This window comes from Panicum virgatum, chromosome 5K (genome assembly GCF_016808335.1).
Source record: "Panicum virgatum strain AP13 chromosome 5K, P.virgatum_v5, whole genome shotgun sequence".
In the NCBI taxonomy this organism is placed as follows: Eukaryota; Viridiplantae; Streptophyta; class Magnoliopsida; order Poales; family Poaceae; genus Panicum; species Panicum virgatum.
Genome location: NC_053140.1, coordinates 45,466,594 through 45,536,985, shown reverse-complemented (window position 1 = coordinate 45,536,985; position 70,392 = coordinate 45,466,594). Strand labels below are relative to the sequence as shown.

The following is a 70,392-nucleotide window of genomic DNA, read 5'->3' as shown; positions in this document are numbered from 1 at the left end:
AGAAGAAGGAGAACCACGCCATGTGGAAGGCGCTCATGTGCGGCCTCTCCAGGGAGAAGAGCCAGAACTCGGTGGCCTTGTTGTCCGAGTCCACCGGCATCCGGAACCGCGGCTTGGAGGACGCCGTCTCGGCGCCGTCCACCGCCATCGCCGCCGGCTTGAACTCGCTCTCCGCCGCCATGGGCACCCAAGTCCCAACAACTACAGGTGGGGTGGTAGTGGTACTGTGAATTTGTACTTGGCTGTACGGATGCAACCCGGCCTGGGCCGTGTTTATATAGCGCGGCGGAGCCGGGAGCGCGCGCAAGTGGGCAGATCGGGCGCCGTGTTTGGGGACGGCGAGGGGGCAACGGGGAAGGAATAAAGATTTGACGCGCCCGGCAGCGTGATCCTATGGGGCCATCGGAAGGCCGCCGGCGCGCACGGCAGCGGCGTGCTCCGTCGCACCGCCGCTGGTGGATGGCGCTCGTTGCGGTGGCTCTCCGAGTCGGAGGTTTCGTTGGTGAGCTTGTCGTGGCAGTTGCGTTGCGTTGCGTTGCGCCTCCCTCTGACTTTTGGTGGTTTAGACTTTGGACTTTGGAGGGAGGCCACCTACCTACATCAGGTCAGGTCCCAGAGCCCAGGAGAGCCAGGATCAGGACTGGCCAGGATCCCCTCGTTGGCAATGGCACCTGCAGAGTGTTACTGGCACGTTCCTTCGGACGAGACTCCTTACGGGTGGGGTCGATCCTGCACATCAGATGATGAACAGGATCTCAGCTCATGGAATGGATCCACCTGTTTATTTAATATAACTATCGTCGATTCCCGTCTGCTAATAAGCATTCAGCTTGGTGATACGTTAGTCTCTGCTACCTTAACTCGCGATTTGCGATTTGGGAAACGAACGGCCGGGGCCAATGCGTGTACAACGGTCGGTCGGCAGCTGACGATGAAGGATCACAGCAGGACAGGCATGTTCTACGGGAGTTGCAAATTGCAATAGATATAGAGAGCATAGCTAGTAGTGTTTATCAAAAAGAAAAAAAATAGATAGAGAGCATAATTACGCATGAATGTGATTACGCATAATTCATGTCAACCGCGCCCCCTGACCAGATATGCAGCTCGAATCCAAATGGTCCGTCACATGGATGCACGGAATGGACGACCTGATCAACCTAGGCACGCATGGCCTTTCAACTCCTCCATAGCGGCGACCCGAGCAGGTGAATGTGGCAACTCGATCGATCGGCGACCTGTACTGTGGCCAGGCCGGCTGCAGACAGTTCCTCAACAATCCTCGGCCAGGCGCCTCTGTGTGCGCGTTTGGTTGGCTGTACCTCCGCATGCGAGAATAGACGCTTGATTGGTTGGCGTATTCGACGGGCCTCTGCGCATGCAGGGAGACTCACTACCAGAAATCGTGCGTTTGCCGTGTGCCCAGAGATTTGCCTTGGGCTAAACCTCGGGCACCCGACAAACATAGTGTTTGCCGTGTGCAGACCAAAGCAGCACACGGTAAAGGAAAGTCACACGGCAAACCAAGTTTTTGCCGTGTGCCACTCTCCAAAACGCACGGCAAACTCTAGTCACACGGCATCATTGCTTCTTTGACGTGAGCCAGCAGAGGAAATACACGGTGAAAGTTTGGCACACGGCAAACACATGCGTTTGCCGTGTGCCAAAAATCAAACACTCGGCAAACACACGTTTTGCCGTGTGCCTTAGTGGAGCACACGGCAAACATGTGGGAAAAAATTGAATTTGCCCTCTAAAATTTTTCTGCTAGACACATATAATGTATGTTACTTCGTTTTAAATTTTGCTATATTTCACATGAAGTTTGCCATATTTAGTACTTTAGTTTCATTAATCGAATTTCTTGGTGATTGAACTGGGAGTTTATTAAATAGTGGAATATAATGCATCAAAAAAATCATATTCATGTTATGGAGTACAATGTGAGGATATATGCCTAAAACAGAAGTAAGTTATGAAGATCTTGTTCACGACACATGAGCACAAATGTTTTGAAGAATCGTTTTATATTTTTATTAAAAGCAAATGAATTTTGAAAATTATAAAACTTGTCATGGTATTATGATTTCATGCATGGACACTATGGTAAAAATTTGGGAAAGTTTTGCACAAGTTTTTCAGTATAGATGTTAGAAATCGGAACATCTCTATAGAGGTTCCGTATATTTGTAACTAAGTCTTTACCATTTGAACTCAATGTTTGCAACGAAATGCGTGTTGACTTTCAAATTTTTTCTATTGGCAAACCAGCACTTAGTTGATTTCATGCCAAGTTTTGGTTATTTTTTGGATCAGTTTGGTAATTACCAATTTATTTTGCAACTAAATAATCTCATGTGATATATATTGAATTTGAGCTAAAAGTGCATGAAATAATGTTTTGTATTACATAAAACCAGAAAAGATTAACTTTGGCAAAGAATCAAAAATACTTTTTCAAAGGGACAAAATGTGACAAACAAACTTTACAAACATGAACTTATAGGAAAAATATTGGAAAAAAAAGAGATAGTTGGTTTGCCGTGTGCCCTGCAGGAGGCACACGGTAAACTCAGCGTGGCCGACGTGGCATGTTTGCCGTGTGCCAGATCGGGGACACACGGCAAACCTTCCCTTTTTGCCGTGTGATAGATCGGGGGCACACGGCAAAAAGGGCAGCTGGCCCTTATCCAAATCGAGCTCGTCCCGACTGCGCGCCTCCCGACCACACGCTTGTCCCGACCGCCTCGCCCCGCCCCGCGCCACCCCGCTCCGCCGCGCCACGCCCCGACGCGCCACGCCGCCCCGCCGCGCCATCCCGCCCCGCACGCCCCACCCCGCGGCGCCCCGCCCCGCCCCGCGCCACGCCCCGTCTCGTCGCGCCACCCCGGCTGGCCACGCCGCCGCCGCACCTCCCCGCCGCGCCACCCCGCCCCATCGCGCCACCGCCCCGCCACCCCGCCCCATCGCGCCACCGCCCCGCCACCCCGCCGCGGCACCCCGCTCCCCGGCCAACGGCCCCGGCTCGCAGTGCCGCGCTGCCCCACCGGCACCGGCCCGGCCCGCCACGACTCCCCGCAGCCCGAGGGGACGCGGTTGCCCGGGGCCCCTCTGCCCGAGTCTCGCCGCCGGCCCCCGGCGCCGCCGCAGGCTGGGCCCGGGCATCGCCGCCGAGACGTGGCGCCGCCGCAGGCCAAGCCCCGGCCGCCCTCCACCCCGGCAGCCCCGGACGACCTCCTCCTACCTCAACCCCGCCGGCCCCAGCCACACTCCACACCGCCGGCGCCCGCTGACCTCCTCCCACCTCTATGCTGGTGATTTTTTTGGCCATTTCTTTGTCATTTCATTGCAATTGATGCAAATGTGTATGGATAATATAGCTGTATTTTTTCTATTTGCATGAAATTAAAGGAAAAAGATAGTGAAATTGACCTCACATGCCGCACTAGTGGTATTTATGGAAATAATTATGCACTAGTGTAATAAATAAATTGACCTCACATGAAATTATAATCTTTGTAGGATTTAATGTTGCAGTACATATACGCCATCTTGTTGAGCTGTGGCGCCTGCACCAACACACGCGTCCCCGCCTCGCTTGCCGTCGAGCCCTAGGTGAGCATGTGAAAAAGGCCTTCGCTCCTTTTATTGTTCGAAGTAGATTATATGATCTAGTTGCCTGTGATGATATAATTTTTTACCTAGAATTGTTCTAGGTAACATATGATGATCTTGAGCTTGTGGCTGCATTAATTGTTACAAATCATGTAGTTATGCTTCTCATGATTGTCATCAAACCATGTGACACATCCATGCCTAAAGCAACTCTCGTTTGTGTTGATATGATGGTTGGGCTGGGTGTGTCACATGGTTCCATGTATATCATGAACCCCTTTTTTTGAGATGATTTCTCCCGCTGCACGTTCAAGATCAAATGAAACGAAACATATCTGAGGCATACAACATTAGTTCAATATTTTTTGTTGAGATGACTAATAGTAACAAATCGTTGATTATAATTTCACATATGTTATTCTTTTTCTGCAGGACCGAGCACCGCCACCTAGTTCCCGTCGCCGGCCTTTGCCACCTCAGTTTGCAGGACGTATAGCAAGGTGAGGCATACAAGACTCCGCTTTTCGTACCGCATGTTCGTATATCACATAACCTAGTTAGGCGTCTCCCGTTCGAAATAGATACGGATGGAAATATGCAAAACTTTGCATATGTACGACCGTATCTATTTCGAATTGTCCACATTTTTGGACAGCCCGAGGATGCGTAGATGGGGTTAGTTTCCACAGTCTACTCCCATTCGAGACAGAGAATCAGCATCATTTCCCCGTTGTTCTCCGGATACACAATCTCCCTTCTGGGACGTGTATTTGGAGAACAGCGGGGAAATGCTGCCGAAATTCTATCCTGGATCGGAGTAGAGCATATAAATCGACTCCAGCTACGCATCTTTGGGTGGGATTAGGACCTATCTTAACCTAGTAGAAAGTTTAGACATCGTGTAGAATATAATATTGTCTTTTATATTATATTACTCGTTGATATGATAGAGTATGGATGATTGTGCGTGGATGTACTCCGGTTGGAAACAAGGGGGGACTTGACCTTGGAGTGGATTCAGAAGACAGAGGCTTTCTTGGATCAAGCATTTTCAAAGGTTAAAGGAGGCTCATGCACTTGGTGTCCCTGCACGAAATGTGGAAACACGCGTCGACAGACACGGGAAAATATGACACAACATCTTTGTAATTATGGATTTACGAGAGACTATACCCGGTGGACCTACCATGGTGAAGCGAATCGTATGAGAGATGAGGTCATTAGGCAATGCATTGAAGATCATGATGCTGATGCCGGGGTAGGAGATATGTTAGATGACTTTCATGAAGCACACTTCGAGGGAGAACGTAGCGAGGAGGAGCCAGAGCCAACCGCGAAGGCGTACTATGACATGTTGGCTGCAGCACAAGAACCCCTTCATGGGCATACGAAGGTTTCACAACTGGATGTCATTGCACGCCTGATGGCCGTGAAGTCCCAGTTTACCCTGAGTCGAGATGTGTCGTGGTATGGCAAACCACAGCCGGGTGGCGTAGTGCACCCGTCTCAGCCCAGAGGGTGAGTACTCGGGGGCTAGCTAGGGCTAGTTCGATCTCGCTCAAGAACACCAAGAACACGATGAACACACACCGGGTTTAGAGTGGTTCGGACCGCCGGAGCGTAATACCCTACGCCCACTGTGTGCTATAGTGCTCAAGACTGAAGAGCTTGGAGCTGAGTCCAGCGTGCGTCTGCGTGTGCTCTAGCCTGCTTAGAGTCTGTTTTTGTGTTTACTTAGCCTCAAGAGAATCTGAGAGATCTGTGTTCTAGCGGGCGTGCTCTCCCTTTTATATGTCCAAGGGGAGCACGCACACTGAGCGGGGCCCCGACATGTGGACCCGGCGATGTATTATAAACTACACTTTGGCCTTCAATGCCTCAGATCCGGAGATGTTGTCATCGGCTTCCGTGCGTAGCTTCTGACCAGGGATGGTCTTGAGCTGTCCTGTCAAAGTAGAGTCTAGCCTCTGCAGCCGCGCGTTGAGGTCATGATGAAGCGCCGAACTACTGACTCAGTCCACTATAGCAGCGTGCACTGTTGCTCCAGTCAGTAGTTGGTCATCATGACTCGTCGCCCATGCGCGCGGCGCTGAGTCTTTAATGCTTGCCTTGGTAACTGACGAGCCGCCTCGGTATCTGGCGATCCACAGTGTGGAGTGACAAAAGCTGCCCCATGCCCAGAGGCAGCAGAGCCCGCCTCAACCACTCGCACTTAATACGGGTGGGTGAGGGAGCTTCCAGCGGAAGGCTTGCGCCCGCGCCCGCGTCGGTGTGACACGTGGCGGCTTCGGACCCCTCCCGAGCAGCTAGCTGAGCCGAGAGCTCACGGGGGTCCGGATAGGCACATGGAGGTCCCGGACCCATCTGCGGGAGTCCGGATGGCACGTGGAGGTCCCGGACCCATCTACGGGAGTCCGCGGCCACAGGTGCTGAGCATTTCCTCCTCTGGGACACGTGGTGACACCGAACCCGTCCCCGAGCGGGAAGCGGGTCCGGGACCGTTGGTCCGGTGAGATGGAGTCGGACTCCAGGGGTCCGGCTGCTCAGCTCCTTAGGGCATAGTTACGGATAACTACGCGAGTCTTGGCACAGTAGGAGTGGGTACCCCAGTTGCAGGGTACCGACAAGATGCTTTTGATGTTATATTGACAGTTATTGGCACTCTGCATCCAGAAGGTCATATTCTTCCAAAGAGCATGTATGAGGCACAAAAACTCCTTCGTGCATTGAAGATGTTGTATGAGCAAATACATGCATGTCCCAAGGGATGCATCTTGTTTAGGAAAGAACATGCGGAAGCAAAGTACTGTCCAAAGTGTGAATCCTCTAGGTTCGTAGAGGTAGAGACTAGTGATTGTCATAAGAGACAGCTCGCGGTCCCCATGAATGTCCTACGATACCTTCCGCCCATACCGAGGATCCAACGACTATTCATGACCGAGGAGTCCGCGAAACGGATGACATGGCACAAAATGGGAACTCGATACAATCCTGATAAGCTTGTACATCCATCCGATGCTGAATCATGGACCCACTTTGACGGGATTCATGGAGTCAAAGCAGATGAAGCTCGTAATGTGCGTTTTGCCCTAGCAACAGATGGCTTCAATCCATATGAAATGTCGGCTGCACCTTACACTTGTTGGCCTGTCTTCGTTATACCCCTCAATCTCCCTCCCGACGTGATTTTCCAACGACAGAACATATTCTTGTCGCTGATAATTCCTGGACATCCAGTAAATAATATGAGTGTGTACATGGAGCCCCTGATTGATGATTTGCTCCGTGCTTGGGAGGAAGGGGTTTGGACATACGATCGAGCTACAAAGAAAAATTTTAGAATGTATGTTTGGTACCATTATTCCCTGCATGACTTGCCGGCGTATGGGATATTCTGCGGCTGGTGTGTTCACGAAAAGTTTCCTTGCCCAGTATGCAAGGCAGCTCTGATGTTCATATGGTTGCGGAAGGGTGGGAAATATTCTTCGTTCGATAAACATCGACAATTCCTCCCTTTTGACCATCCATTCAGACGCGATAAGAAGAACTTCACGAAAGGTGTCGAAGTTCTGGACCCTCCCCCTCATATTATGATAGGTGCTGGTGTTTGTGCTTAATTAGATAGTCTTGTGGCCAATGCAGAATGTGGTTTTGAGGGATATGGTGAGCAACATGCCTGGGCGCAGAAGTCGGGATTGTGGAGGCTTCCCTACATGCGCGATCTCCTCCTTCCACATAACATTGATATGATGCACTCTGAAAAGAATGTCGTAGAGGCACTGTTCGGAACTATCATGGACATTGCAGAGAAGACAAAGGACAACATTAAGGCCAGAGTGGATCAAGCAACATTATGCGATAGACCGAAGCTAGACATGAGGCCTCTTGGATCAGGCAAGGCATGGAAAAAGCCTAAGGCCGATTTTGTCCTGACGAGGCCGCAGAGGAGGGAAGTGCTAGAATGGTTTCAAACCTTAATGTTTCCTGATGGGTATGCAGCGAATCTGAGGAGGGGAGTCAACTTGTCTACTATGCGAATCAACGGGCTTAAGAGTCATGACTACCACATATGGTTAGAGAGGCTTCTTCCGGTGATGGTTCGAGGATACCTCCCTGATCAAGTCTGGCAAGTGCTGGCAGAGTTGAGCTTTTTCTTCCGCCAGCTTTGTGCTAAGGAGTTATCTCTGACTATTATTGAAGAAATGGAAAAAAATGGCGTCTGTGTTGCTCTGTAAGTTGGAGAAGATATTTCCACCAGGCTTCTTCAACCCGATGCAGCATATGATTTTGCACCTGCTGTACGAGGCACGAATGGGGGGGGCAGTGCAAGGTCGTTGGTGCTACTCAATTGAGAGATGTCAAAAAGTCCTTCGAACTAAATGTAAAAATAAATGCAAAATTGAAGCTTCCATCGCATAGGCTTACTTTCTAGAGGAGATGTCAAACTTCGTATCGAAATATTATACCGAAAATCTTCCTAGCGTGCATAATCCACCCTCACGTTACAATGCTGGGGAAGCTGACTCGAACCTCAGCCTTTTCAAAGGGCAACTCGGAGGTGCAAGTGTTGCGAGCATCAAGACCTTGAATTTTGAAGAGTGGTGCAGTATCATGCTATATGTGTTGACCAACCTATTCGAAGTGCAGCTGTACATACAGTAAGTTCTCTGCATTCATTTAGTGCTCGAGTACTCCCTTTTCGACATTCAACCCGTTCGTTTCTCTTTCGAACAGGGAATTTCATGTGCAATTCTGGCATCGATCAAGGACACCTACCCTCCAGGAAGCTGAGACCCTTCTTAGACAGGGTGCGGGAAATGGAAGGCCTGATTTTATTTTTTGGTTCAAACAAAAGGTAATGTCTACGTCGTGGCTCTTTCATAGTATGAATTTACAAGTTGCTCGTACGTGTACATAATTTGGCCTGTTTGAACTTGCAGGCCCAAACTGATGCCTCAATGAATGCCGAGTTACGTCAGGTTGCCAATGGTTGTGCCTATAGGGTCAAGTCATTTGTAGCTTATGTCGTGAATGTATATCGCTTCCACACAACAAGCCACGAGCAGAGTCGGCCGAATAGAAGAACCACAAATTCAGGAGTGTTTACGCCAGGAGACGATGGGCTCGAGTACTATGGAAGAATCGAAGAAATATACGAACTCATGTTTCATGGGTCGAAACCTCTGAAACCTGTCATATTCAAATGCCATTGATTTGATCCTCACGCTGTGAGACGGACTCCGAATCTTGGGCTAGTTGAAGTTCAACAAGCGTTCGTGTATCCAGGAGACAATGTCTATATTGTGGCTCAACAAGCCACACAAGTTTATTATCTCTCATACCCGTGCCAAACCAATAATCGTCTCAAGGGTTGGGATGTTGTGTACAAGGTATCGCCACATGGTAAATTACCTGTCCCGAATAATGAAGATTACAACATAGACTCAAACACATATGCCGGTGAGTTCTTTCAAGAAGATGGGCTAGATGGGACTTTTCAGATAGACTTAACCGAAGCGATGGGAATGGAACTGGACAATGAAAGAATTAATAACGACGATGCAGGGGATGAGGTTCACAATGTCAAGGATTTAGAATTACTAGAGCGATTACGCTTAGGCAATGACAGTGATGATGACAGCGTTCCTCCTATGGAGATCGATGGTGATTATATCGACATACGTGATAGCGATGATGAGACATATGATCCGGCTAATCCGGATCATGATGAGTATTTTTAATACATGTAAGAACTGTACTAATTAATTTTTTTGTACTATTTTTGTTCATTTTAGTAATTGTACTTACTTTATATACTAATTGTACTACTTTTAATGACATCTACTGATTGATTTACTCATTTTAATTTCAGGAGATTGTTCGGCGATGGTGGGGTGCGGCAGAGGTCTGATGAGGTCACTCACAGACCTGTTGCGCGACAGATCTACCGAGGCAGGTGAGTCCTCCCAGAGGACTCGACGGACAGGCAGGAGAAGTCGGAGGAGTGGAGCGGGTTCGTCGACGCGCGACGCCGCTGAGGGCTCCTGCACGGCTGCAAGGAGGAGGGCTGGGAGGAGGAGCAGGAGCAGGAGAGGGGCTTCTCTTGTGGAGGAGGAGGCGGAGGAGGAGGAGGAGGAGGCCGGTGCTGAGTAGGACGAGCAGGAGCAGGAGCAGGAGGAGGAGGAGGAGGATGGGGCGGACGAGGAGGAGGAGGAGGAGGACTTGGGCGTACCTGCCATCTGGCAGTGAGGCCCCTCGAGGCTCCCGGATCGTCCGATACCTCTAGAGCACCGACCGGTACTCCGACCTGACGGGAAAAGGTAAGTAAGTTTACAAGATTTCAATACGTTTCCTTTTGATATATTCAAAGTCACAATTGACACTAATATTATCTCTCAATAACTTGCGCAGGAACTTTGCGATAGTTGTTCCAGGTGTTGCTCACAACCGCATGGCCAATGGCATCCTGGGACTCCTCTGCAAGCGACACTACCCAGGCGCCATGGATATTGCTGGGGTACGTCAGCCAGCGTCTTCGTGGGAGCACTACATCGCCGCACCGGATGGACTAGATGAGGAAGGCTGGGTATTCGACAACAAGGCGCACCGGGTGTTGAGCGAACTCTGGGTAAGTCTTTATGGCACTACATTTACGAATACATCATATTCATTGCACCGGGTTTTGAAATTATGACTTTGTTCACATTTTTGTGCAGGATTTCTACAGATGCGAGGAGGGAATGATGCCCAGTGCGATGCGGGTGGCTAGCAAAGCATGTTATAAGCTGGTTGCCGATATGATTTACGAGGCGTGCATCCAGGCCGTCATCGACTACAAGGCCAGGATCGAAAAAGTGAGGATCTACAAAGGACCTGCGAGAGACATCAGACTCACCCGGGAACAATACTTGCGGGTAAATACTCAATCTTAAGGAGTTATCAACTATGCTCCATTTGTTCTTCTTAAATGTATTACATATTGATGATGTGCAGGTGCCTTCGTGGTGGATTGCCAATGATTATTCGTGTTGGGTAATGATAGTGGACCGGTGGTGCTCGCAAGAATGGCTGGAGATGCACGAGGCTACCCGGCAGCGGCGTTTGCTGATGCTAGGTGCATCGCACTATCAGGGCAACCGTAACCTCAAGGCGTACACGGCTAGATATGTATGTGAATTAATTTCTTTATTCTAACGCTCATTTTTGCATAATTTCTAATCATCTTCCTTTTTTCGCAGTCGGCGTCACATGGTGGTGTGCCTTGCACCCAAGTCCAGGCATACTGTTTGGCCCACAAAGGAAAGGCGACGTCCGATGTCACCTTTAACCTGCAGGATCCGCCCGAAGCGTACAGCAACGCAAGCGTCCACAGCCGCCTCAGTGGGTACACCTCGATGGCACAAGAAGTTTATGGGCCGGAGTTTGATGCGATCAATGAGCCCATTGATGGAGAAGTCGTCATGAGGGCGAGAGGAGGCAAGAAGCATGGACGGTACTGGTTTGGCGACAGCTTAGTCGACACGGCGACTACTCCCACTCACTCACAGGTTCGAGCCAGGAGTACCAGCTCAAGCCCTGCCATACGCCCATGGCCAGACAGTACACAGACTCAGATTGAGGCTGTCAAGGTTATTTCTGTTTCATCCGTCGTTCTTCCATTTTTACATATGTTCGCGTTGAATTCTAACTCTGGGATCAAATCCTTTAGTCCTAGATGGAAGAAGCCTTCCAAGCACGGCAGGAGGCGGCAGAGGAGAGGTGGAGGGTCGAGCGAGATGACATGCAGCAAAAATTGGATCAAGCTCTAATGTTTATGCAAAGCCTGGGCTCGGCGATGGGTGTTTCGCCTCCACAATTCCCTCCGGCCCCACTTGTTCGTCGGGCAGAAACTCCTCCTACCATAAGTGGCTTTGACTCCTATCGAGTTTCGGAATGTCTTAGTGACTTAGCATTAACCTAGATTTACTTAAAAATAATGTCTTATGATACATCTACAATGACTTAGAATTTAGGCTAATGCTTGTAGTTTCATTCTTATGTAACTCAGTTTTTATGCCTAAATTTGAATGCCCGTAACTTAATTCTTATGTAACACATGCAATATATATATTCGCTTATGTGCAGAATCAGTCAGCAGCATCCAATGATGGGCCAGTGAATCCTGACTTCTCGCCTCCGATGCAGCAACCTCAGCAGTTTGTGTGGCCACCGCCTCAATGGGTGGCTTGGATTCAGCAGCAGCAGCCGTCACCACCGCAGCAAGGTTGGTCGCAGACGCCTACATGGCCGCCCCCGCCGATGTGGCCGCCGCCGCCGCCGCCGCCGTCGGCCCCGTGAGTTGTATAGACTTCATTTCTAGAGACAAGTTTTGCACTTGAACTTTTATGGACTTTGCCGTATGAACTTGTATGGACTTGACTTGAATTTGTGGTTGTCGATGAACGATACTAGAGTTTATTTGTATCTGTGCATTTCTGGATAATATTGAATGCATCCGATGCTTATTTGGATTGCATGCGATGATTATTATGATATATGTGAATTGTTTGTATTATTTGGGGTACCATATACGTAATAAAAAAACAAGATCAGAGACCTTTGCCGTGTGCAAAAACCATGGCACACGGCAAAGAAACCAATATTTATCGTGTACCAAAGCCAAGGAACACGGCAAACATTTGAACTTTGCCGTGTGCCACGTCGTCAGGCACACGGCAAAGGCGGCCGCCACGTCACTTCTCAGGTTCCTATTTTTTTTTGCCGTGGGTCAATTTTGGCACACGGCAAAGAACGTCTTTGCCGACGTCTGAATGTCGTGTGCTTTTTGCCGTGTGCGGCACACGGCAAAGCCTTTGCCGTGTGCATATGGGGCTTTGCCGTGTGCTTTGGCACACGGCAAAGCAGCAGTCTCCCGTAGTGACTGACTCCTGAGGCCGCTCGGCAGAAACACAGTAATCGGCCGTTTTTGCAGGACCAGGCTCCATTTTTATCAGATGTCTCTGAAGAGACCTGCAGGACCAGGCTCGCGCGGTGGGTAATTAGCCCAATATTGGTTTTACCGTGGCTCGGAAGCGATATCCCGGTCGATAAACTTACTTTAGGCCGTGTTTAGTTTTCCTTTTTTTTGAATTTTGAAACGAAATCTTTTTATATTTGAAGTACTAAACATAATCTAATCACAAAACTAATTACAAAACTTGTCTGTAAATTACGAGATAAATCTAATGAGTCTAATTAATTCATCATTAGAGCATATTTACTGTAGCTTTACTATAGCAATTTAGTATCTAATCACAGCCTAATTAGGTTCATTAGATTCGTCTCGCGATTTACAGTTTATTTGTGTAATACAATTTCTTTTCCGACTATATTTAATATACATGCAAGTGATTTATAAAAAAATTAGAATTTTGAAGTTTGAAACTACACGGCCTTACCGTTGACCGGAGCTTCGCTCGATTCCACCACATGGTGGGTCCCACTGTAATGAAAACAGCCTTATCACTTTCCCCCATTTGTTTCTCGAGTCAATTCCCTGTATGCCATTGAAGAATTGAGGTCATCCCTTATGTGCCATTGGAAATTAACCCATCCCTTGTATGCCATCGTTTATAATTTTTCATCCCCTACATGCCATTGCCGTTAAGTTTCCTAACAGAGCCGTTGGATCTCGCGAGACGCTCTCCCCCTGCTCCCGTCCCTGCCCCGGCGGCAGCTCCGTGCGCGCCTCCCTCCCCGGCCGGCCACCCTCCGCTCGCACCGGCCGAGGCGAGCAGGGCCGAGCGCGCGCGCCGGCCGCGACCCTTGCTCCCCGTCCTTGCCCCGGCGGCCGCTCCGTGCGCGCGGGCGGCCGACCGTCCCTGCCCCTGCCCCCCGGCGGCGGAGCCTCCCTGGTGGAGCTCGCGGCGGAGCTCCGTGCGCCCGTCCTTGCCCCGGCCATGGCGCGGCGGTGGATGCCCATCCCGTCCCCATCGCATTCCTCCCTCCTCCTCCTCTCTCTCACGAAGGCCATGCCGCGGCGGTGGAGGCCCGCCCGCGCGGCGGCGGCCATGGCGCGGCAGTGCCCCGCCAACAGGATTCGCGCGCGGCGGCCATGGCGGAGGAGTCGAGGCGGCGGCGGGCCTCCCTCCCCGGCCGGCCACCCTCCGCTCGCACCGGCTGCGGCGAGCAGGGCCGAGCGCGCGCGGCGGCCGCGGCCCTTGCTCCCCGTCCCTGCCCCGGCGGCCACTCCGTGCGCGCGGGCGGCCGGCCGTCCCTGCCCCTGCCCCCCGGCGGCGGAGCCTCCCTGGTAGAGCTCGCGGCGGAGCTCCGTGCGCCCGTCCTTGGCCCGGCCATGGCGCGGCGGTGGATGCCCATCTCGTCCCCATCGCATTCCTCCCTCCTCCTCCTCTCTCTCTCACGGAGGCCATGCCGCGGCGGTGGAGGCCCGCCCGCGCGGCGGAGGCCATGGCGCGGCAGTGCCCCGCCAGCAGGATTCGCGCGCGGCGGCCATGGCGGAGGAGTCGAGGCGGCGGCGGGGCTCCCTCCCCGGCCGGCCACCCTCCGCTCGCGCCGGCCGCGGCGAGCAGGGCCGGGCGCGCGTGGCGGCCGCGGCCCTTGCTCCCTCCGCTTGCGCCGGCCGCGGCGAGCAGGGCCGGGCGCGCGGGGCGGCCGCGGCCCTTGCTCCCTCCGCTTGCGCCGGCCGCGGCGTGCAGGGCCGGGCGCGCGTCGCTCAGCAACGGCGGGGCGGAGTAGCTCGGCAACAGCGGCGCGGAGCGGCATCGGGAACGGCGGGCCGGAGCGGCTCGACAGCGGCGCGCGCGGTAGGGCTCGAGCGGCTGCGCAGCGCTGCGGTGGTAGAGCACTGCACTGCGGCGTGCGTCATCGGTCTGTTAGGAAACTTAACGGCAATGGCATGTAGGGGATGAAAAATTATAAACGATGGCATACAAGGGATGAGTTAATTTCCAATGGCACATAAGGGATCACCTCAATTTTTCAATGGCATGCAGGGAATTGACTCTTGTTTCTCCCTCGGCGCAATCCGTGAGCAACAGCGGCTCCACACGAGAGCACGGCGAGAGGGGGAGCGGCGGAACAGGAGCCGACGAAGCGGCGGAAGATGGGGTCCGCGGGAGGCCCTCGCGGCAGCGCCGGCAGACCGGCGGCGGCGCTGCCCGGAGCGTGGTGCCGCAGATTAGCTTCCTCACGGGAAGGACGGTGGTCTATCTATAGCTAACTCAAGTGATTTGAGGCAGTCCAACACTCAGGTGATTTGTTCCCTTGTTTCACTCGGAAGAGGTGGGAAAAAAACTGAGTGAAACAAAAGACTTCCTCATTTGAAATTTATAATCATCCGATCTAAAATTGACAACAACAAAAATATAAATAAAAAAGTAACAAATATATAATAAGACAAAGAAAATAAAGAATGACAAACAAAAAATAAGAAAAATTCAAAAAACAAAATTATTCCTATGGACGACGGAAACTAAAAATTTCAGATGCCAAAATAAAAAATATTCTCAAAATATTTCTACGGATGAAGAAACTCAAAAACTTTTGGAGGCATAGTGTAATCCCGTCAGATGTCAAAAACAAAAAAATAAAAAATTGTGTAATCCACTTAAATGCTAAAAACATAAATACAAATTTTAAAAAAATATTCTCAAAAATATTTCTATGGATTACAGAAATTTAAAATTTTCGGGGCAGTGTGTAATCCCCACAGATGCCAAAATCAAAATTAACATGGAGGATGAAATTACACCCAAAATGAAGATAAATGACAGTAGTATGAAGACTGTAATTTCTAATGAAGTGAACTGTCATTAAAACATAAAAAGACTGCAATGCTCATGAAAATACTATGTTACTATAAAAGCTATAGTTTCTTGCTCAGAAAGAAGCTGAAAATAGTAAAACACACTATGAAAGTATGAAGAATAGCAGATTGCAAATTCTAATCAAAGATTACAACAACCAAAAATACAAAAAGGACTTTAGATGCTAGAATAGTAAACAGAATACTAAATCCTCATAAGGTGCTGCTAAACTACAGCCAAAATGAACATAAATGACAGTACTATGAAGGCTGTAATTTTTAGTAAAGTGTACTGTCACTACACTGTCAATATAAGAAAAATGGACAAAAATGACAAAATATTAAAATACAATGTTGGCTGAAACTAACTGTCCGTATGTTGTCTGTGGTTACCTAAACCAACCGGAATAGCCAATTAATAGTTTGCTCTGGCAGTACTTGGCTGAAACTAGTAATTTCTGGTAATCAATCAAAAATGCAAACTTGCAGACATGATAGAAGCTAACTAAAATGAGCAAGGATAAATGACCAATTTTCCACTGTTCGATTGATGCTAATTCCTGAATTCAAAAGTCTGACAGCCTCAAAACTACAAATCTCCCAAATCAAGCTCTAGTAATCCACGGTGAGCAAGAACAGATGCATACCCAGGCATCCGAGGAGTACTCACATTCTGATAGCATTCCGTACTAGCCTCAGCCTCACATCGGCCAGAACAGCCTAGTACTAACAGGAACGGGAAAACGACGATAAATTCCAGGCCGATTATAACAAAAGCTACATCTGAGCAAGGGGAGTCCAACAAACATGAAAGGACGAGAAATTACAGGCGGGTGAAATCAACAGCTAAATCAAAGACGACCGCAGACAACAAAACAATGATTCAAAAGCTAAATTAACAGAGCAAACAAAAATCGCCTAATGAATAGCAACAAAAACACCACTCAGATTACCAAAACTTAGACAAAACGAAACTAAATTAACGGAGCAAACCAAGCACTACTAAAGAACGCAACAAAATACTGCGAACAAGAAATCAAATGGAAGCAAATCGAATCGAAATGGGGAAACCCTAAAATCGCCTCACCTGGCGGAGCGAGAAAGGGGACAGAGCTCGAAAGGAAGCAGACATAACGAAATGGAAGCGATAAGAAGAAACGGCAACTTAATATCAGTGCGGCATCCAAAAAATCCAAAAGTAAAGCTGGCAAAATGGACCCGCAGGTCACAGGGATAAAATAAAAGAAATGATGGCCAAAACAAGGGAAGGCACAGATTTGACAAAAGGCGGATCGGACGACAGAGAAAACTGAGTGAGCGAAGGCTTCAAATCACCCAAGTGATACAAAGCTTTTCCTTTTTTTGTTTCAGTTTTCTTCTACGAGTATAACTTTTGCTCCCGATTTTTCTTTCCAAAAAAAGCTTTGGGCCAACTTTTTTTGCAATTTTTTTCATCATTTTGCTTTCAAAAACATTGTTTGCGGTCTTCCAAATTTTTTTGTATAACCTTATTCTCTTTTTTTGCAAACATTTTACCTTATTTTAAAAATTTTGTTCATAACTTTCTCTCGTATAATTATTTTTTGCTTCATTTTTTGTCTGAAAACTTTTTTGTTTTAGATTTTGTCAAAAGGATTTTTGTTCCTAATTTTTCTTGAAATTTGGTGTATAATATTTTGGGTTTATTGTGTGGGAGATTGAGTTGTTTCTACTGGCATGTTAGAGAGGTATGCCGTGGGAGCGCATGGCATTAAAGAAACAGAATGGAACATGTTTCAGAGTTTCTTTCACGTATGTCTGAGATCGACTATAAGGAGTGCTTCTTAAGGTCGACCGTAAACTAGGGTCCCCATTCCAATGCGAACAGAGGTGCACGTGGTGGGCCTCAGATCAAGCGGCAGCTCTATCCCGGTCGGTTCTAAGGCTATTTTCAACCATTCCCCACATCTAACTCCCCCTATATGTACTTTCTACTATATTTTACTACTCCCTCCAAAAGATTCCTCCCCCTATAACTCCTTCTCTCCAACCATTCCCCCATATCTATTCCCCCTATATACTATCACTCATTAACTAACTATTTATTTAATGTTTTTGAATTTTAAAAAAAATCATACAGTATTTATACTATCATAATACACATTATTATCATGTTACGGAGCTCAAACATGATTAATATAGCGAAGAAACGATGTGATTAGAGATATAGGAGAAGTTGAAACTCACCCTATATATGGGGGGAGTTTCAACTCCCCCCATATATAGGGGAGCTTTGGGGGGAACCATTGGATCGGATTTCCCCCAAACCTCCCCCTACATGGGGTGGGGGACGTATAGAGGGCACCGTTGGAGATAACCTAACAAGTTCTAACCAAGCGGCCCCATATCAACCGGAGGTAAGGATAGAGCTGCTGCTTGATTTGGGTCGCTTGATGTGGGAATTTTTTTTTACCCCAAACCAAACATGACCTTTGGCCTTTGACCCCAAACCAAAGGCCATGTTTGGTTTGGGGTCATGCATCTTTAACCATTAATTTAGAGTGTTAAATAAAGTCTAATTACAAAACCACCTACAGAATCCTGGTAGACCAATCTAATAAGGCATTTAGTACCATTAATTAGAGGATGGTTACTGTAGTATTATTATAGCAAATCATGAATTAATTACCATCATTAGATTCATCGCGAAAAGTTACATCCATTCCTGAAAAAGTTTTAAAAATAGGCTACATTTAGTACTCCATAGTCCATGCATACAAGATTTTCTTTTGGCGAAATTTTTACTGTAGAAACCAAACATTGCCTTTCTCTCTTTCTCTTTCATCTTCCTCTATCCCTTCTCTTTTTGTTGCTGCATCCAGCGCCTGCATCGCCTGGGCGGAGCAGCGGCGGTTGGGCGGGGCAGCGCGGGGACGGGGCGGCGGCGCAGCTGGGCGGAACCGTGGAGGCGGCGGGCTTCCCGAGGCGAGCTCCATGTGCGGCACTACAGCACGCTCGATCCCCGGGCACCTCGACAGGGTGGCGGCGGAGAGCTCGTCTGGGCACTCCCCCCAGCTACGGCGAGCTCCACCGCCCCGGCAGCGGCGATCTCCCAAGGTAGCGGCATTTTTTTTCTTTTTTTAATTTTGGATGTAAAATTTTTTACAAAACCTTTTTCTGATTTTTGATGGAAAACTTTTCCACCCAAACTTTTTTTATTTTGGATGAAAATGTTTTTTCTTCAATTTTTATCTCAAAATCTCTCTTTCAATTTCTTCTCACCAACTTTTTTTCAACCTCTCTTCAACTTTTTTCTTTGGAAAATTTCTCCCAAACATTTTATCATAAAATGACAAAAAAAAGTTACTATAAATGGAAAAAACGGTAGGAATATCGACTGTGTGGAAGGCTCCCTACGGTCGCCCCATAAAATAGCGTGACCCGGTTGTAAGGATCACCGGGGTGTCCGACCCTAGAGGGGGAGGGGGTGAATAGGGTCGCTAATTCGCTTTTTAACCTAGGGCTCAATCTACTTGCATAAGATAAACCTAACACATCCTACACATGCTAGTTATGACTAAGATTTATCTATGCTACTCTCTACTTACCCCAAAAGACTTGCAACCTATAGGCTATAGCCAATCCTAATCAAACTAACTAGGAAAGTAAAGGCACACAAGATAGAATAAATGCGGAAACGTAATACGGTAAGTAAAGAGGTAAGGGAGAGAATATACAAATTCCTGTGAAGACACCAAGACAAACGATTTAACGTGGTTTGGTTAGGACACCAAGTCCCTCCCTACGTCCACGGCCACTTGTCCACCACGAACAAGTGTGATGCCGAGTCTCTTCGCTTGATCACCGTCTTAGCGTTCGCCACCAAGGCTTCCGGCAAGCAAAGGCTAACTGACGCCAAGTCACCAAGACAAGCAACCGCCACCGTCTCTCTCGAAGCGTCACCAACGGCACCGTCTTCACTATCGGAGCTTCTCACCAAGAGGGGTCTCCTTCCCCGCACAAAGTGTCATTGCCTCTCCACACCAAGTCGGAGGGTCACACGACTAGTACACGGTTGCTTGCCGCAGCAAGACTTTGCTCAAGGTTGATCTCGCAAGATCAAGTCCTCCCAAGCACTAAGCTTCTCAAGCTCACACTTGCACTAAGCTATTCTAAGCTTGAATGTGGCACTAAACTCAATATGGTGGATGAAGTTGATGTTGATCTTCAATAGAACTTACAGAGTCTCCAACCTCCCCAAATGACCCGGCCTTGGGGGTATATATAGCCACATACCCCAAAAGGGCCATTGGAGGAAAGCTGACAGAAAAAGTACATAACGTCGGTTAAACCGACGCTCCTCCAATAGCCATCGTCGGTTCAACCGGTGAATGTAAACTGCCCACTGAAAAACTATCTGTTACTTGTACGGGCAATCAACCGACGTATCGTCGGTTTAACCAGTGAATGTAACTATCCCCTGATTCCCGAAAAACCAACTCTCTGGACAATTACACCGACATTCTCTTTTTCTTCATCACCGGTTCAGCCGGTGTCCCTCTGTGTCTGACTTCACTTCAGCCATTGCACCGACGTATGTCTTTTCATTATCGTCGGTTTAACCGACGCAAAACCCTAGCCTCAGCTTCTGGGTCCATTGCACCGGTGAGTGCAATTTGCTCATCATCGACTTAACTGGTGATAGCAAATTGTCTCTGTCTTGTTTGTTTTGACGTGATTTCTTCACGGTCTCTTCAATTCTTATCCTTTGGGCCTAGCTTCGCCTTCCTTCTATTTGTCATCACTTGAACCTAAAAGCCTGAGGATATCATCCAAACAATCGCATTAGTCCAGGTGTTGTGTTGTCTATATAAATCACCAAAATATTATATTGAAATGTGGCATAAGAGGCAATTTTCCCTACACCAGTAATTAACCATCTTTGTTTCGTAGTCTTTTGTACCTGTCACTCTTTTGTTTTTTATTTTAGTATAATCAGTAGGGGATTACCCCTCCCGTTTCATAAAAAAGTAACCATCTATTGACATTGTTAATGCATTATTAGCACTTATTAAATGACACTAACATATTTCAGTTAATATTAAGGGGTAATGAGGTAAACTAAGAGTTGCAAGATAATAGTTGCACGTAATAAATGTAAGTGAAAAGTCCAGTTTAGACCCTTAAATTATCATTAAAATTCAATTTTTAACCTTCAACTTCAAAAGCGGATAACAAAGACCATATAACTGTTGAAACCAGACAAATTTAGCCCTTTAGGTAGTTTTGAAGGTGATTTTCCATTTTGTGAGAATTAAAAATATTTAATTTTAAACTAAAAATTTATAAATAATTCATTTTAAATAAAAAATACGAAATGAGCACAAATTTTTTTCTAAAAATATAACCTATCTAATGGCACAATACTTTTCAGTTATTCATCTCTATTTTTTATTTTCATAATTTTTGGTTGCTTATAGTTATATCTATTATTTTTGAATAACCAAGATTCAAATAGAGCAATAATAGATATGTTATATATTTTTATAAAAATTGGTACTAGTTTCAAAATTTTCTAATTTAAAATGAATTAGCTTTGATTTTTTGGATCTATCTAGAATTTGTTTAATTTTTTAAAAATACAAAACCACCTTGGAAACCATCCCTGAGGGCCAAATTTGTCCGGTTTCGACAGTTGGATAGCCTATGTTATCCGGTTTTGTAGTTGAAGGTTGAAAATTGGACTTCTGCGATAATTCAAAGACGTAATTCAAACTTTTCTCTAAATATAATGATAATATTTTTTTATATTATATCTCATGCTACCCGTCCTTATGCGAGCAACCGGATAGGCTCTTGGGACGGCCTGGTTTGTACGGACAGACAACCCAGGCTGTGTTTATTTCCCCTCAACTCCTCCAAACTTTCCATCACATCGAAATCACATCGAAACATTAAATATAGCAAATGACTCATGCATGGAGTACTAAATATAGGTAAATAAAAAAATTAATTGCATAGTTTTGATGTACGTTGCGAGACGAATATTTTGAGCCTAGTTAGCCTATGGTATGACAATATTTATCACATACAAACGAAAAGTGCTACAGTTCTTTTCGCAAATACTTTTCGCATCCTTTTTGCAACTAAACACAGCCCCAATACCGGGATCTTGCATTCATTGACCAGACTATTGGGAGGCACGCCGCCGCAAATCCAGGTCCTGTTTGGTTTCAAGTAGCACAAGTAGCACAAAAATTTTGACCAATAATTAGGGGTATTAAATAAAGATAATTTACAAAACTAACTCCACAACCCTGCGCTACTTTGCGAGACGAACCTAATGAGGCCTTTGACCGCACGATTAGAGGATGGTTGTTGTAGCATCAATGTAGTCGATCATCGATTAATTATTGTCATTAGATTCGTCGTGAAAAGTTACACCCATCCGTGAAAAGATTTTGCAAATAAACTTCGTTTAGTACTCCATGCATGTGAGATTCTTTTCTCGAAAATCGTGTGCGTTACATGTGCTACGCAAACCAAAGAGGCCCCAATTTAGCACGCGGGCGTCAGATGGCTTCCTAGCGATCGATTTCCCATTCTCACTGCGGCACCACGCGACTCGCGCTTCCTTGCGTGGGTCCTTAGCTAAATTCCTTTCCTTCACGAGTAGTCCACGTGAACTGCAAAGCAATACAGAATACAGCATCCTCGTGAAGGCGGCCGGCATCGTGGACGTGGGTTTTTGCTTAACTTTTTTTTGTCATAATCTTTTATCCAAATATTTAGGCACAACTTACGAACCTAAATTTTGTTACCGTACAACTTATAAACATAATGATTTTGTCACGCATGTTATGCACATAATATATTGCTTTTTTATGCATAACTTATGAAGAGAATTTTGGAACATAAATTATGTGGTTTTATATAGATATATTGTAGAAAAGTTTTTATATAATATTTTTGTTCTGTAAATTTTAAAATGTTTTTCACATATTTTTTATATAATTTATGCTTGTATAAGTCTGTGTTATATTTTGTTCATATAGTTTTTTTTTATATTGAACGATAAAAGAGAATAGGATTATGGTGTCCACGTAGTGAACAGAGTGCGGCATCTGCACGAGGCGCTCAGATGCGTCAATGGGTCAAAGTGTGCAGACGGAACTCACGGAAGGAGGCACCGGCTTGTATAGACTGATTGCCTGATATTAACGGAAAACGACAAAAGAGATAGGGAAGAAAAAGTGGACCGTGGAGGTTTGTCCGATCGATTGCTAGGAGCTGTCCTGGCGGACGCGCGCGAATTAGAAAACGCCGCAGGCCGCTTCCATGAGAGCCAGGCCGAGTTCGTCCGCGAACCAATGTGTATGTTATTTGTGTCGTTGCTGGATCCATCACTGTCGCATCCAAAACTCATGTTGTGCCCGGTGCCCCCGTCAAGTGTCAATAGTAAACTCCTCACTGTGTAGAGATGCGCGTCCCCAATAATCATTCATCGTGGTTGTTTGTTGAGTAGAGTTGGAGTGAAGTTAGAGTGGCCATGTTGATATTCAAATCCAACTGGCCGGTTTTTTTGTTGTTGTTGTTTAGTCTAGTCTGAGTGTTGTTTCTTTTTTTAAATATTTAATATAATCGACAGCCCTCTTGTCTGGTTTGTTAAAAAAAATTAAAATTCACAAGCAAATAAAATTGCAGATACCAACCTGTAAATTTACGAGTTGCAGGCATGTCAATTATTTCCTCTTGGCACTTCAGAATCGGGACGAGCGGTGGACTGACATGTTTTAAAGCTCACCGATGCCAAGTAAAACTGGCAGTTAATTAGGAAAGAGACGTCTGATGCTTGAATTGTGTCTGACAGAGTGGGAATGCAGAAAGTCCAAACATGATCGAGCTTTTGGCATCAGCTGCCAGAGTGCCATGTCAGTCCCATGTGTCAAATCGCCCGTAAGTAAGCGGGGCCAGGCACCGTGTTTGCCTGTTTGGACCACATATGCGAGTGAGCCCCCTCGCCGAGAAGCGTACGATTATATCCCACGTCGATCTCGTCCACCTTCAACCCTTTGTTTAAAATTTTATACTATTTCTTTAAAATAATATTATATTTTAAAAAAAATAGTATAATATTTTAAACTAAAGAGAATTAGAGGTGCACTTAATGGTTATTTATTTGCACCTTAGGGTCCGATGCTATTTCTGATCAACAATGGGGATCTTTTTGGAAATTTACGTACGACGACACTACCTACCTTGTACACGGCTCGTACTAGTAGAGTTGTACAGTATGTCAACAACATTTGTTGTACCTATATATATTCTGATTATTCGTGTCTTGCGCACAGTGCCACGACAAAGACGTTGGTGGGCTAAATCATTCGAGATACTAGGGCCGCAACTGTGGGATGCAATTCCTTCTTGGCCGCGTCTTGCCACTGAATTTCCCATTTATTGGTCATCCGATGAGGCGATTCCTTTTTTTTAAAAAAAATCCTATGAGGCGATTCGTGGTTGCCTCTTCCTCCCGTCTTCTCCTACCTCCATCCAAGCACGCGGCGGTGGCGGCCTGTGTTAGTAGTTAGAGGTGTTAGAGTTCTAGGTTCGGGTTTGGACTTTAGGGGCATCTTAATTAGCCGGATGGGCCGACACGGCAGAGGGCGCGGTGTGACGAGGTAACGAGCGCCGCTCGTCAGGTTGTGGTCGATGGTAGTAGACTAGTAGTGGACAAGGCTGGGACCGGGACATTATATTGTTGCCGAAACATACACTTAATCTAGGGCGCCAGATTAACTGTGAAGGAGGTGACGATGGAGGAAGGCGCAGTTAGGTGATGTTGGGATCAAGAGCTTGATCGCCGAACAGAGGATGAGAAATTAAGCTTCAGACAAAGAAGAGAGTATAGAAGGGACAAATTGCACAATCGTAATTGCACCATGAACCTCAGAATGTTCAACCCCGTACAATGTTGGGTGGGAGGGGGTATAAATACCCCCAACCTTATTACAACATTCCAAAAACACCCCTCCGATCTTTCCGGAGGTCGAGAGATTACATCAAGGGTATTTGGTAATTTCCCTAGGTAGGACAGTCCGACTTAGATACTCCTACCCGGATCACATGTTTCATGATGTCTGGCAACCTTCGGGGAGAACCTTCGGCAGGCCTTGTGGTGCTCCGCCTCTATCGCTCATCACCTCCGCGTCGCCCGCCGTGTCCCGAAGGTTCTGGATGTCACCTACGGATGCAGAACCTTGACGAGTTCTTCGAAGCTTCGCCGATCGAGAAAGGATGTCACCCCTGTTCTCACCAATCAAAGGAGACAAAATGATCCTTTATGGTTAACGAAAGTTACAACCTTCGGCGAACCTTCGGGTACCGCCACCTTCGCGAGGGGGCGATCCCTAACAAGGTGACATGGACGCCCGTGAAGGCTGTGATAGGAAGTGAGGCGGACAGTAACGGCCGCGCCCGTCAGGCACTGATGGCTGCTATTAGGGTGACGAAGCATAACGCGGGAACATACGTTACAGTTGTGGAGTGATGCCGACAATGAAGAAGACAAGCATCGGCTAGAGATTGAATAAAGATAGCTACATGGGCCATGGGACTTTTTTATTTCTAGGCCATGGGCCTTACAAGATGAACATAACCTATCTTCAGCAAGCTGCATCTTACTATTATTCATCCGATCATCAATCCAACAATTACTCGAATCTATTATCTTTTCTAATAAATTATTCACCTCTATCATAACGAAAATAGACTAAAGTAAACCCCTGTATCTAAATTATCTACCTCTGCCATTATAACAAAAATCTAAAGTAACCATATAATCTTTGCGTAAATTACATCTACGCTATTATAAAAATAATTCAAATAACCATATAATTTTTTAGATAAATTATCAAATTATTTTATATTAAAAGTTAAAAATAACCCCTAAATATGAATCTAAATTATATAAATATTACTATAATTATCAAAATATTAAAGTGCACCAATATAAAAATCTAAATTACTATTTTTATTATTATTAATATATTATCTATGTTATTGTTTATATAAAAATACTACCACAATATGTGTCACCATATATTCATGTATGATTGAATAGATAAGAATAATAATTCACAAATAAGTGGTTCAATTAAATATATATCAAACACAAATGGAGGTGTGATGCAAAATAAAATCTATTGCAACTAGACAATGATAAATATATATTGTAGAGTACTAGAGTATGTGTTTGAATATTTAATATATGAAAGTTGGCATGAGATAGATAATTATAATTATTAGCTATAGCCTTATTTTTATATTAATACTAATTAGTTTATGCGGGAGCACGAGTTGATTAGACTAGTAGTATCAGAATTGTAGTGTGATAAGTATGTTTTTTGATTGTTTATTGACCTAGGAATACAAGAAAGGTAGTTTTTACATATAAGGAAACAAAGAAAATCACCCATCAAATAAACAATTCCATCTAGTATTACGCTCTTTGCCGAAAGCGTCACAAACTTTTACTTTAAACAGAAATGAACACAATAAACAGTAACACCGGACTTCTTTAGCAAGCATCATACATAGGAGGATTGGGGGTATATATGTATGGAGAAAACAACCTTTAATCTATTTATACTCTTGCAAGCATCTTGTTTTGTCACAAATAAACAAATCCCTTGTAGTACCACTCATAATGCATCTCTCTTTGCCGAAACTCGTCACCAGGCCAGCTTTTTCTTCATCAATCATCAAGCAGAAATTACCTACCACACGGCTGCACAAATACACAGTGAAACAGCACACAACCAATTTCAAGGGTGACCGGCAGTGTGCCACCACGAGTCACGGACAGTAACCATCGTTGGAGATCGCGAGGGACCTGCCCTGCCCCTGACTATACGATACGATACGATACGATACGATACGATACGATACGATACGAGCAGCAGCACCAAAGGCATCACTCGACGGGGACAGTGTGCTTGGACTGGCTGCCCGACCTCCCCCCCTCGCGCACGCTATTCTCCGCGAAGCGCACGCTGCCGGTGTTGTACCCCTTGTCGCGCTCCTCCGCCGTCCACTCCCGGTTGTAGTAGTCCTCCGCCGTTGCCCCCGGGCGCGGTCCCACGAACATGCCGCCCCACTGCGGGAAGTAGATGAGCGTGACGGGCAGCGTGCACGCGATGATCATGAGCCCCATGTACATGATCCCCGTCTCCGTCCTGTACTTGGACCCGTGGAAGAAGATGAGCTGCGTCAGCACGGCGCCGACGTTGCCGCCGCCGCCGGTCATGCCGGAGATCAGCCCCAGCGACCGCCGCGACACGAAGGGCACGATGCCGAAGGTGAGCCCGCAGGCCGCCTGCACGAAGAAGGAGAAGAGGATCATGACGGCCACGGACGCGCCGAAGGAGTAGTCCACCACGCCCAGCACCACGCACAGGACGCCCCCGACCGTCTGCACCACCCACAGCCCCCACAGCCTGCCGCGCATCCCGAACCGGCTCGACAGCCAGTCGGAGAGGAGCCCGCCGCCGGGGCGGGAGACGATGTTGGCCATCCCGAAGCTGGCGGCGATGAACCCGGCGGTGCTGAGCTTCACGCCGAACCGGTCGAAGAAGTACTGCGCGATGATGTTGTCCACGGCGAGCTCCACGCCGAAGCAGTAGCCGTAGGTGAGCGCCAGGATCCAGCCGCGGTAGTTGGTCGCGGCGTGGCGGAGCACGTTGCCGAAGCTGTCCTTGTGCATGCCGCCGGACTTGTGCAGCTTCCGGTAGTTGCCGTCGGGCATGTCCTGCCCGAACGCCAGCACCGCGATGGCGGAGCACGTCTGCATCAGGCCCGGGAGGAAGAAGGCCACGCGCCACGCCGTGAACGGCGTGCTCCCGACCTTGCGGATGGCCTCGAACACCAGCGGCATGAGCAGCTGCACGGCGCCGCCGCCGAGGTTGCCCCACCCGCCGGCGACGCCGTTGGCCCACCCCACCTTGGGCGGCGAGAACATGGAGCTCATCCAGAACTGCGTGGACACGAACGACGCCAGCGAGAAGCCCGTGAAGAAGCGCACGAGGAGGTAGGACGACGCCGAGTCGATGATGGCGGAGCAGTAGACGGCGGGCGTAGTGAGGAGGATGATGGACGCCGACGCGAGGCGGGGCCCCACCAGGTCGCACGCCGTGCCCATGGCGACACGCGCGAAGACGGCGCCGGACACGGACGCGATCCCGGCGTTGCCGATGTCCGTGGCCGTGAGCCCGAGCGTGTCGCGGATGAGCGGCAGCAGCGGCGGCGCCGCGAAGGTGGAGAGGAAGCAGCAGAAGAAGGAGAACCACGAGAGGTGGAAGGCGCTCATGTGCGGCCTCGCAAAGGAGAAGAGCCAGAACTCGGTGGCCTTGTTGTCCGAGTCCACCGGCATCCGGAACCGCGGCTTGGGCGCCGCCGCCTCCGCGCCCTCCACCTCCATCGCCATCGCCGCCGGCTTCAACTCCCCCTCCGCCATGCCCGCCTGCTTCTCAGCGTCTGGCAGTCCTGCTCCCTAACTCACTGCCGGTACGTGGCTGGCTGGCTGCGCTGATGCCGCGGCGCGACGAGTATATATAGCGCGGCGGAGAGCTCCGGTCGCGGCGGCGCGCGATGGTTGGGGACGGCGAAGGGGCAAATAAACGAGGAAACGATTAAAGATTTTGAAGCACGAGGTGGGGCGATCTTACGGTGCCAGTGAAAGGCCGGCGCGCGCGGCCGCGGGGTGCTCCGTCACCATTGCTGTCGCGAGCCGCGGCTCTCCGAGGATGGGGAACTTCCCTTTTGTTGGAAAGCAGCGAGCTGGTTGATGTCGCTGTCGGGGCGAACGGACAAGCGGGGCCTGGTGACCTCTGACCTTGGAGGAGGGCCACGTCACGGCAGTTCCTTGGGCCGCGGAACTACCTCATCAAGCTCCAACGCTTCTCGGGATCCGAGAAATCCTGTTGGCGAGGGAGGAATTCCTTTGAGGTCTGTGGTGGATATTCACCATGCCGCACCGAGCTGAAAGTGCCGTCTCGTGCAGCAAGCAAGCATCAACGCTTTTGTGTTACCAAAAGAACCTTTTTTGGAAACTTTTTTGGAGGAAATCTTTTCATATACTAAAACACGATGGGATGGATGCTGCTGTTGTGCTGCTTGTCTCTTGTATTGTAACGTCCCGCCTTCCTGAGGACCCCGCTTACATCGCACACTTCCTCACTCGTACACACTCATAAAAAACTTTTCGGTCGCTCACCCATCCATAAATTGCTCCAGGCCAAGCACGCTTAATCTCAGAGTTTTTTGGGATCAGTTTTCGGAAGAAAAAAAAAAGTTGCAACTTATTAATATGGGTATCCTATTAATCCTATTAAGTTCTGGATCGGAATGTCACATGTATCTCCTTCTAAACCGGGTTATTCTTTCAAGAAACGTTACATGACACGGTGGTGTGACTGGTCCTATAATGGATAGTACTTGTTCTGCCTTTTCTTTTAGGATTATCACTTGTTCTTTTGTTTTCTACGTACTTGTCAAACAGTGGGATTGGAGCTAGCCGCTGTTTCGCTAGAAACAGGTACTTGCGTCCAAATGACGTCTAAAAAGGTAAAAAAAAAATGAAGAAAATCTCACAAGTAGGTCGGAGCGGCAATTAAAGACGCTAGGCTATTGGTGGTCACACCAATGATACGTTTGAAAAGATCAAACTAAGTGGCTTTAATTTCCATGGGCCTACCACAGCTAAGATTATGACAGCCTCAAGACTCCAGCATATACTTTTTGGTACAAGGGAGGGGGAAAAAACAGGACACCAGCATATGTATACTTATTCCACTGGGATAATGCTTCACCAAATGAAAATATTGCACACAAAGAGTTGGAGATCCTCCTACTGCGGGTTGGAAACTACGTCTACGCGTGCGCATAGTTGCAACAACGCATGGACAGCAGGCAGCAGAGAACTCTTTGGTTTTGGATTTACAATTTTACATGAAACAGAGTCCAGGTTCACCGATGCAACTGGACAAGCACGGTATAATCCTGGCACATATGGCTAATCATTAATCAACTAACGCTGCGTTTGTACATATGCAAAATGACATTACGGTTTATCTAACGTGACCTCTGGGTTCTGAAAGGGCAAGCAAAACTACTGAAAACAATCCTGAGCAAAGAGCTGCAGTAGACGAGTAGACACCTTCTGATTGGACAAAGCTTTTCTCCTTAATTCGATTCGATTTGGAATTTATTCACAACATGGATACAGGAGAGCACATCAAAATCCTCGAGCTGCTTCAGCTCTAAAAAAGCGCAAAAGGTTTAGCTAGACACAAAATTAACTACTGTAGTTAGGAAAATGACTAGGTGATCCGCCTTGCTGTTTTCTGTTTTTATTATTTGATCTCAACTATTCTGACATCCTGTTTGATCTGGTATTACATCACCATGAAAATATCCAACCTTTATTTCGTTGTCTCAGAGATAAACGAGGTTTGATGAGATGTACACATTTCCTAGGATATTTGTTATGAACCATTGACTTGAGCTTGCTTCGAATAACAAAAGAGTGCTATGAACTAGGGTCCAGTGGTTGCCCAATATGTATGTAAATAGACAGGTAAGCTTGTAGTACTGGATATGAATTTAATTTCTTTTGAGATTCTATGGAACGGAGGCACCCAACTCTGTATTTTTATCTCAAACTAGCAAATCAAGATTCTTTTGCACTTGCAGCAACTAGCTAGCAGCCAAGTTAAAGTAATAGCTGTGCCACCCCCGCGGACTGCGGGGTTTCGTCAGAACATGGCGGATTCTCCTTCTCCATCTGACTTTGAGATCTCGCATAATTAACCTCCTTGGCTTTCTGCTAATATATATAAGGGCAAGTGATCACGGAATAACTAATGTGCTTGACCTCTTCAGAGTTAGATTCTGATTGATACTGGGCACAAAAAGGAACAGAGGGGTTATGAAACTAGCCCACCACACATCACATGCATGCATGGATGTCATGGATCGATTTCATGCATGCATTTTTGGAAATGATAATTGATATTTGTTACAGATGCCACCATCAACCATGCCTGATCATCCTGAATTTAGTTGAGCATTGACATAATATGTATCACAGTCGCCTAGCTTGTAGTAATTCATTTAGTTCCTGAATTCGACAGATCAATGCAAACTAGTTGTAGTATTTCATTTAGTTCCTGAATTCGACAGATCAATGCAAATTAGTCTTCCAGACAGCTACCCAAGATTGCTGTTCACAGGAATATGATGTACTGAGATGCAGAGGATATTGGACATCCAGTGGCGGGTAGGAACACGGATTGATCTTTGACGAAACTGTGTGCAGGTTGAAGAAAACGGGCTTGCCATGGTCTAGCAAATCGGCTGGTTCGACATGCAAGCGGCCAATTTGCGGTTTCCATTGTCAAAAGCATCATGCGAGAACAGTAGGGATGCAAAGTCCCACCTTTTTTTTTGAGTCATTGAGCCGATCCAAACCTTGATAAAATGAATTAGAATGGCATGCTACATAATTAGATTGAGAGAGAAAATAAACTAAAATGACAAATCAAAAAACATCAATGGTACCTACTTGCATCCCTATAGAATAGGCATGCACGCGGCTCTATCCATCCGTTCTTTTCGAGACTACTCTAGTTCAGACTGTAACTATTTGGTTCAGGCCTGATTTTTCCTGTCCGCATGTCCTGTAGCGACAAGGTTTCCTCTGGATGTTTGTGATAGATAACAACAGCTAAGACAGATATTAGTAGACGCCAACTTGCTGCTGCCAAAATGTCAAACTTCGCCTCGAATGAATCCAATTGGTTCCTAGTTGCCACTGCCCGGCCAACGGACCCGATGGGGATGGCCCCGGCCTTCAACTCCATCGTACCGGTGACCACAGCAGCTGAACGTGGCAATTCGGTTGCCAGCTGCGGAGTTCCTGACCAATCCCCTGCTCCTAGATGCGTCACTATTACGTAGGTTAGTTTAGTCAATTTTCGATGGTGTCCTTGCTCTGACCTACGAAGATTCAAGATTCCGTTTCAACACTGTTTAGTATATATCAACTAGTAGAGACGACTTTGATTTTGTGTGTACTCCTAGTTTAATCTGTATTTGATCTGTGTTGATGTATGTGCCGGCTGCCTAGTGCCCTAGTGGCAGAATCTTGCAGCTGGTTTAAGTAATTCTGATGATACCGTAAAATAGAAGATGCTTTGAAGTAGAGGAGCTGTCTATTGGATCAATAGTACTATTAACCTATCTAGAATTTCTTTGGAGCCAGAAAATGGATCAGAATGTAAGTATGATCTTGTCCCGTTGCAATGCATATGGGCCGAAGAATGTTCCATGTTTTTTTTTTGAAAATGGCAACTTTATTGATTTCCAGAAAGATACGAATGTTTCATGTAAGTTTTTCCTCTGCTCCATATACACCAAGTAATAATTTGCCGAACCAAATGCTAGGGTGGACGGACCTACAATGAAGGCTGGCCAGCCAGAGCAACCCAAAAAAATTTACGGCCAGTTTTCACTTGCAGTCAATACCACACCAGCACCATTTTTCCGGGCACGAACGGCTCCCGTTTATAGCCCTCTCCCAGGCCCTCGTCTCTCTTGTTTTGCTGACGCTCATTCCTCATTTCCAAGGACCAAGCAATGTTCCGATTCCGGCACATTATCGCCGCTCTGATTCTAGTCGCCGCCTCGGCGGCGTCTTTGAATTCCGTCGGTGCCCGCGTGGTCCACCCCATCGTCTTCAGCCCCAGCGCGGCCGCGGCCGCCCCCGCCTCCGACGGCCGTCGCCTGTTCGCCGCCGCCGGCCACGATCAACTCATGGCGCTATGCCAACAAGTAGAGCGCTCGATCGCGCGCGCGCGCACCCACACCCACGAAGCTTTGTAGATCAGAGATCGACGAAGTCCATACCAATGCCATACAGATTGCATTGCTTACATGTGCATGTGTGTGATGGCATGCGTGTAGATGCACTACAAGACGCTGTGCACGACGATGGCGACGCTGCCCGGGGTGGCGACGCCGGAGCAGCTGCTGGACACGTCGCTGCGGATCACGGCGGTGAAGGCGGCGATGGCGGCGATGAAGCTGGACGCGGCGATGCGGTCGGGGGGCGACATGGGCGACGGGATGGCGTCGTCGCTGCAGTCATGCAGGGAGAGCTACGCGTCGCTGGTGGACTCGCTGAACAGCACGCGGGACACGCTGAGGAGCGGCGGCGGCAGCGCGGACCTCATGACGGAGCTGTCGGCGGCGGGCACCTTCTCCGCCGACTGCGAGGACATCTTCGACCAGCGGCCGGAGCTGCGGTCGCCCATACCAGGGGCGCAGCGCCACATCAGCCGCCTCGTCAGCAACTGCCTCGACCTGGCAGCCATCATCAAGGAGCAGCAGCCATAGCTACACGCCTAGACAGACACGTGTGGACATCTGCTAGAGTACATCAATTGCTCTCTGCTTGTACATTTGCCATGGGGAGGTTCAGTGCGCAGTAGGTGTCTTTGGGACTGAAGAAATGAAACACAATTGTAGTTGGAGAACATATCAGGTATAAACCAATCTCTTCGTGTGAACCATGCAAATTTCAATCTGGGCTATCGGATCAACATCCAAAGAGAGGCGTAGGAGGGTTGGTTTGCACCTGATATATTCCCATTGTAGTTGAGGTGGGACTATCTTCTAACCATGGAGAGGAACCATGAGGAATGTGAATGTCGTATGTTTGTGCGTCCGTGTATGTATGTGAATGCCCACCTGTTTATAAAAGCCAAACAAGAAATGAGGAACTAGAAAGCATTTAAAAGCGCGTGCTTTGACAATGTTGGCAACTGCATATATTCTAACAAAACAAACGCTGACATTCTAACTTTGTGGGTGCTCCGGACAAAGGTTTTTTTTTTTGAAGAAATTGCGGGTGCTCCGCTTTGTCATTTAAGGTAGAGAAGAGAAGGTTCAAGGTTCAAACAAGGTTGATATTACATAAAAGATTGACAACTCGAACTCTAAAAAGTACTGACTAAACATTAAACAAGGATAACTCAGGTTTTCCAGACGCTGCAGTCCTACACTGCACTTCTTGCTTGATCTCTTGCAAAACCATGATCTTCTAGTCAAACACCCTTCTGTTACGTGCCTTCCATATATTTCAAGCGCCATATATCATCATGGTTCAGGGGCGAAGCTAGGCATATACTTATTGTTGTCAGTTGACAACGATAATTTTGTGTAAGATCAAAGAAAATTACTGTTATGTACTGTTTATTTATGGAGTTGACACCGGTGTGCAAAGGAGGTGACACCGGTGGCTCCGATGGCTAGCTCCGCCGCTGTCATGGTTGCTTCGAGCCTTCGCCCACCAATCTGCGACTTCCATATCTTGAGTCGGCAAGTGGATCAAGTTGTGCGTCCAGTTACCCATCATCGCCCAAACTTGACCCGCAAAAGTGCAATGTAAATTGAGGTGAGCTGCTGTCTCCGGACAAAGGTTGGTTCGCGAGTTGTTGAGTTACTACTGCCGGTTTGGCAGCGAACCGATGCCCACCGGCAGCCGCTGGAGTGATCGACCGCTATCCTTGGGAGATCCAATTCTCAGTACCAACGCTAAATCTAGTTTCCTTGTCAGTACCATTAAGATGCATGGATTTTAATTTCCTTTCTTGCAGAGTTCCATTAAAATTCCTTGCTGACACTGGTTTCCTTGTCCGATTTATATTTCGTCCAGCACGTGTCCTTCCCTGACATGCATTTTGAAATCCGCTGTCTTCAAATCAATATTCATCAAATTATCGATTTCCTTTCATATACTTCATTTCTATCTCTATCCCTATCTCCACTATTTCTAAGACATGCAATGATTCCTTGATCCGTCAATTCGGAATCCAAACTAGATCCGAACAAATCAATCGAAGTCTTAATCAGAACCCGAACAGATCAATCCGAATCCCAATCGGAACCTAGGCAATCAATAGATTGCGCGGTCACGACACGGTTTGTACAAGGAGAGAGCAAAAGGTTGGTGGCCCGATGTAGATCTGAATAAAATTTATCCGTAGCAACACACGAGCACTATGCTAGTTAGCTATAAAATTACCAAATTTTGGTGTCAACCCCTGTTCCTGCAAAAGAGGACTGAATTCATCCTAGATAAACACGGGTTTGAAGCTAGCTTTGGCGGCATCGTCCGCCCAGTCCAGCCCTGCCCACCACTCGGCGACGCACCGCACCACCGCCGCCGCCTTCGGCCTGGCACCAGAGAGGCTGCCCAGCTTCGGGCACCTCCTCACCTCCAGAACCTCCAGCGCTGGCAGCGCCAGCGACGCGCCCCCTCCCCCTCCAGCAACCAAGCTCTTCAGCTCCGGCAAGTTCACGAGCTGCACGTGGGTCACGTTCGGGAACGCGCCGCGCGCCACCGTGGCGTCGTCTGACGCCGCCGCCGGCTCGTCACGGACTATCAGGGCCTCGATGCCGGTGCAGGACCAGACGTACACGCGGCGAAGGGACAGGAACGGCTGGTCGCCCCGCCACACGACCTTTACCTTGGGAAGCCGATGCAGGACGAGCTCCTGCAGGCTGGGCAGCGAAGCTCGCCGGCGCCGGCTGCTTCCTTCGTCCACGCTGATGGTCACGTCTTCGAGATTGGCGCAGCTGGAGATGCGGAGCCACTGCAGCGCGTTCATGTTCGCCCAGAGCGCCCCGGCCGGCAGCCTGATGCCCCCCAGGCCTTGGCACCGGGACAGGTGCAGACGCCGCGTGGAGGCGCCGAGCTGCGCGGATGCGGCGAGCCTCCTGAGAGCCTCCACTGTTTGAAGCGTGAGGTCCAGCGACCGCAGCTGCCAGAGTCTCTCCAACTCGTCGAAACTGGCGGCGCCGGTCGCCTCCCAGTCCGCGAAGCTGGAGTACATGTGAAGCGCTCGCAGCTGCAGGAGGCTGGAGATCGCCCCGCTGGGAACGGCACGCAGGCACGGCGTCCACGAGAGCTGTAGGAACCTGAGCTCCCCGAGCGCCCCTACCTCCTGCGGCAGCGCGACGAGGTTGGTGCGCGAGACGTCGAGGTGCTGCAGGTCCGGCAGGGCGGCGATGCCCACGGGAAGCCGCTCGATCGCCGTGTTGGAGAGATCCAGCACTCTCAGCCGTGGCATGCACTGGAAAAAGGCGTCGGGGACCTTTGACAGCCTGTGGTTCTCGCAGAGAAGCAGAGTCAACAGGTCAGGGCACGACGGCGCCGGCGGCAGAAGAGAGATCTGGTTGTGCATCAGCGACATGCGCCGTGCTCTCCTCCACCCCTCGACGTCCGGTACTTCGGCGAGGCCAGCGCCCGGCCGCACGAGCCACCGGCTCGTCTCCCTCCCGCACGCCGACACCAGCCAAGCGATAAGGAGGCGCACCACCGGGTGAACCCTGATCTTGTCGGCGTCGTCGCCTCTCTCCAGCAAGGAGGCAGCCTCGAGGTTACCAAGGAGACTGTAACCCCTGTTGTATGCCTCCTCGGGGTTGCCGAAACCATCAATGGCTTCCTCGCCGATGCAGTAGTCGATGACCCACGTCTTGGAGATGTTGAAGCCCGGCGGGAACATCGCACAGTACAAGAGGCAGGTCTTGAGGCCGTCATCGCAGAACCGGTCGTAGCTGCTCTTCAACGGGGACAGCACGTCGTCCACCATGCCGGCGACCTCCCAAGGCCTCCTGCTCACGGCCATGGTTGCGTGCTTCCACTCCTGCACCGTTCGCTTGCTCGCCATTGCGCGAGCAACCGTGACGAGCGCGCAGGGCAAGCCCCCGCAGTTTTTGGCCAGCTCCTCGGCGTACGCCTGCATCTCCGAGCTTGACCCGACAAGCTCCGCCCCAGCTGCTTTTCCTTGGAACAGCGCCCATGAGCTCTCCCACGGCAGGCACTCTACTCTCATCTTCTTCCTGACATCCATCCGGTCGCACACCTCCTCGTTGCACGTCGCCCATGTGCCATCCTGGAGACCATGCCATTGTGGAACGCGTGGAGCAGGGTTGACTTCCCCACTCCAGCCATGCCATGGATGCCCACCATGCTGTGACACTATCATCTTGCATCAGAGCATACATCTCTTCCAGCATGGGCTCCCTTCCGATGCACTCGTTGCCCGGCATCTCCATGAACAAGTTGGAGCATACCTGAGTGGCCACCGTCTCAAAGTCACCTTTGCTCTTGAGGCTGCGCGCCAGCGACCGCATCTCACCGGCCCTCTTGCTGATTTGGTAGGCGGACCAGAGGCTCCATGAGCTCGGCCGGCTACGGAAGTCATCCTGGATCACCGTGGCGTCTCTCTCCAACGATTCCACGGACTCCATCCACCACTGCAGCTGGCTCGTCGGCTTCATCCCCTGCTCGACCGCGATGCTGACGCAGCGCTCCACGTCATCCCTCCTGCTTCCCAGCTCCTTCATCTCCCTTGACATGGCACTGATGAAGCTGTCGCAGGACAAGACATACTGGAAGGTCCTGGAGAACAACTCCGTGAAAGGGCCGAAGACAAAATCGCACAAGGATCTGATGAAATCCATGCCCAGGAAATAACTGCTCCGGCCAATTCAAATGATGCAAAGGAACGAAACAAAAAGGCAGAGAAAATACGCCCAGGAAAGAAAGGGCCGATTCAAAGGATGCTGAGGGAAAATGCAAAATGAAGAGGAAACATGCCCAGGAAAGGAGGAGGGTTGGTCAATTCAAAGGATGCAGAGGAAATATGCGAGAGGATGTTATGCTTCTGCATGCAGCGTCTCTTCGCTATTACAAAGAAAGATTTTCTCCCAGCCTTCCTAGCTCCCACAAAGGAAGTCTCTACCACTCTTCCTACAGAAAACATAATCATCAGGACATGCCGAAAACATATTCCCCTAGACTTCAGAAAACAAGCATTGACCCACCTAATGAATACATCTAAGCAACCTCTCAGTATTCCTGCAGGAAATCTCTACCTATCTTCCTACAGAAATCTTAATCAACGGAACATGACAAAGACATCTTCCAAGTCTACCGAATACATCTAAGTAACCTCTCAGTATTCCTGCAGGAAATCTCTACCTATCTTCCTACAGACAACTTAATCATCAGAACATGACAAATACATCTTCCAAGTAGACTTCAGAAAACACGCATTGGCCCACATTTTTTAACCAAAAACAGTGTGACAGGTGTACTTAAACAACAAAAATATTTTAAAAGTACTTAAAAAAAAGTTCTGAGTGGAAATTTCTTTGGATCTAGAAGGGGACAACAACAGTTCAATGTCTATAAGATGGGTTCACAATATGAAATGCATGTTCAGCTTCCTTGGATGAAGCACTCATAACTCTGATCTCATTGCACACTTGACCTTTTATGGTACATGCAACAAATGGTACAATAAGGATTTGGCGTAGCCCCTTGCCTCCATTTATACCAAACAATGCCAACATGGCAAAACATTTCAAAATAAAAAACAAAAACCATTTGAAATAAACTAAGTCTTCAAAAGTTTTGGTTGGCTTTCCTTTGTTTTTCCATGGCTACAATAGAAGAGCAACATAGTTTCAACCTACAGTTCAGAGTTGCCACCCATTTATGACAAGATGTGTTTCATCGAACTCAAATCAGCTCAAATTTTCCGTGTAATACAAAAAGAAACAAGTCCAAGTTTGGTACCCACAAAAATAAATCAATAATAATACAAGTGAACTGAAAAGTGAAAGTTTCCTTTTTCCAAAGCTATACTTGATGGGTAACTTACAGTAACCATGGTAAGGTGTGCCTAACAAGATGAACAACAAACCACAGAGGGGGGGGGGGGGGGACCTTGTATGGCATTTAAGGAGAAAACTTCCATGCTACATTCAATGCCAACTGATGGCAGGATATAGGGCAAATATGTGTCTTCAGGGTCTTGCGGTATCATCAATGTCTTCCAGCAGCCAGAAAAGAGAGTAGCTCATATAAGTCTCAGCTCATATTCGCCGGCCATTGTAATGTATCTAACCCAGGGAAGTGCCTGGTAACCACTCTTTTCAATTATCTTCAGATACCGAACCTGCATAATACACAGGATAACGAACCATTCACAGACTGAAGACTCCGGGAAAACACCACAGATAGAATATTAGAAACACAAACTACAAACATCAAATGTATTACCTGAATGCCTGATACGGTGAAATATGGTATCTCAAATTTCACTCGTATTGGCGCCTTCTTTTCTTGGGCCCCTTCTTCCGCTGTTATGCTAGGAAGACTAAATTCCGCTCTGCACATGTATTCCTAGAGTAATAGCTTCAGCACATTAGCACACCTCGTAGTAGCAAAGAACAGAATCAAAACAAATTTCAGGTACTAGTTACCTTGCCACCAGGAAATGATTTTACTTTCCAGACCATTGCATCTCTCTCAGGGGCATACGCAGCAGAACCCATTGAAGTTCTTATATTTGGGTTTGTGGCATCTGAAGGAACAGGCACTTCAATTTCAACATTTGTTGCTGTGCTGCAAATGCAAAACAAGAAACCCATCCTTTGAAATAGCCCACACCTGTAAGACATGCAAATCTTGCTATTATAAAACAGCGCTCACCTCCTTTCCTTGAACTGACTCCTTGCCTTCACCATGAGTTCTATACGGCTTCTAGAATGCTTTTCAATTTGTGCTTCTACCCAGATAAGAGGTTTCACCTGAAGGATATCCAATGAAGATAGGCATGTGAAAAATGACCAAACAAAGGCATTTCACATGTCTAAAGCATACCATAGTTGATCAGGAAGAGAACCTGAGTGCTAAGCCTGTACGTCATTAGATCAAAAGACCCATCAGGAGGTACGAAAGATATAGTTCTATCATTCTCAAATCTAGCCAAACGTACACACCTGAAAAAGAAAAGGGAGAATGGTCATGCTTAAGTAGTAATGCTGGTTTGGTAAACAAAAGAGCAATGCCATTTGCTTACTGATGAAATTTGATATCATCAAGGTCTATTGCTTTTCCTTTAGTTGCTCGGCCTTGAGCCTCCAAAAGAACCCTATCATTTAAGCCAAGTTTGCACTCTGGCATTCCACTGTTTCAAAATATATCGTTGTTAGGGTTTCAGATTAACAGATGGTAAACATATCTGAATGCAAGGAGAACACTGATGGTAAACATATCACGTGTAACAGCATAAAATGATTAGTTCAAAGCCTAGTTGACAGGTTGGCTTTCAATATTATGAAACAGAATACATCAAATTCTGAAAATCAGTAAAAAAATCATTCAAGTAACATACTTCTTATTTTTAAAAAGTAGGCCAATAGTCTCCAGCTAATCTCAAAGTTTTAAAACAGAAACACAACCAACATCTATTAACTGAATACCATACTGATAAGAATCCGTTGCAGTACGAACATTACAAGCATAAATAATGTATGCGCACCTTATAATTTCTCTCACATTGCTATTCGATAAGTCATCTCTCTATCTGAATACTGGATGTGCAATATACTTAAATAAATTATCGACCTCACAGCTAGCCAACTTCCTCTGTAGTATACTCAAAACCTGGTAAACCACATCTAACCCTTCCTTTTGAAGTTCTATCGTTAGGTAGTGACTGCTGATTGGGATTTCAATAGTTAACTTGCTTCATATTCTTTATAGCACATCGAGTTCATTTACAAGTATGTACGTGAGGAATAAATTTATACCTATTCAGGAGGAATAAAATTTATAGCTCTAATTAGACAACATATATATCCCGAACATAATAGTACATTTCTGCTAAAGTAAACTTTCAAGTCGGCACAAACAACAGCCTTAGCAATGAAATTTTATATTAAAAAAATAGTTAAAACAGTAATTAAATTTCAGCTCTACAATATAGTTGCATTATTGGTGCAAGCCCAAGATATTCATTGATGCTCTCTATGAATTACTCAAGGCTTACATGGTGTGCCTAAGTATAACAAAACCATCTATAGCTTGTAAAGAAAGTAAAAAAATGAAGAGTCTCGAAAACTATGAATTCATGCAACCTTTCAAAAGCAAAGACACCAAAATGGAAGCAATTACTGTATGATAAAAGTTACAAGCAGGTCCATCAAAAGCAAAAGTGAAGTAAAATAACATGATACAAGCCCCAAATAAAGATTGAGCAAACTAGGTAGTAAGAAAATTAACTGGAATCAGATCTAGTAACATTGGACACGTAACATCCTAACAATTTAAAATTTTCACAGGAGACCCTTACAGCCCTCACTCTGGTCCAAGGTGAAGTGCTGTTCATTGTAATTGGACCACTCTTTTACTCTCTTAATACAAATATACGCAGCTCTCCTGCGTGCTCGAGAAAAAAACAAATTAAAATTTTCATACCTATCAATCACTAATCTCCACATCATAACAAAGAGGGACCTTATCCCTATCCAGCGTAAAATCAGTCAATCTTCTACAAATCCTATCAATAAACCGCTCGCTAGTCTGAATAATGGTATTCTACAAGGGATTAGCTAACGAGTGACATAATTATATAGTCGTGAGATCACATGATCAGCAGCTTTTAGTCTTTCGTGTTTAGTAATACGGTCTCATAAATCTTTGTCTGCAAAGGAGAATGCAAACTCACCTCAAATATGTTCTCATCTTCAGTGCCCCAACGACATCTGATCTCACAATCTGCCCATTGCTGTTAACTAGAATGTTAACACTCTCCACCACATCCAAGAAGACCTGCAGAAACAAAGTGTGGTGGTTTGTAAAGTACTATAACAGAACTGTCTGCCTGCATCAAAAGGGACGGTAGATAGAAAATTAACATACTTCGTTCTTCTTGTACCGGATCCCCTCACTTCTCCATGACACAGCATTTGTCACAGCCATGGGTGGCCTCTGCGAGACCTCCATCCTGTACGCATCTGTCTTGATGAACTCGCTCAAGATCTTTGCCTCCGTGTATTGCGGGTACCCAAAATCCATCATCTCATCAAGCAACTCATACTGTACACACAAAATGGCACCCTATCGTGTCAGTTCCCAGCAACCTAACATCAAACAGAAGTAGTGCTTGAGCATTTGCTTACCACGACGACAAAGTTATCTCTGAGCGACTCCTCCTCCAACTCCTCAAAGTAGTGCTTGAACACCTGCACTCACGCCCAAGTCGCATGAACGAACCGGGCGCTACAATGTCATCACCATATCTCAGCAAACAGGGAGGCAAGGGCACGTACATCAACGACGCGGTGAAGGAAGAGGAGAATGCTGGCCGCGTTGCAATTCTGGCGGGCGGCGGTGAGGAGGAAGACGTTGCTGTGCTGGATGAACATGTACGTGACGCCGGCGTCGTCGTAGACCACCGGCGAGTGCACTTCCGCGTCGTCCTACCCATTCCACAGGAACTCAGCACCACGACCGAGCAGATCTCAGGAGCAGACAGCAGGTGAGGCCCGGGGGGCGCTGATCGGTCACTTACCTCCTTGTCGAGGAGCTTGGTGAAGAAGCGCTCGGCCTGGAGCGCGGAGACGTCGCCGCGGTAGTCGCGCCAGACGAGGACGCGGCCCTTGATGTCCAGCAGGAAGAGCGCGGACACCGCGCCCGCCATGGCGGTGGGGGCGATCTCGTCCACGCCTGCCCGCCGGATCTGGATCTGCACGCGCCGCCCGCGCCTCTCTCTCTCTATCTGCGGCCGGCGGCGGCCATTCGGGAGGGGCGCGGGGGAGGGGGGCGTCCTCGGATCTCGCCTGCCGCACCGGCACCCGATGTGCTCGCGGCGGTGCGGTGCGGTGCGGTGCTGCGGTGGATCGGAGCCGCGACGCAAGGATCGTGAAAACGGAAGTGGAGAGGGTGAGGAGGGGGCAGGATCCAGGTGATGGTTTTCTCGCGTCCCACTGGACGGTGGGGCCTGGATGATGTCTGATGCGGATCTGCTCTTTAACTGGTTGAGCACTTGCTGACCTACTCGAGGCAATTCAGGCAGATGCAGCATGTACGCACCATGAATCCTAAGTCCTCACTTGATGATGTTTTCCGGTTATGAGATAAATGAAATGTTTTATATAATTTTATCTGTACATGTTTGTATCCATGAAATGAGTGGATGTGATCACCTGTTACGGTGTTACCAATAAGAACAGGAAGTCCGAAATCTTTGATGAGGACAACTACTGCTTCTTTTTTAAGAGAGAACTGTTTCTACCATGTGATGATAATTACTGCTAAATAAGCATCCGAGTATAATATAACTAGCAAGGTGGCCCGCGCAAATAGCGCGGGTAGCTAGATATTTGATATCTATATATCCTATATAGATAGCACCTACTAACTATTTCTCTCTTCATGCAAGGTGTCCACATCATTCTCTATATATCCTATATAGATAGCACCCACTAACTATTTCTCTCTTCATGCAAGGTGTCCACATCATTCTCCACTAAGTGTCCCACTAAATTTCAACTACCTTATTAATTATAAAACATGTTCATGTCATCTCTACAATATGCAATACTTTTAGTCTTTAATTAACTAAAATAAAATCATATACATACGTTATTTTTTTCATCACCTATTCTTCTATAATCTATATATCCTATATAGATAGCACCCACTAACTATTTCTCTCTTCATGCAAGGTGTCTACATCATTCTCCACTAAGTGTCCCACTAAATTTCAACTACCTTATTAATTATAAAACATGTTCATGTCATCTCTACAATATGCAATACTTTTAGTCTTTAATTAACTAAAATAAAATCATATACATACGTTATTTTTTCATCACCTATTCTTCTATAATGTGATCAAATATTATATCGGTGTTTTTTCTTTTAGCTTATCGATTTTTACGAGATTCAATAAACAAGAAAATGTCCATATGATCTCTACTATGTGCAATACTTTTAATCTTTAATCTATTTACATAAAGTCATATGCATACTCTATTTTTGCAATACTTTTAATCTTTAATCTATTAAGGTAAATACTCATATACATACTCTATTTCTTTGAGCACCTATTCTTTTATAATGTGATCAAATATTCTATTGACGTTAGTTTATCGATTTCTACTAGATTTTGATAAAAAATAACATGCAAGTAAAATTCATATCAACTATATAGCCTATATAGATGACACCTACTAAAGTCATTAACTCTATTTCTCTTAACATGCAAGTTATTCGCATCATATAGGAATCCATTATATCAAATGTCACATCAACGTCCATTAGGACCATCTATTTATGTTTTCCATCGATTTTTTGTGTGAATGTTGCCATGCAATCATCTTAATTTTTCTACCTTCAAATTTCACGTTAAATTTAAGAAATCCCGCAGCAACGCGCGGGGTATCACCTAGTTTTCTATATTACTGCTTCTATTCTAAATTATTAGTCACTTTATTAGATACGTATTATCTTTGTTCTAATTGAAACTAATCTAATTCAAATTAAATTTATAGAAAATAGTAACTAATAGAGCTATTATATATATATATTTGAATGGCCTTGGGTCTATCTACCCCCCGATCTGTCCAGAGCTAAGGGGACCCATTCCCATGGCACTGAGAAAAACCAATAATATTATTTCCTAATGCAATACATTTTGACTTGAATAGCACATGGATGAAAGATAGATTTCCATATCTTTTGTGAAAAATCTTTGACGTTATAAGCTTGGTCTATTCTATTTTTTTATTTCTAATTTAGCTATTTAAATATGGATTCTTTAAATTAATATGAACCTCTAGATCTTTATAAATCTAACCGTTTAAATCCTTCTCTTTATTAGGTTAACATGAAATTTATCTTCAAATAAGTCTAGACTATTAGATCTTCATAAAATCTAATTGTGTAAATCCTTTGCTTTTTTAGATTAACATAAAATATTCTCTTCGAGTTAATCTAGCCCGTTAGATCTTCATAAAATCTAACAATGTACTCCTTCCATATAGAAAATAGAAGACTTTAAGAATAGCAATAGGATCTCCAAAGCATAACTCTGACTGCTTATTTTTATAAAAAATATTTGATCAAAAGTGATATATGTATATTTTTATGAAAGAGCTCTTTTAAAAAATCTATTCATATGGCTTTCACTTTTTCAAACTCAATAACTTAAAAGTTATTCATGATTTATATTCTCAATGTTTGACCCAGACCTTATCCAAAACAACATTCTTTTTCTATACATAGGGAGTATATTCTTATCTTTTTTAATTAATGTCAGAATTTCTAAATCCTCTCCATAAACATAGTGACTTCTTTTAATACTCTCGCACAAAAATAATGGAGTCTTTTTTTTAGATCGGAAACAATAGAGTCTGAGTGTAATAAAACAATGGAGCCCGAGTCTAATAGGAAATAGGAAATACAAAATTTTAATCCAATATAGCTTTTTATGTGATATAGATTCTTTAGAATAATATAGACTGTTAGATCTTCATAAAATTAAATAGTGCATTTCTTTTAATTAACGTGAGAATTTCTAGACTCTCTCAGCAAGGTGGCTTCTTTTAACACTATACTTGTTATTTAGTTGATGCATTCCTGGGGCCAGTTGTTTGAGAGATCTGGTTGAGAAACAATGGAGAAATTCTTTCGGCTAGGAAGAACTATGCAAGACAAAGTTAATTGTACCAATTGTTTTAGCGTTCTATTTATATACCGAGCGTGAGAATATGCGTGGCAGAGGCGGCCTTGGACCTGAGGAACCAAACTTTGATGTATTTAGAAATGGACATGTTTTATGATGTGATCTTTCCTTATTTTTTTAATCCTGCCTAGAAACATAAGCAAGCTACCTTTGTTTTTTATAGTCCTAGTACAATTCTGCCTTGATCGTCCTGCCTTTATCGAGTCCTAGCATGACCCTGCCTAGAATCGAACCATGCTATCTTTCTTGGTTAATGGAGTCCTAGTTCGGGTGTCCGACTACAATAGCAAATACACAATTTTTTATCGTGTGTGGATATTTTTAATATAATATGCAAACGTGGGATAATATAGACCGTTGGATCTTAATAAAATCCAATGGTCTAGGTTCTCCTTTTTTTTAGATTAACGTGGGAATTTCTAGACTCTCTCGGCGAACGTGGTGATTTCTTTTAACACTGTTGTATTAAGATAATAGATAGATTTGTTGGAGTGGTTCTAGCTATCCCATTTTAAGTCTTCGATTCACTACGAGTGCTCATAATTTTCAAATTTATTCGAAAAAATAACGATGTTATTCTCGCGTTCCTAACCTTCAAACATTATGAAGGAGAACTCTGTTGTCGAAAAAAAATAAAAGAAGGTGATGTATAGAAATTTCGTATCTAAAAAGAAATGAAGAAGAGAGAGCTAACGTTTTGTATAGAAAAAGACGGCCCCATTTGGGCTCGAATGTGCATTGCTGGTCCTAATTTTGTGGACAAAGTTCCCCTTAATGGGCTGGGCATATTGAAGCCTTGGGCTGCATCATTCATCGTCAAGTTCCTTTCGATCAAATTGGAAAGCTGGCGTCTTTTTTATTTTTATATTTTTCAAAAATATTTTTTTAGAGAAATATATTTTCGATTTCACAATTTATAGTTTTATACCCCTACCGCCCAGCAGGGGGGCGGCAGGGACTTATATCTAAATAAAAATAATTTTTATTTGCGCGGAGGCCTTTGGCGGGAGCCTGCCGCCCCCTGCCGGGCGGCAGGCCCCCTACCGCCCGGCAGGGGGCGGCAGGCTCCCCCTCCCCGCAAAATTACAGCAGTGGGCCATTAGATGTGGTTTTAGATATTTTGGATACAAAATTACTGCTGTAATTTTGCGGTGAGGGGGAGCCTGTCACCCCCCCTGCCGGGCGGTAGGGGTATAAAACTGTAAATTGTGAAATCGAAAATATATTTCTGTAAAAAATGTTTTTGAAAAATATAAAAATAAAAAAGACGCAGAAAGCCGGCGGTGTTTAGATGGGCTATGAGCACGGCTTGTTGGGCTGATGAGGTAGTGGCCATCTTTGCTTTTATTTCTTTCTAACATCATCATCATCATCATCTGATGAGCGTTGCATTTGTTCTGTATTCGTTCGAAAAATCTATATAAATCGACATATTATTTTATTTTTAAATAATTGCAATATATACTCGTGGAATCGGTGTATCAATTCTTTTGCAGAATATCGCATTTCGGTATCAATGTATCTGTATTGTTCGTCGTGGTCGGACTCGTCCGCCCTGCACCATTGTTATCGTAACCATTCGTTTCGGCCCACTGGTGCACGGGAGCACCTCGAGAAGAGTCCTCCGATTTGCTGGAATCAATCGAATCAGTAGTTACTAGTTACCACCGCAACTGCCAACAGCATGCGGATGCAGCCAAGATCAGGTTGATTTCATCAGCAACCTAGCTTCTTTTTTTTTTTTTGGGGGGGGGGGGGGGGGGGGGGGGGCTTGACTCCTGACTTCCCGAGGCTCCCTAGAACTGTGCTTTTCCCTCACAGTCACCACCCCTTGGGTGCCTGCCCGGCAAAACAACTCAACAAGGCCGTCGCGTTCAGGCACAACAACCAGAAATGTTTAGCGCCTGGCTTTTCACCACCCCAAAAATTATTAGAATGGAAAGGGCAGGGTGAACACAACCGGGACAGGGAACATGCTAGCGACACAAGCTTTGTTAAACCGGGAGCATGTGCTTTATTACATTATATATATAAACTGGGAGTACGGTACAGCGTGAAAACGAAACACAGAAAGCATAGCACGTAGAAAACGACGCGAGCATAGGTGGAGCAGCTTTGTCCACACGCGCAGCTGAGTTCTACTTGTCCCTCTTGTAGATCTTGTGCAGGAAGGACTTCAGAACGGTCTGAACCGCCTTGTTCGGCTGGGCCTCGATGTCGGCGGTCAGCTTGGTGTAGCTCTCCCTCTCGTACTCGTGGAAAACCTCCTGGATTTATGGCAGCGAGGAAAGGGCATCACCGAAACAGAAAATATATGAAAATAAGTGTCAGGTTCTGCCACATGCAATCGCAACTTGCTAAAAATTTGGATGCTGTTTCAACATATTGAGCCAAACCAATGACATAGGGTGTTAGATTTTTAGAGTTTATTATCGATAATAACACAAATATTGTTGTTCACTAAGGCGTCGACGACAGTGCGTGACAGAGTCTGTTTGTCTTATGGCTTATGCAGCTATCCGTGAATTTTACATGCTGACTTCACTGTAACTGATATAAGAACATGACGGTCAGGACATACCTCCAGATTAAGCTCTTTGTACAAGTCTTTCACCTTTGCAACACATGCTGGATCGGACTTCCCATAATTTTCCTGTTGACCAGACATAAGGGGTCTAGAGTTTAGATACTGTCTTCTTTGTTCCGAAAATGGATCAAGTTAAAAGTACTTACAAATAGGATTTTCTTTTGGTCCTCATCAGTACGTTCAAGAGCTTGCACAACTAACCAAGAACACTTGTAGTCTTCAATATCAGTTCCGATCTGTGATAAGAGTCCATGTTGATAAGGACAAAAACTAAAGAAAATAGGGCCTTAACTGCAATCTGCCCCACAGTTACACCCATTCAAATTAGTAAAACTAAAAGGTGCAAGTGCTAACCTTGCCAATGAAATCAGGATCACCATAACAATCTAGATAATCATCCTGTAGAGAAATATCATTGATCAGATGTAGTTCCAGGGGCAATATAGAGTATAGACAACTCATATCATTTCACCTGGAAAAAACAAGATCATTACCTGGACTTGAAAATATGTTCCCATTTCAACAAGAATGTTCTTTACATCACCAAAGTTATCCAAGTTCTCACCAGCCAGCAGCAGTGCACATGCGACCTGGAATGTAGTAGAATATTGTCACGAGAGACAACTAGTAAAATACTCTGATTACCATCCCCAATTAAAAGGTACATATGGAATTATATCTCTTACAGGGAGATAAAATGAATAGTAGGCTGTCTTGTACTGAACGATGCGTCGGTGACTGCAAAATGCAAATCAATGAAAGAAATTAGCAATAAAAATATGATATCCCAAGTTTCAGGTACCAAACAAATAATGATACCTCATTCTGGAAACTACACAGGCAGTGGTAAAGGTTTTCTTTTACTACATTTGGTTACCAAGATATATGCAATAAATCATGCAAGGAAACAAAGCATGTGAATTGCATTACTGCAACTGTGTTTAAATGCTTACACCGTCAAGTTATATTTACTTAGGTCCTTTTCACCCTCATGAGTAGTGATAAGATCCAACAACTGCCCTGAAGCAGTCTTGAACTCAACCTACAAATGTAAAAGGAGAGTCAGTAATTGTTTAGAAGAATTCACAATTCAGTAACTTTCACATGAACCTATGCTTATGCCAGAAGATATTATTACCTCATTGAACAAATCAATGAGATCAACATAATAGGGCTTTCCTTTGAAGTGGCGTTGAAGGATCCGTGAAATATGATTGCGAAGGATAATCCCGTCATTTACAGCAATGAGGCCAACCTGCAAACAGAAGCCCAGCAATGGGTGTCAAAGTTTGCAGGCTAAAAAGCCTAAAACAGTTAACACTCAATGACACTAGTATAAAACCGTCCCTATGAGGAAATCAAACAGAAATGGGCATGAAAATAAGTTGCTTATAAGAAGAGATCAAATAGAAACATGCAGCATGAAAGTCAACTTTTAACAGATGAACAATGTTCGATAATCGGTGTCAACATCAATTCCTTCTCAGGTAAGCCCTCGATACAGCCATCATAAAAATAGCGAACCCAAATAATTTGGTACCCAAAAAAAGATAATTTGATCCTCAGCTGACCTGAGGCACCCTAAACCAGCAAGGCTGCCCACGTCGTGTCTGGGAGTTGTCCATGATATCATCCAGCACCAGAAAATAAGCTTGAAGCTGACAAATGAGAAATAGTAATTAAAAGATGTCATGCTATTAAGATTCAACAAACATGTTCGAAACAACATTGTCAGGAAGTATTACCCATTCAATACACCAACCAAGGGTGCAGGCCAGAAATGTCTCCTCCTTGCTCAGAACATCGACACCCCTCAATATCTTGTAGCTATCAATGACTGAGAGCCCGCGGTTGCACTTTCCTCCGAGCACATTGTAATCCACCATCTGCTCCAAACGAAATAAACAAGTCAAAAAAAGCTTTCTAACCTAGTGATAGTACCATAAACTTAACAGAAGAAACTAAAAGAAGGATATAATCAGAAACAATAGAATTCATTATGTGGATTTCTGGTTTCTGCAGACCACAATCTGCAAACGAACATGAGAACACTGGAGGATTCTTAGAAGACCTTCCCAGTGAAGTCACTCAATGTATCCACTGTGAACAGCCACTAAAACATTTGTTGTTTACAAAAGGGACAGGCGACAGAAGCAATCCATCAACTTTACTACTAAGTGCCAAGCAAAGTATGAGGTATGGCGTTCTTTAAGACATGGTGCAACACTCCAAATAATAGGCAGATTTCTTGTGATTTTGACAACTTAGTCACACTTTCTAGCACTTCAGATATCTAGGTCCCTGAGATGTGTTTTATATATTAGTTTTTTATAAGCACATATGTTCTGAGCAACAAAATCTTTTTTGCATGGTGATAGTGTTTCCTCGAATAAATCAAATCGTTTTCATATGAATCTGAATATTCTCTAAAGATAATATCTGATATAAGGTAAAAGTTTGACAAGAATTTGTGACCACGACTAGTGATTCAGCATCTTTATTGTTTCTTCCTGATTCAGGGTTTAGTCAGGCACTGAGACACAACTTAACTTCGGTAACAAAAAGGCGACCTGCTAAACTTAATTCCGTTCAGGCAGCAACGCACTTTTCTTAAACAAAAAACTAGTCAATTATTTTTGAAAAGCTAGTCAATTACCTAAGTCCTAGATGAGCAGATGGAATGCTCCACCATCAGCATATTGGGCAACCCCTTAGCGACCATAATGTGTCAAGGATCAGGAATAACAACTCAAACGCTAACAGATTTCACAGCACAGCTAAGCCTTTCGCAATAAATTGAGCAATCCTCTTAGATAGCTTAGATTAAACCCAAAATCTTAACCACAGCCCTTGTTTCATATTTTCTGAGTCTCCTTTTAATGTGTGTGTGAGAGAAAGACGGAGATTACGAGATAACTGACTTTGTTTCTCGGACTTCCTGAATAACCCAACTCTAAAACAAGTCTAATTAAACCAATCAACACATCAACCCTTCGCGTTTATGTACACTACTCCTCTCTCCATAGCATTCTAGAATTATTTAACACATAATCACGCAAACTGGGAGGATTTCAACTGTCAGGCGTCAAATCCTCGGAACCACCGAAAGCCCACAAAACCTGGTAAGAAAAAATAAACCCCAGAAGCTCTGACGCGAGCATATATATAGCGCCCCCTCCGGCAGAACAGATCACGCCAACACCCAGGGTGGAAATTACGCGGAGGAAGAGAGCATTACGCGGTCGATCCACTGGAGCGACTCGTCGGTGAACTCGAAGGCGGGGTCCTCGAGCATCTCCTCCTTGAGCTTGCTGTATATCTCCTTGAACGCGGCCTTCGTGTCGGCGCCGCCGGAGCCGTTGGCCACCGCCACCCCCGCCGTTGCCATTGCGCCGCCCTTCAGAGTCGGAGCCCTAACCCACCTCGCGTCGGCGCGGGAGGAGACGAGGAGGGAGCGGAAATTCTGTGGAGAGTGTGGAAGAGGGAGCGAGCTGAGGAGGAGGAGGAGGAGCAGGAGAAGCGAGGCGCTGCTGCGCGTGCGCCGCTGGGGGTTGTGGTTGGTGCGGGCGAACAAATTTGTGGGCACACGTTTATTTATGGACCGAAGAGACCGCGACGGCCCTGACGAGTGCCGAGCTGGTGGCCGTGGCACGCCCCGCACGCTGGGGGAAAGGTCACTTTCCGGATGCAATAGGTGAGTTTTGAGTGAGCTCTGGGCTCGTGGAAATGTTTCATGCAATGCAAGGCTCGGCTTGCTCTCCAATCAAAGCGACGCCCTTCTTCCTCTGATCCTCTCCATCAGAATTATTTGCCCAGGAACAGAAGGAAAAAGGAAATCAAAGTGAACACAGGCACTCGTTTTATTCTCTGAACAGTTACAGAAGCGGAGCACTACAAATAAATCTTCAAGCAATTGCAGCACATTCAAATTCCAAATATAAAGAAGTCAATCCTCATAAGGGGGGATAAAAAAAAGCTCTAGCACAAGAAGACTGCATTCAGAATTTCAGATTGAAGCTCTCCGTCGATCTGCAGCCGCCCACGTCGTCATCTCGTTGGGGGAAAGCATGAGAATATGTCCATGGAAAACCATACAATTGTGTTGCTTGCAAAAACCAAACTTTCTGTATGGGCAGCCCTTCGTTTTCTTCAATGAGTTCCATCTGCCTATATTCATTGCAGTTTATACGAACTGCATTATTTGCACCCATCTTTTTATCCATTCACTTATGCAATGCACGTGAAGCTTGTTGATAAGTGTATAAATAAAGTTACCCGCTCTCCTTTTTAAATGAATCATATATACTTCAGAATCAGAGAAAAGTAATTGAGACTGTAGGACGTCTTCGCTTTTAAAATGTGGCGTAACAAAATGGGGGGAAGCCTATAAATTTTGGCACTCATTTAGTTGTAAATAAAAATAACCCACCTAACTAAGTGTTATTATAAATTTGCTAAGATTTCATATAAAAAAATTGGCATACCTACATTTTAGCATTCCCATATTTTAGCATGTCAACATTTTAGGCTCAATTTGGTTTTTTCCGTTTAAGTCATAAGTCTCCGTCACATCGCATGTTTACACACCAATTAGGAGTACTAAATATAGACTTATTATAAAATTAATTTTTATAAGTCATGACTTAATCACGAGATGGATCTATTAAGCCTAATTAGTTTATAATTTGACCACTAATTGCTATAGTAATCATTCGCTAATTATACATTAGTTATACTTAATAGATTCATCTAGATCTCTAATTACAACTTATGCAATTAGTTTTATATTAAATTGGCATCTGAATATTCGAATTGACATCCAAATGTTGGATGTGACGGCAACTTAAAAAACCAAACAAGATCTTCGTATCCAACCAAGCAATGCAAGCCCTGTACATCAAAATGGAAACGGTAACGAGCATAGTTGTCGTTGTCAACCTTTAAATTTATGATTTGTCTGTTTCTTTTCCTATAGAGAGTACTTGAGGAATGTTGAGTACTCTATCCTGCTTGTGATGAGTGAATTGTCAACCGTGCGGTGTGATCGTGCGCTTGGTCTTTAGATTGCAGGTACACGGGCGTCAAGTGTCGACGGAGAGCTGCCGTGGAGGTGCTGTGGCCGATGGACCGTGCGGTGGACGGCGGTGAAGGGCAGCCGGAATCGAGGGCGCAAGCGGCGACGGAATGCGGGTTTCTTGGTTTGCGCCACAAAACCAAGGAGGCGGACGGCGGTTGAAGACGCCAAGTCGTGGAGGCACGGGCGTCGGCTTCGAGACTGACGGAGGCTACGGGCGTCGACGGCATCTAGGGCCTCGCTGTGGGCGAGGAGGTGACGGGCGTCGGGCAGCGTCTAGGGCCGTCAGGAGGCCGAGGCGGGAACGGCGTCTAGGGTCACGGCGTGGAGGCGGGAATCTTCCCGCGCGTGGAGTTTTGGTGGTTTTCACAAAACCGGCCACCTCACCGGGTTTCGCGGACCCCCCAAAACCGCGAACCGGATCTTCATCGACATGACGGTATCGCGGAGAAGACTTCGAGTCGAAGAAAGAACCTCGACCGTCGGATGGGTCCTTGTATCTTTTTTCGGTTTTGCCCCTACGGGCTTTCTAATATCTATTTGAGTCTAGGGATAGTTTAGTCTTTTAGTCTAGAGTTAGTGGGTTAAAAACCCCTCACCCCTCTCTTCTCTCCCTGCGCCAAACAGAACAGACCAGCCATTTCCTCCCTCCTGGCGCCGTCTCCTCCTTCTCTCTCTGTTCTTCCTCTGTTCTTCTCTAGGATTAGAGGTATGAATTCTCGAGACTTTGTACTGAGATTGTGTGGGAAAGGAGGCCCTTCCCTCCTTGTGCCCTCGGGGTTTTTGAATTCCTTTTTGTTTTCGTGACTTGTTTTGATCGAATTTCGATTTTCCTTCGTTGATTCTTGACCACGAGATGACGTGGTGTTTCTTGAAGATTGAGTGACTCTTTGAAGTGGTTCTAATCCTTCTAGCCTAGTGCCAAAACCCCCGGGATCACGAGTCTACTCGAATTGACGTTTTTGTGTTATTGAGAAAACCCCGTTCTTGCTCGGGAATTCCTCAATTCCTCCCAAACTTGGAGTGATTCGTCGATTCCTTCCGTGGACATGGTCACAAGTCCTTTGTGATCGTGCCTGCAAATTTTGGTGAGGTTTGGACTCGATTTGATCTTCCAATCATCGAGTTTTGGATCGAGCCGAGAGGAAAAACAGAGTTTCTGGGCTCGGGCAGGATTTTTCTTTATCGCCGGTTGAACCGACGCTTACATTCTTTTGCGTCGGATCAACCGGTGAGTGGAGTTTTCACGTGTTAGGGTTTTTTGGGTTTTCTGTGGTTGCACCGGTGCATCAAACTCTATATGCATCGGATCAACCGGTGCTACTACTGAATTTGCTGTTTCGCTCGTTCAACCGGCGTAAAGATTTTCCTAGACGTCGATTAAACCGGTGCTCAGATTGTTTCGAATTGTTGCTCCTCTGGACAGCTGCACCGGTGATTTGGTTTTGCTAGCCTCGGTTTAACCGGTGCTCGATAAGATATTTTGCAGTCCCTCTGGACAATTGCACCGGCGTTTGGATTTGATTTTGCCGGATCATCCGGTGTGTGCTAACACCAGTTGAACCGACGCCATGTCAATCTCCACATCGGATCAACCGGTGATTGCTTCTCTCTGCTGCCGGCTCTGCTCATCGGTTGAACCGACGCTGTTCAAATCTATGCGTCGGATTAACCGGTGAGGTATACCGTGTTGTGTCTTGCTGTTTCTCGCGCTGCTTTTTCTGTGTTTGCTTCCGCGTTGGATCTTGTTTGTTCCTATGGTTTTTTTGTGTTGGTGTGGCTTCTCCATAGCTACTCCACACTGTGCCTAGGACTTTAGGGTTGGGAGTGAACTTTGGGACTAAGCCGATCTTTCCGATTGCAAGAAATTTTAATCGGCTCTCATTCACCCCCCTCTGATCGCCCTTTCGGTGCTTCAGTACTTTTGTCTTCTACGTGTGGTCCTATCAAAGAAGTTTTTGTTATGCACAAAAAAAATCATGGTGCGTTTTCTTCTCTTTTAGCATTTCCTAGTAGAAACTTACGTTCAGTGTTCAATCAAAATTGCTTCTAAAAACATTTGGATAGATGGCTGGAGCTTGATTTTTTTTTTTGTGAATAGCTGGAGCTTGATTCTTGATTATTGAAAAAAGGGAAAGGAGACTCAATTGACTAATATACCCCTAATTCACTAGTTGTACATGTTGATCTTTTTTGGCAAACAAAATCAAAATCACAGTGCAACTGCAAAAAGAATAGTATATTGGCAAGTTTTGATATATAGCAATAAAAAGTATTGTCGGCTCCTACCTGTACCTGTGGCCACGCCATGTTTTGGCTGCTGTGACCATTTTCGGTTTGCCGCAAAAAAATTGGCATAGTGGCTCTCTACTTTGGCCACTCTAGTCCATTTTGATGGCCATGGTCAAAATCTCGAGCCTTTAATTTGCTGACCAGAACTTAACTTGGCCCATACCTATGGCAACTTGGCAAGCCCTCATCGACAAGCGACGTCTGCGCACACCGCCGCCATGTCCGGCCTGTGGCCTCCGGCCGAGCGTTTGCTCCGCTGCAGAGCTCCCTTCAATTCGGATGGGGATAGGGGATGGCACATGGCAGACAGTTGCCGGGAGATACAGGGCGCGCCGGCGCCGATGCTGCCGATCCGGGGCGATGCACCGCACCGGCCGAGTACAAGCGTCAAGCGGGACACGTCGGGGCATCGCCACGTCGCTTTCCGGTCAAGTTTCGGTCAGCGCGCGCATTGGTGGCGAGAACAGTTGGCCATTGATGATCTGACCTCCTCCGCGCCCGTCCTCCGTCCAACCCCCCCGAGCCCAAGACGAATTCAATGGGGGTCGTCTTCACCTCTCCGCCACGCAGCCCAGCAACGCATTCACGGGCCCGAAAGGTGACGTGCCCACCTGCCGAACAACTGCGAGTTTAATTCCTTTTTCCAGAGGCAAAACGACAGCAGTTTTTTTTTTTTTGAGGCGGAGAGATCTATGGATTCTGCCCAGGGATAACCAATCGACGACCAGATCAGGCGCACGCGCTCCACGCGCTCGCCGCCGCTTGGGTTGGTTCGGGTCGCTGTGGCTGCTGCTGCTGCTCAGCTCAGGCCCGCCTGGTTGTTGCTATTGGTACCACACCCACACAGCACCGTGCTTGGACGTTCCGGAGCTCACAATCCAGGGCCCCGTTTGCGAGAGCTCCGTGGAAGGGTGGAGCTGGTGTTGGAGCAGGCGGGGCCCCACGTTTTGTAGCTCCACCGGCTCTGCCAGAACACCCCACAAAGAGCTACGGTTCTCACAAAAACTACCCGCCGGAACCGCTGATGGAACTGTTTGCTTGGTCCGGCTCCAGCTCCTGGAGTAGCTAATATTTCCACATCCACATCCACTCGGAGGGCCGGGGGAAGTGATGGAAAACGTGGGCAGGCACGACCGCCGGCCACCACACGAGCGCGCGGGACACGTCACGCGCACGGCCTGCCGGGGCGCCACTTCGCTCCGCGACGAGCCTAGCTAGCGGCAAAAGTTCCCGTCCGCGGCCGTCTCGATCGTGTCCCGGAAACTTTCTTGCCACAACTCCACCGTGGCGAGCGTGCAGTGGGCAGTGGGCAGTGGGCACGTGCTCTCGCGGGCGCCCAGCACGCGGATGATTTCGCTGACCACGTGCTCTCGGGTACAAGTGAGAGCGCATGACAGAGAATTCAGGGTGTGTTTAGTTCATTTTGCAAAAAGTTGTAAAGATGTAAAGAGGGCATTTGAAGTACTAAATGAAGTCTATTTGCAAAACTTTTTACATAGATGGGTTGTAAATCGCGAGACAAATCTAATGATGCTAATTAATCCATGTTTAATCAATAATTAGCGGATGATTACTGTAGCATCACTGTTGCAAATCATGGATTAAGTAGACTCATTAGAATCGTCTCGCGATTTACAGCCCATTCATGCAAAAAGTTTTGTAAATAGACTTTATTTAGTACTTCAAATTAGCAAGATTCCGTTTCACTTTAATGCGTTTACGGCTTTTTTGCGTTTACATGTAAAGATCTAAACAGGTCCTCAGAATTACGAGTAGCAGAATCAATGTTACAGGACACCAGAGAGAGCGCCCGAAACAAAGAATTTATAACCTTTGTTGTCTAACCGTTGGACGAAAATGGGAATTTTGTCTAAAGGGTGGACGAGGAACTGAACTCGTCTAGCAGTGAGACGAAATTGCGTAACGAAAATTGAAGTTCTGGCAAAAAAAAAAAACTTTCCCCCCCGTTTGGCTGTCAAAAAAAAGAGTTCTGGCTAATAATGAGATATGCGGCAGTAGGTAGGCCTCAGTGAGAAACCATTTGAACCATCAAAACAGAATCTTCTTGTGTGTGTGTGTGTGTGTGGGGGGGGGGGGGGGGGGGTGAGAGAGAGACCGACCTTTCTTGGGCCAAGCTAATAAGATTGTGCCATGTCGTATCAGATATTAGGTCACTTGGCTCAGTCTCAGCCCTCCGGTGCTGATCGGACTAGTGCACCATGCCATAGAGTGGTACATGACCCTATACTGAAAAAAAAACACTCTTGCTGTTCATCTCTAAATTTCGGGGAAGAAAAGGTCAGTATGAATGAACTGAGAATATGCCAGAGATATTACTGATTACCACACCACAAGAAAAGCATATCATTTATTACATGTAGTTCAGTAGTTGGGCGTACAATATGATAGAAGATTTAAGACTGAAAGTACAAATACCACATCAAGCATAGTTACTTTATGCAAGCATCGACCAAGCAGCTTCTTAACGAGCCAGGTCTACTTCTCTCTCTTGTAGATCTTGTGTAGGAAGGACTTCAAAAGAGTCTGAACGGCCTTGTTCGGCTGGGCCTTGATGTTAGCGATCAGCTTGATGTAGAGCTCCCTCTCGTATTCACGAAACACCAACTGGAATCATTCCGACGACAAACATCAATTAAAAGAATACATGTATAGGATGTCAGGCTCTGCCACATTAAATGGATCTTGCCATAGTTTGGATATTATTTCACCATCTTCAACCAAGTTAGCACCATGATGTATTCTTCATTTTTTTGTGGTTAAAAAGAAAATATTACTCTTCAGACATCAGCGACACTATGTGGTGGAGTCTTTTTCATGTCATATATATGCTGATGCCCACGATATATATGGTTGATTCAAATAAAAATAATACATAAATGTTAATTACAGAATGGTCAAAACTCAAGACAAACCTCTAGATTAAGCTCTTTGTACAAGTCCTTCACTTTTGCAACACATGCTGGATCAGACTTTCCATAATTTTCCTATGAGGCCACACATGAATTTAGATTCTATTTTGTATGTTGTGAAAACAATGACCAAATAACACTTACAAACAGAATGCTCGTTTGGTTCACATCAGCATGTTTAAGAGCTTGCACAACTAACCAGGAACACTTGTACTCTTCAATGTCAGTTCCAATCTGTGATAAGAATTCATATTGATAAAATAAAAAGGGCTCTAATTGCAGTCAACCCAGCAGTTACATTCATTTAAAATACTAAATGAAAAGGTGCAAAGTGCAAACACTAACCTTGCCAATGAATACAGGGTCACCAAAACAATCTAGATAATCGTCCTGTAGAAAAATATCATTAAGTAGAGGTTTTCTGATATAAACAACTCACGCTATTTTATGTGCTAAAAATAGAAGCATTACCTGGACTTGAAAGTATATTCCAATTTCAATAAGAATGTTTTTTACATCACCAAAGTTATCAATATTCTCACTAGCCAGCAACAAAGCACATGCAACCTTGAATAAAGTGGAATTAATACTATTACCACAAACATGTACTTAAGTATACTAGCATTACAATCTAAATAATTGAACAAAACATATAGGATCTAACACTTACAGGAATATAAAAGGAGTAGTAGGCTGTCTTGTATTGAGCGATGTGGCGGTAACTGTGCAAAATGCAAATCATTAAAAGGAATTAGCATGAGTAAAAATGATTGTCCAAATTGGATGTATTAAACAAATAATGAATACAACTCACTTTGGAAACTGTAAATGCAGCGGTGAATATTTTCAACTGCAGTCGATTACAAAAACATGTGTTGGCAATAAATCATTCAAGGAAACAAAGTATGTGTGAATTGTATTACTACTACTGTGCTACATGATCTTCCATTGTCTTGTTATATCTATTCAGATCCTTTCTGCCCTCATTGTCTTGTTATCAAAGCTAGTATAGCATTACTCTCAAATTAAACAAAATAGACTGTAAGTAGGATGTCATCGCCAGAAAATAAAGAAAAACTAAAGCTTTAACGCCTATGTTTTGTTCAATTATCTAGATTGTTGTATATCTCCTAAAGGTAGTTGTCGGTGTCCTGACCTAGCGGTCCGGACCCAACCAGTGATGATGCTGCGTGTTCCTCGTCCCAGATATTGATGCAAGAGGCAACACAGTAACGCACGAGTTTATCTTGGTTCCGGCCGTGGGGCCGTACGTCCAGCAAAGGAGTGTGCGAGAGCACTGTACTGTCTTGCACCGGGGGTGCCTGTAGTAGGGGGTACAAGCGAGGCGAGAGAGGGAGGGAAGCTCCCAAGTCTCTGCTAGAGGGGGAGTTGATTGAGGCGAGTGCCAATATCGGGGCTCAGAAGAGCGTATGTGCTCTGTGAGTAGTGCTGAGCGTTGTGTTCTACCGAATGGGCCGACCCCCTTAAGGGAAAGCCCGCCTCCTCCTTTTATAGACACAAGGAGGGACGGTGTACATGCACAGGGGATCGTGGAAGTCGTCGTCTTCTCCTCGAATCACGGGGGTGCAGTGGTCGAGCACTGTGGGAAGTACACTGTGGGGTATGGCGCCGAGCGTGGCAGTCGTCCTGGGCATCATCCTTGGTCTTGCGGAGATCGCGCCGGCGTCCTGGCGGCTCCAGCGGGCGGCGTGGTCGTTGCTGTGGGGAGTACCGTCCTCCAGGCGTGGCGTGGCGGCGTTCCGAGGGTCCTACAGGCCAGGGTCTTGTCCTGGTCAAGGCCGGAGCCGCTTCCGAGGGTCGTGCCCATGCCGTTTGAGGGCTCCGCGGAAGGGAAAGTACGAAGGAGGTATGAGGAGTTGGCAGTATAGTAGCTGGAGCAGTGCCGATCACGTCTTGCACTGCATCGCAGGTTCCCACAGTATCGTCACAGCGTCCGGGATGGTGGAGCAGTGACCGGAGTTGGTCGACGAGACTCCAGTCACAGCCACTATGGGGAATGGCGGCCTGACACCGTCTGACCCGGGCGCTGTGGAGGAGTGGTTGGCATTAATGCCTCCGTACGGCGGGCGGGTGAGCGGAAGATCCGTTTGTCCTTTCTGTCGAGGGGTGGCCTCGAGGGAGGCGGAGACGATCCGCCTCCCCGAGGGTGGGCTCGCTACCCTCGAGCGAGGCGGAGGCGCGGAGTGCGGTCGAGGGCTTTGGCGGAGAGCCCTCGAACGAGGCAGAGATCACCCCGCGGGTCCGAGGGGGTGCGGATGGGCCGCACTGCGTACGTGGGCTGCGTACGTGGGCTTCTTTGAGTCCTTTCCTTTCTTCCAGATTGGAAGGAGGCTGTAGGCCTTCGTGGGCCTGGTTGCCGAACACGTGTTTGCGTTTTTAGGGCGATTTTAGTCCCCTGATTAGGGTGCCCCTAATCATGGTACCCGACAGTAGTTTAAGGTAGTTTTATATTCAATCTAGGTCTTCCACACTGTCGAGGTCAAGTATTACCATTACAATCTAGATAACTGAATGAAACATATAGAATAATAACACCTATAGGAATATAAAATAAATAGTAGGCACACTTGACACTTGTATTGAACGTTGTGGCGTAAATGTGCAAAATGAAAATGACTAAAAGGAATTGGAAATAATAAAGATGAGTTTCCAAATTATATGTACCAAACAAATAATGAGTACAACTCACTTTGGAAACTAGAAATGCAACGGTGAAGTTTTTTTTAATTGCAGTTGGTTATAAAAACATGCATAGGCAATTAATCGTTCAAGGAAACAAAGCATGTGTGGAATTGTATTACCACTAATGTGCTACATGAACTTACATTGTCTCGTTGTATCTAGTCAGATCCTTTCTACCCTCATGAGTAATGATAAGATCCAACAGCTCCCCTGAGACTACCTTAAACTCGGCCTAAAAATATAAAGATAGTATCGATCATTCATAAGAAACAATTAGTAAAGCATCAACATATCTATCTGAAATTATGATTACCTCATTGAACAAATCAATGATATCGGCATAATATGGCTTCCCTTTGAAATGGCGCCGAAGGATACGCAGAACATGGTTGCGAAGGATAATTGCATCATTTATAGCAATAAGGCCAACCTATTGCAAACAAAAGGCTTCAATTGATTTCATAGTTTGTAGGTTAAAACTCTAAACAATATGTGAAAAACAAAAATGCAGTAGTGTAAATTAGTTCCCTACAAGGAGATCAAATAGAAACTTGGCCAGTAAAATTAGTTGCTTATTAAGAGGAGACCAAATAGAAACATGGAATGTTGAAGTTAGTTGTTTTTATTGCTCAATAGATGAAGTAGATTTGGGTGCGCGTACTGTATTCTTTTAAGTAATGCCTTGGTACAATCACCAAAACAAATATCTATATAAATAATAATTTGGTACGGTAGACAGGAAAGATAGTTGACTCTGTCATCTGACCTGAGGCACACTAAACCAGCAAGGCTGGCCACGTCGCGTCTGGGAGTTATCCATAATATCATCAAGCACAAGAAAATGAGCATGAAGCTGCAAACACGAAATATAATAATTAAAGGCCCTACCTAGCAGAAGAGATTGAGCTATTATCATTTAACAAACAAGCTTGAAAATAAAACAATTAGGAAGTAATCAGTACCCATTCAATACACCAGCCAAGCGTGCAAGCAAGAAATGTCTCCTCTTGGCTTAGAACATCAACACCCTTCAGTATTTTATAGGTATCAATGACAGAGAGCAGGCGGTTGCACTTTCCTCCGAGCACATTATAGTCCACCATCTGGTCCAGACGGTGTAAACGAGTCAAAAAGTTATCAAAGCTAGTATCGTATTATTCTCAAATTAAATAAAATAGACTGTAAGTAGAACATCATCGCCAGAAAACAAAGAGAAACTAATGCTTTAACGCCAGAATGTAGCTCTTGTCCACTACTCATGTCAAATCAAGCCAACACCCATGTAGTAAGATTGTAAGATGAAGGGGGGAGGAATTGAGAGAGCATTACGCGGTCGATCCACTGGATGGCCGACTCATGATCAGCGATCTCGGCGGCGTGGTCCTCGAGCACCTCCGCCTTGAGCTGCTTGTATATCTCCTTCAACGCAGCCATCTTATCTGTGCCGCCGCCGGTGCCTTTGGCCTCCACCGCCCCCGGCGTCGCCATCTTTACCAGTGCTCGCCTCACGTCGTGTGGCTGCGGGAGGAGGAGACGAAAGAGTAGTAGTCGAGTAGAAGAAATGGAACGACAAAGCAGGGTTGGAAGCAGAGCTAGAGAACTGAGATCTTCTCACCCCGGCCCGGCCCTCTCCACCCCACCAGCTTAAATATTAATCTATCGTTTGCATGGCCTTAGCTAGAGTTCCCTTAAATTTGGATGTGCATGGCTGGCATCAGTTGCGGAGATGGCGGGCGGGCGCGCGTCGATGGTGATCCCCAATGTATCAGTATAATTAATGGGAGTGCTATAACGGCATGATGGTACTAGACATCAGCATGTAAAGCGCATGCATTTTCAGTCCGCGAGCCTGCAGCAACTTGCATTGACACGCATGCATTCACGTGTTAGTGTGTTACCCCTTGCATCTAAACGTTGTTATCTCACAGGAGGTTCCATGCATATGGTCATTGCTGCGGACAGTGACATGCATGCTGATGATGTGCATTGCGCGAGATTGTTAGCTGGTAGTAGATATTAGATCGTACATGCAGGTACGCATTGATGGGTGCACGGGCATTTTTCTAGAAACAGATACAGTTCTAGGTAGTACTAGCAACTATGTAGTGTCACTAATTAAACACCTGCCAAACAACAATTTGTGACGCGGCCTGGGATCGGTGGATTGTCCTCCCGAGGACCAGGGCACGCTCTACACGTGCATGGACGAAGAGCTTACAAGTTACCATGTAATTTCCACATCCACCATACCAACTACCAAGCCCATCTCCGCACGGCCGCAAGCCAATTCAATCAATGATATATAGTACGCCCGGAGATTGCTGTCCACCATGTCACGCGCTGGGGAGTGGGGAGGGCAAGTGCCGAAGAACGTTATGAAATCCCAAGTGTTTGTGAAGAACGTTATGAAAACCAAGCTGTTTGGGGGATCAGGGGCGAAAAGCCCAGTGGTGCGTATGCACCCATGAATTTTTGCAAAAACAGTGGTTAGATCCAATTTTTCACCATATATGTACTCCCCATAGCTCAATCCGATGTATCCACAAGGCTAGTGCACTCCCTTCAATTTGCTCTAGCTTCGTCACTGTGGGGGACGGGTGGTATATGACTCTAAATTTGAGCTAAAAATATATAAGGGACAAGTTAAATTGTGAATAGAGCACTAACTAGGATCATGGTCCGTTATCACCCTTTGTACCATGTGAGTTGTAACATCATATTTGTGTTGAGCTGGAAAAAAAAGGAGAGGAGAAAGAAAAATGTGAGCTAGGCCTCCTCCAGCGATCCGAGCTAGCGTTGTCTCGTAGCTACAGTACTCGAGATGGGCACAATGTTTGCAGTGTCTTGGAATCCCGTGCCTGAGAGGAGGAGCTGCCTTGGGCTCGGAGCGAGATCAACGCGCCGCAGATCGACCGCCTCTTCAGTTCGACACTGTTTAAGGGATTAAAAAATTTATGAGCTACGTAAGAGTCACCCGATGGAGGAGGCCTGATTATTAGCCAGCTGCAACAGACTCCAAGAAGCTTAGAAGAATGAGAGCAGCAGTACCGGCTATTGATTTAAAAGGAAAAGTTCGATTTATACCCTCAAACTATCATAAAAGCCTAATTTTCAACATTTAACTACAAAACCATATACAAAGGCCATCGACAACTGGGCAAATTTAGCCCTTTGGATGGTTTCGAAGGTGGTTTTCCATTTTGTAACCTATCTATTGGCACTATATTTGTCAGTAATTTCAAATAAGACTTATAGGTAATAATTATAATTATCCATCCCATAATTTCTTTCATCTGTTAAATATTCCAACGTACAATGCTCTAAAGATGCATACTCATCATTATCTAGTTGTAATATATTTAGTTAGCAACAATATTTTTCGCTTTGTATCACACCTTTATATTGATATGTATTTAATTGAACCATTTGTTTAAGCTATGTGAACAGCATAAAAATTCATATTCTTATATCTACCCCCATACATAATGGGTAGTATTTTATATAAGCAATAACATAAATAATATATTAATAATGATAGATATAGTAATTTAGATTTTTATATTGGTGTATTTTTTAAAAAAAATTATAATTTTATAACTTATATTTAGATTTAGGAGTTACTTTGACTTTTAATAATGATATAATTAGATAATTTATATATAAACTTAGGGGTTTATTTAATTTATTTTTATAATAGCACATGTGGGTAATTTGTATGAATATTAAGGGGTTACTTTAGATTTTTTTATAATAGTAAAGGTGAGTAATTTAGATACATATTTACATGGTTACTTTAGTCTATTTTTATAATGGCGGAGATGGGTAATTTATTAGAAAAATAGTAGATCCAATGGCTTATGACTATTATGATTGAGTTGTCGGATTGATTGCCAGATGTTTCTATGTTTATGGGAATTTCTATAATTTCTCTATATTGAGTGTCCAATTAGGATCTTCCATGGTCAAGAGAAACAAAAGGCAGTTTTATCTACTAGCTAGGTATCATTGCGCTCGGGCCTGCCCGTATACACCATTGTTGCCTTAGCCATTCATTGTAAGTCACAAGTGTATGGTGTGTGAATCAAATCTCTAGTTTCTTCAAAAATTATCTCATGCCATCGTAGAAGAAATCTTTCCTTTGCAGGGTAGAGTTTTGGGATTGCTGGAGATAACGAAATTAGTGGTCATTATTCATTTCGCGCCAGCAGCCAAGATGTCTCATCAGGCAAAAAGCCAGCACCCAGTCGGGCACCCAATTGACAATAGTGTTATTTGCATGGCATTCATCTCATCGAAGAAAAAGGCAGGATGAACATATAGCAGGAGTTGGGAATATACTGGTGACACAATAAAGTTAACACACATCACTTGAAATCATATACTTTATGATATATGAGGCTGGTGCATGAGCACGATACTACAATAAGGAAGTGTATAAGAGGGGATTTATAGCAACATAGTACTAGTACAGCATCAAGCTTAGTAACTTTATGCAAGCCTCGATGGAGCAGCTTCTTAACGAGATGGGTCTACTCATCCCCTCTTGTAGATTTTGTGGAGGAAGGACTTCAAAACATTCTGAACGGCCTTGTTTGGCTGGGCCCTGATGTCAGCAATCAGCTTGTTGTAGCTCTCACTCTCGTACTCACGGAACACCTCCTGGACACATACCAATGAAAAAAGAATTTAGCAAACAAAATATGTATATAAAAACAGGGTGTCAGGTTCCATCACATATAAATGGAGTATTGCCACATTTTGGATATTTTTTCACCATTTTAACCAAGTTAGCACCATCATGCTTTGTTTATTCTTTTTGTGGATAATAATTCAGAAGAGTTTATTGCTTTTAAGACTTCAGCGACATTGTGTGATCTATTTCATGCCCTATGCTGTCGTCATGATATTTACATGGTTGATTTAACTGGCACTGATCAATAAATAATGATAATAAAATGAAATGGTCAGGGCAAACCTCCAGATTAAGCTCTTTGTACAGGGCCTTCACTTTTGCAACACATGCTGGATCAGACTTTCCATAATTTTCCTATGGGGCCACACATGAAGAATTTAGACTCTACTTTATGTTGTGAAAAATGACCAGATTAATAAACTTACAAACAGAATTCTCTTTTGGTTCTCATCAGCATGTTCAAGAGCTTGCACAATTAACCAGGAACACTTGTACTCTTGAATGTCAGTTCCGATCTGTGACAAGAATCTATACCGATAAGATTGGAACTAGAGAAATAGGGTCTTGATTGCAGTCAACCTAGATGTGACACTCATTTAAATTAGTAAAGGAAAAGGTGCAAATACTTGCCTTGCCAGTGATTTCAGGATCACCAAAACAGTCTAAATAATCATCCTGTAGAAAATTATCATTAATTAAAGTTATTCCAATATGGAGTTTCACATCATTTCACAAAAAGAAATAGCAACATTACCTGGATTTGATAGTATATTCCAATTTCAAAGAGAATGTTCTTTACATCACCAAAGTTATCTAGGTTCTCACCAGCCGCCACCAGAAATGCGCATGTCACCTTGAATTGAATGGAGTGGGATATTGTTACCAAAGGCTTCTGATTAAATTCTTGCATTATGACCCAGATAACTGAACGAAACATATATATAGGATGAGAACACTTACAGGAAGATAACATGAATAGTAGGATGTCTTGTATTGAGAGATACATCAGTGACTGTACAAAAATGCAAATCATTGAAAGAAATTGGCAATAATAAAGATATTTTCTCAAATTGGATGTACTAAACAAATTATGAAGACAACTCACTTGGAAACTAATATTTTGACTACAGTCAGTTACCAAAACATATATGGTAAATAATTCAAGGAGATAAAACACGTGTGAGTTGTGTTACCGCTACTATGCTATATGAACTTACTTTGTGATATTATATTTTCTTAGATCCTTGATAAGATCCAACAACTGCCCTAAAACCGTCTTAGACTCAGCCTAAAAACATAAAAAAGAGCAAGTCATTCATAAGAAACAATCAGTAAATTCATCATGACCATATAATTATGCCTGAAGATATATGATCACCTCATTGAACAAATCAATGAGATCAACATAATATGGCTTTCCTTTGAAGTGGCGCTGAAGGATGCGTGCAATATGACTGCGAAGGATAATCCCATCGTTTACAGCAATGAGGCCAACCTATTGCAAACAAAAGTTCAGCAACTGGTGTCGTAGTTTGCGGGCTAAGAGCCTAAAACAATCCGTTGAAACTCAACAATGAACCAATATTTCCCTATAAGGAGATCAAACAGATAAGTCAGCATGAAAATAAGTTTCCTAAGAGGAAACCAAGTAGAAACATGCGCCATGAAAGCCAATTTTTAGCCGATGAACTCAATAATCATTGCCAACATTGAATCCTTCTCAAGTAAAGCCTTGATACAGCCATCATAAAAATAATGTACCCAAAATAGTTTGGTACACCAAATAGAGCTAATAATGTATTCTCATCTGACCTGAGGCACCCTAAACCAGCAAGGCTTCCCGCATCGTGTCTGGGAGTTGTCCATGATATCATCATGCACCAGAAAATAAGCTTGAAGCTTACAAATGAGATAGATAAAAAGCAACAAGTAAAGTTCCTACCGTGGCAAAGATCTTAGGCTATTAACATTCAGTAAGCATGTTTGAAAGCAACGCTGGCGCCTGGCGGGAAGTATTATTACCCATTTGATGCACCAACCAAAGGTGCAAGCAAGAAATGCATCCTCGTGGCTCAGAACATCGACACCCTTCAAGATCTTGTAGCCGTCGACGACAGAGAGCCCGCGGTTACACTTTCCCCCGAGCACGTTATAATCCACCATCTGTACGTTCCAAGTGAGGGACCGAAAGGGCGACCAGAGGGGGGGTGAATGAGAGCCGATTAAAAATTCGTAAACTGAAACTCCGGCTTAGTCCCAAAGTTCACGTCCAACCCTAGAGTCCTAGGCACAGCGTGGAGTAGCTATGGAGAAGCTACAACAACTCAAGGAAGCCCTAGGAACAAACAGAAACCAAGCGGAAGCAAACGACGAAAAGCAGCGCGAGAAACAACTAGGTATATAGCACCGGTTGATCTAACGCACAATGGATTGAGTACGCCGGTCAAACCGATGATACAGAGCCTGCAGCGAAGAAAAACAGTCACCGGTTAATCCGATGCCCCGGTTTGAACAGCGTCGGTTCAACCGGTGATAGAGCACCGGATGATCCGACAAAATCCAACACCAACGTCGGTGCAGTTGTCCAGAGGGACTCCAAAACCGACAAGCCAAGCACCGGATGAACCGACGTCCACAACCACAAAGCACCGGTGCAGTTGTCCAGAGAGTCTACAAAACCGATCACCCAGAGCACCGGTTAAACCGACGTTTAGAAAAATCTATACGCCGGTCAAACGATCAAAAACTGCACTTCTGGTAGTAACACCGGTTGAACCGATGCTCATGGTAGCTAAAGCACCGGTGCAACTGAAGAACACCAGAAAACCCTATTCTCAGATAAACCAACTCACCGGTTGATCCGACGCAAACACCTTCAAAGCGTCGGTTCAACCGGTGCTAGGAAAATCAGAGTCCAGAGAGGTTTTTCCAGCCTGCGTTTCCTGACAAACTCAACAATCGAAGAACCAAATCATGTCCAAACCTCGCCAAACTTTGCAGACACAATCACAAAGGACTTGTGAACATATCCACGGAAGGAATCGACGAATCACTCCATGGTTTAGGACGGGGTTTTCTCTAGAACGCGAAAACTTCGATTTGAGGAGACTCGTGATTGTGGGGGTTTTATCACTTAGCTAGATGGATTAGAATCACTTCAAAGAGTCACGTAATCATCTAGAATCAAGCCATCAATTCGTGCTCAAGAATCGAAGAAGGAAAATCGAAATTCAATCAAACGAGACACAAGATGAGCAAAAACGAGATGAAATCAAAACCCCGGAGGGCACAAGGAGGGAAGGGCCTCCTTTCCTGATCAATCTCCGTACAAAATCTTCAAGAATCCATACCTCTGATTCTACCCTTGGAGAAGAAGAAAGGAGGAACAGAGAGGGAGAGAGGGCGCCTGGAGGAGATGAGGGTGGCGGCTGTTCTGCTGTTGCCAAGCGCCGGAGAGAGAGGAGAGGGGAGAGAGGTTATTTAACCCACTAACCCTAGACTAAAGACTAAACTACCCCTAGACTCAAATAGACACTAGAAAGCCCGTAGGGGCAAAACTGGAAAAAGATACAAGGACTCATCCGACGGTCGATGTTCTTTCTTCGAGTCGAAGTCTTCTCCGCGATGCCGCCGTGTGGATGAAGATCCGGTTCGCGGTTTTGGGGGGTCCGCGAAACCCGGGTAGATGACCGGTTTTGAGAAAACCGCCAAAACTCCACGCGCGGGAAGATTCCCGCCTCCAACGCCGTGGCCCTAGACGTCGTTCCCGCCTCGGCCTTCTGACGGCCCTAGATGCCGCCCGACGCCCATCACCTCCTCGCCCGCAGCGAGGCCCTAGACGTCATCGACGCCCGTCACCTCCGTCAGTCCCGAGACCGACGCTCGTGGCTCCACAACTTGGCGTCTTCAACTGCCGTCCGCCTCCTTGGTTTTGTGGTGCAAACCAAAAAACCCGCCTTCCATCGCCGCTTGCGTCCTCGATTCAGGAGTGGACACCACAGCTGCCGCCCGGCCCGAGCTCCGGTCCCGGCTGCCCTTCACTGCCGTCCACCGCACGGTCCATCGGCCACAGCACCTCCACGACAGCTCACCGTCGACACTCGACGCCCGTGTACCTGCAATCCAAAGACCAAGCACACGATCACACCGCACGGTTGACAATTCACTCATCACAAGTAAGATATGGTACTCTCATTCCTCACCAGGCAGCATAAAAAAGTTTTTGTAAAAGAAAAAGTCTATCTAATCTAGTATAGTAAATGAGGCACGAGCGGCAAGCATGTAGTACGATCTCCTCCGCCAAACCAGATCAAGCGGCCAGCACGCCATCCATGGCAAAACTAAGGGGAGCAGAAAGAGAGCACGTTACGCGGTCGATCCACTGGAGCGACGACTCGTCGGCGAACTCAGAGGCGTGGGCCTCGAGCAGCTCCTTCTTGAGCTTGCCGTATGTCTCCATGAACGCTGCCGTGGTGTCGGCGCCGCCCGAGCTGCTTGCCGTCGCCATTATTACAGTGCTACCCCGGAGCCGGAACTCTCCCACACCCCACGTCGCCCTAGCCGCGGCCGGGAGGAGTAGGAGAGCCGGAACAGAGGGGTTGGAAGTGGAGAATTGAGATCAGAGAATGAAGAACAGATGGATGATGAGTTGGGGAATTCTGATATCGTTTTATGCATGATCCTCCCACCCCCGCCAGTTGAACATGCATGCATGGGCTCGATCGGCCTGATTCACGCGCGCAAAGTAAATAGCTTCGCAGGGGGCACGCTTCGGATTGCTGCAGAGTGCAGACAGACGGTTGCGGAGACGGCGGGCGGGCGCAGCGGCAGCGCCGATGGTGATCCACCCACACCCACTGATCCGAACTCAATGCAATGGTCTTCTTCTCCCTCGGTGACGACCCGCAGCATTCCAGATCCGCCGTGCTGCTTAAAAGTTAAAACCCATCCCGGAAGCCAATCCGACGACCGTACGTAAATATGCAAGTGGGGCGGCGCCGGGATACCACTACCCGTCCGCAGCACACCCGCTAGCTTTTTGCGGGCATTT

At 45.8% G+C, this 70,392-nt stretch overlaps 6 protein-coding genes and 2 pseudogenes across 7 annotated transcripts in view; 1 reads left to right on the top strand and 7 right to left on the bottom strand.

Moving 5' to 3' along the window:
* Positions 1 to 229, bottom strand: part of LOC120710705 (high-affinity nitrate transporter 2.3-like) — a 1,784-nt gene extending 1,555 nt beyond the window's left edge. The window contains exon 1 of the mRNA XM_039996301.1: positions 1 to 229. This exon is cut by the window's left edge and continues 1,555 nt beyond it. Coding sequence (XP_039852235.1) covers positions 1 to 181 — 181 coding nt within the window. The 5' untranslated portion in view covers positions 182 to 229.
* Positions 230 to 25,871: 25,642 nt separating this feature from the next.
* LOC120707766 (high-affinity nitrate transporter 2.3) lies at positions 25,872 to 28,213 on the bottom strand. The gene is made up of 2 exons (XM_039992771.1): positions 26,352 to 28,213; positions 25,872 to 26,321 (listed from the first exon to the last, which is right to left on the bottom strand). Exon 1 carries the CDS (start codon positions 27,906 to 27,908, stop codon positions 26,370 to 26,372), a length of 1,539 nt encoding a protein of 512 aa, XP_039848705.1. The 5' UTR covers positions 27,909 to 28,213; the 3' UTR covers positions 25,872 to 26,321; positions 26,352 to 26,369.
* Positions 28,214 to 32,073: 3,860 nt separating this feature from the next.
* LOC120710704 lies at positions 32,074 to 33,149 on the top strand. The gene has a single exon (XM_039996300.1). It carries the CDS (start codon positions 32,417 to 32,419, stop codon positions 32,846 to 32,848), a length of 432 nt encoding a protein of 143 aa, XP_039852234.1. The 5' UTR covers positions 32,074 to 32,416; the 3' UTR covers positions 32,849 to 33,149.
* A 1,239-nt stretch (positions 33,150 to 34,388) lies between these two features.
* LOC120707765 lies at positions 34,389 to 37,834 on the bottom strand (annotated as a pseudogene).
* A 151-nt stretch (positions 37,835 to 37,985) lies between these two features.
* Positions 37,986 to 42,311, bottom strand: LOC120707764 (AP-1 complex subunit mu-2-like). Its single transcript, XM_039992770.1, has 11 exons — positions 41,887 to 42,311; positions 41,645 to 41,794; positions 41,495 to 41,557; positions 41,235 to 41,411; positions 41,041 to 41,144; positions 39,391 to 39,498; positions 39,214 to 39,310; positions 39,021 to 39,118; positions 38,792 to 38,933; positions 38,589 to 38,711; positions 37,986 to 38,484 (listed from the first exon to the last, which is right to left on the bottom strand). The coding sequence occupies exons 1-11, from the start codon at positions 42,013 to 42,015 to the stop codon at positions 38,386 to 38,388; spliced, it is 1,290 nt and encodes a 429-aa protein (XP_039848704.1). The 5' UTR covers positions 42,016 to 42,311; the 3' UTR covers positions 37,986 to 38,385.
* A 4,715-nt stretch (positions 42,312 to 47,026) lies between these two features.
* Positions 47,027 to 51,230, bottom strand: LOC120707763 (farnesyl pyrophosphate synthase-like). Its single transcript, XM_039992769.1, has 11 exons — positions 50,889 to 51,230; positions 49,396 to 49,536; positions 49,222 to 49,308; positions 48,789 to 48,905; positions 48,604 to 48,692; positions 48,337 to 48,388; positions 48,145 to 48,240; positions 48,005 to 48,049; positions 47,797 to 47,886; positions 47,645 to 47,716; positions 47,027 to 47,330 (listed from the first exon to the last, which is right to left on the bottom strand). Exons 1-11 carry the CDS (start codon positions 51,036 to 51,038, stop codon positions 47,202 to 47,204), a joined length of 1,068 nt encoding a protein of 355 aa, XP_039848703.1. The 5' UTR covers positions 51,039 to 51,230; the 3' UTR covers positions 47,027 to 47,201.
* A 6,126-nt stretch (positions 51,231 to 57,356) lies between these two features.
* On the bottom strand, positions 57,357 to 62,288 carry LOC120707761 (farnesyl pyrophosphate synthase-like). Of its 2 annotated transcripts, XM_039992766.1 has the most exons (11): positions 61,979 to 62,288; positions 61,612 to 61,752; positions 61,416 to 61,502; positions 60,963 to 61,079; positions 60,793 to 60,881; positions 58,617 to 58,668; positions 58,418 to 58,513; positions 58,292 to 58,336; positions 58,091 to 58,180; positions 57,950 to 58,021; positions 57,357 to 57,641 (listed from the first exon to the last, which is right to left on the bottom strand). In XM_039992766.1, the coding sequence occupies exons 1-11, from the start codon at positions 62,135 to 62,137 to the stop codon at positions 57,513 to 57,515; spliced, it is 1,077 nt and encodes a 358-aa protein (XP_039848700.1). In that variant the 5' UTR covers positions 62,138 to 62,288; the 3' UTR covers positions 57,357 to 57,512. The 2 variants fall into 2 exon arrangements, with proteins under 2 accessions (XP_039848700.1, XP_039848701.1); XM_039992767.1 differs by lacking the exon at positions 58,418 to 58,513.
* A 2,710-nt stretch (positions 62,289 to 64,998) lies between these two features.
* Positions 64,999 to 69,953, bottom strand: LOC120707762 (annotated as a pseudogene).
* Positions 69,954 to 70,392: the final 439 nt, after the last annotated feature.

Excerpts from the sequence above, each read along its gene's own strand:
- LOC120707764 (XM_039992770.1), bottom strand. The coding sequence starts at position 42,015 with ATGGCGGGCGCGGTGTCCGCGCTCTTCCTGCTGGACATCAAGGGCCGC. Across the intron at positions 41,558-41,644 it reads TCCTTCACCGCGTCGTTGAT|GTGTTCAAGCACTACTTTGA; the intron begins GTACGTGCCCTT and ends GCGTGAGTGCAG. Across the intron at positions 41,412-41,494 it reads GAGATAACTTTGTCGTCGTG|TATGAGTTGCTTGATGAGAT; the intron begins GTAAGCAAATGC and ends TTGTGTGTACAG.
- LOC120710704 (XM_039996300.1), top strand. The coding sequence starts at position 32,417 with ATGCACTACAAGACGCTGTGCACGACGATGGCGACGCTGCCCGGGGTG.
- LOC120707761 (XM_039992766.1), bottom strand. The coding sequence starts at position 62,137 with ATGGCGACGCCGGGGGCGGTGGAGGCCAAAGGCACCGGCGGCGGCACA. Across the intron at positions 61,080-61,415 it reads GCTGGTTTAGTGTGCCTCAG|GTTGGCCTTATTGCTATAAA; the intron begins GTCAGATGACAG and ends TGTTTGCAATAG. Across the intron at positions 58,022-58,090 it reads ACCAAACGAGCATTCTGTTT|GAAAATTATGGAAAGTCTGA; the intron begins GTAAGTGTTATT and ends GTGGCCTCATAG.
- LOC120707763 (XM_039992769.1), bottom strand. The coding sequence starts at position 51,038 with ATGGCAACGGCGGGGGTGGCGGTGGCCAACGGCTCCGGCGGCGCCGAC. Across the intron at positions 48,241-48,336 it reads ACTATTCATTTTATCTCCCT|GTCGCATGTGCACTGCTGCT; the intron begins GTAAGAGATATA and ends ACTACATTCCAG. Across the intron at positions 47,331-47,644 it reads ACAAAGAGCTTAATCTGGAG|GAGGTTTTCCACGAGTACGA; the intron begins GTATGTCCTGAC and ends CCATAAATCCAG.
- LOC120707766 (XM_039992771.1), bottom strand. The coding sequence starts at position 27,908 with ATGGCGGAGGGGGAGTTGAAGCCGGCGGCGATGGCGATGGAGGTGGAG.